We start from the raw sequence: 72089 nt of genomic DNA on the forward strand, positions 1-72089 counted from the left end.
TGTACAGTCAGGAGTTTGTCACCAAGGAGTCTCTCTTCGTACTGTTGGCGTTATCCAAGTCAAACCCCCTGTTCGCTGTCTTCTTCCTCGCTCGGCGCTCATCCTCCATCGGATTCGTCCTGCTCACCGTCGTCTTGTCGCCGTCGCCCTCTCGAAGGTTAGTAGCTTTGGTGTGCCTTTGTTCTTCATTTTCGTTTTATTATGTGACTCTCTGTTCTGGAATCAACAAATCATTCAATGATGATAGGGTTTTGTGTTTTTGTTGAAATCATTGATTTTCTTTGGCTTTTGCTTTCTGCTGTGGCTTCTGGCTTCTGGTGTGCTGTTGTGTGTTTTGTGGCTCCACTGTGCTACTGCTGCTGCGTTGTGTTTTTGCTGAAATCATAAACAATTAATAGCAAAATTTCCAATATACAATAGAAACCATAAACGATTTTCTATTCTGTTTTTGTTGCTGTAACTTGAATTTATTGCTGAATTTGTTGCTTCCCAGTCACATAATCAGAACAGAATGCTCATTCAGTTGTTGGTTGATTGGCTTTGCTTTCTGATTGTATTTGATGATAAATTTTAAATTGATAGCTTTTAAATTTTAAATTTGCACTGCCTGTGTTACTGATTCACTGTTCTTTCAATGCTTTTTATTGTTGTTAATGATTGTGATGAGCTTTGCTAAAATTGGGTTGAAAACTGTTGAATCTTTCTCCATTTTTCATTGTTATTAACTTCTGTTCTTATTAAAAAATTTGCAATTGGTGATCTTTAGATTTATTATATGCTTCATGTATTTAATTTCACTCTGCTTCTAGGCTTTGAACTCAGTTTATGATAACTGTGATGCAATTATTTAGTTGGATAACTAAAGTAATTATTGAGTTCAAGAGATTGAGTTTTTCTGTTCTCATTATTAGTAAGACATGGATAATTTTTTCACTACTTTTGCACATTTATTTGTGGGTTTGCTGTGGAATTTGGTGCTGTGTGGCAATTAGCACTGGTCACTCTTGTTGTAGTTCCTTTGATAGCTGTCATTGGAGCCATTCACACAACCATTTTGGCCAAGCTCTCTGCTAAAAGCCAAGCAGCTCTTTCTCTGCTAGAAAATTATTTTTGTTTAGTATGTAGTTTACTTGCTTGTTAAAAAATCTGGAACTGAAGTTATGCATATTAATTAAAGAGCATATGATATGGCATGGTATGTTATGTGACACTAATTAATTGAAGAAATTTTATGTAGGACAAGTTTTGCTAGATAGAAATGATAAGAGTTTGAGGCTAAAATGGTTGAGGCAGCAAATAGGACTAGTGAGCCAAAAACTGGCTTTGTTTGCGACAACAATTAGAGAAAACATACTTTTAGAAAGATCTAATGCTGACCAAGTTGAGATTGAATAAGCTGCAAGAGTAGCCAATGCTCATTCTTTTATTATGAAACTTCTAGAGGGTTATGAGACATAATTTAGCCAATATAGAGTTTCAATTTCTATTTCGATTCATTGGAATCAGAATTGTTTAATATTTTGTATTATTGAAAATCTAGATGATAACTTGTAATCCTATGCTTAATTTTAGTTTTATTAGTATATTTTGATAAAGATCATATGGCTTTGGTTGATGACATTTTTAGATTTATGTTAAACTGTAATTATATTTTAAAATGTTTATTTATAATTTATTTATTATTTTATTTTAAAATGATTTTTCTAGTTAAACCACGATTAAACCAATAAACCAATAACTAAAACGGTTCAATGACCAGTCCGGTTCTCAGAACCTTGATAACAATAGCTCAATTGTACAGAAAGAAGAAGACTCACCCCTTTCTCTCGCTGAGAAACCTAACCCTAAGCCCAGCCACCATCACCATCCCTCATTGCCGAACTCTTCTCCTCCGGTAGAGGATTCTATCACCGCCGGCGGAAACAGACAGTGGGTGCCGTCGTATTTTTCTCATTGCCGACGTCTTCTCAGTTCTCATCACTCCTCTTCTCATCGCCGTCGCATGACGGAAGCATTGACCCCGTGGCGTCGCCGTCGCGAAGGTTGCTCGCTCGATTGTCGTGTCTTTGAGCGCGCTCTCTCTCTCTCCGAGATCAACATGCCTCTTCGAGCTCTCTATCGTGCGCTCTCTCTCTCTCTCATCAAGAAATTTGTTTTATTAGCTCTGTATCGCTCTTTGAAGAGGTCAACATGCCTCTTCGATCCTCCATATTTTCTTTGGTCAATAGCAGGTTCACGCTTTCCTTACATGAATTTGTAGAATGATATTTTCATATATCAGACATAAGAGAATCGATTGAGTTTCAATAAATTACTCAAGTTTCTTTATTAGCACAATCTGAACATGCTTCTAATTGTTTAGTTAGGGTTTGGCCTCAATGAGATTTAAGGGATTTTATGTTTAGATGAGGTTGATTTTAAGAGAGCAAGCAAGAAAATCTTAACCCTAAAATAACCGATTGAATTAATTATTATGCAGTTTTTCAGATCTTGAAAAGCCACAAGGTGAATTCGATGGAAAAGCATGTGCAGCCATTGAGCAGAGTAGTCTTATTTCTCTCTATGATACCATGTTCCTCCAGGTGCTTAAGCATTTGAACCTATAATATAGATTCCTAATATCTTTATATCTATAACTATCTCTCTTTGGTATATCCTTATGCATATTCAAGAATGTATTAACTAGTGTTTCTTTGATTAATCTCATATAATATAATTTCCTCCTTAGTTATTGATTATTGATGCTGATATATTATGATTTGGTTGGTGCAGCTTGATGTGACTTCATCCCAACTTCTTGTGAATGATGGCTTCTTTAGGGATGCAGGTTTCAGAAAACAACTTTCAGACACTGTGCACTCACTATTGGATTTAAGAGTTATCCCCATTTTCAATGAAAATGATGCTGTTAGTACTAGGAAGGCACCATATGAGGTATCTTGATTTTCCTTATCACCTTTTATCTATTGTTTTCTTTACTTCTATTAATTTTAAAAGTTCTATTAGTACTTCATATGTTATATTTCCAATTTTTTGGTAGACACTCACAGATCCAATTAGGAAAACATATACTACTTGTAGCGAATGCTCTATAGAATTTGAGGTGGATGGACAATACAAGTTAAACTAGAACTTGTAGTATATGATTTGAATATTTTCCCGTGCTTCACTATTTGTGAATGACTTATATATGGTTTGCTTTGACGTAGGCAATGGTTCTTGCTGCTTCCAGATTAGTTGCTCTATAGAATTTGAATATTTCAGCTTATTCCTAGATGTTCGTACAGTAGCAAAAGTTCAAGTATGGATCTTTATTATATTCCATTTTCAGATATCTTAAACTAACAAGATTCTTATTTCAGGTGTTAGATTCTAATTATCTTAGTGTGTTACTTGAGGCTATTGATATAAGGTAACAAAATTTCTTTTCCAAGATGGTGAGCCTAATAATGTTGTTGATGATAGTGATTTACATACTATTCTCAACTATTAATTATACTTCTTGTGTTGAAGCTTTTAAGCTGAATGAGTAATAAACTGCTGAGCACAAAATGCTTTGGGATATATTTTAATGTAAAATTGTAAATTAGCTTGCCGTTTGATTCATCTCATCTTTTTAATACATGTTTGTTACTTCTAATTGGGTTGATCTTTCTTTTCAGGGCACCAAAATTAACAATATAATTGAATTATGTGTTTCTTAATTTTTCATATATTCCTGACATTAGGATATAATATTATAATCTTTAATTACCTAATTTATTTATTTTGAAATGAATTCAATTTAATTCACTTCAAACTTGTTGTTTCAAATGGGCTTGCAGCAGGTTGCTGAATTTGTTCTCCTTCATGGTCCTTCATGGCTAACAAAGCTAAAGAAGAGCCTAACACTGCACCTTCTTTTGATCGGTGGCTACAGTTTGTTTCTATTATAATTATAATTTGTTCTTGTTGGTCTTGTTGTAAGTTTGAATTAAATTTGTTCTTTCTTAGGTTATGGCTACAGTTTGTTTCTATTATAATTATAATTTGATCCTTGTTTTTGGTACATTTTTATTATTATTTATCTTGAACATAACATTAGGTATTTGATTTTGATGTCTTTTGCAGACTAGTGGATCATTATATGGTGCCTTAATTGGTTCTGTTTTGGCCTTCAATGTTGCTGACTTCCTAGGTAATTATCCCTCTAACTGGTTATCATTTTATATATCGCCTTTCCTGGGGAAGTTTATGACAAACTTCAATTTTAGGTAGAAGAAGGGAGCTGGTTTCAGCGGCATTGTTATACTTGTCGGAGCACTCGTAATAGCACTTGCTCCAAATCTTCCTATATTGGTGATAGGAAGATTTGTTTATGGTATAGGAATTGGATTGGTATGTTCTTTTTTACCAAACTGATACATCTAAGTTTATATCTATTAATTTCTGCTTTATCAGGGTAGAAAAACCATCTAGGCAATTTGAGGTGTAGGATTTACTATTGTCATATACTAAAGTAAATGATCTTTGGGCCTGCACCAGCACCTAATGCCTTAGAAGGGTGTATGACCAAATGGGTAGAGAATATAATTTACTGAATTCGTTGGAAGAATATAATCTCAGATAAACTATATCTATGAGACACATTGCTTAGAACTTAGCTTCAATACTTGCTTTAGGATAGAAGCCTTTTAGCATTGAGCACTATATATACTGCAATAGGAATAAGTACACTTCTACAGTTTCAAGCGAAATCGTGATAGTACACCAAACATATTCAGTCATAGATCTTATTCTATCATAATTCAAGTCTAATATTCTATAGGAATGTATTAAACCTTTTTTTTTTTTTTGAAAAAAAAAGATTTGGTTTGAATCATTAAATTTCGCTGGTGGAATTTATTATTAGGGCATTCATATACTTACCTCCACTTACATTGGTCCTTAGACTTCATATATGAGTCTACTTGCAAGGAAGAGATAAAAGTGGGAAAATGGTTATTTTGCATGTTAATGGCACTCTTAAAGAGTTTGTTATCTAAATAATAGACGGTTATCTTTTCTAGGCAATGCATGCTGCTCCAATGTACATTGCTGAGACGGCCCCGTCATCAATACGTGGACTACTGATTTCTCTGAAAGAGTTCTTTATAGTACTTGGGATGGTGGTAAGTTGTAGAACTTTCAATACTCCTACTATTATGGCTTCCTGAGTAATAATAATCTATCAAAAACCTTTCTATACTTAGTTGGTAATATAGAAAATGGTCAAATATCATTTGTGCAGGCAGGTTATGGAATCGTTAGCCTTCTGGTAGACACGGTAGCTGGGTGGCGCTATATGTATGGAGTTAGTAGTCCTTTGGCAGTAATAATGGGAATTGGAATGTGTTGGCTCCCAGCTTCTCCTAGATGGCTACTTTTATGTGCTATACAGGGAAAAGGGGATGGAGAGAATTTGAAAAGCACCGCAATTCATTGTCTGTGCCGTCTTCGAGGTCAAGCTGTTGATGACTCAGCTCATCGGCAAGTGGATGAAATTCTGGCTGAGCTTGCTTATGTGGGTGAAGAAAAAGAGGTTAATTTTGGAGAAATGTTCAGAGGAAAATGCTGAAAGCCCTTACCATTGGTGCAGGGTTGGTCTTGTTTCAACAGGTATAGCAACTGCTCAAATAAAATAGTAAAAGTCATCATACTTCCCAGATTTTCATTGTATTCACAATGTAGACTGAAATTTATGACAGATCACAGGGCAACCAAGTGTGCTTTACTATGCTGGATCAATCCTTCAGGTATTATATAACACATTCATATGATCTATTTATTACCTGTCACTAGTGGAAGTTTGATGAAATTGTAACCCATTTTCAATAGGTAGAGTGCAGGATTCTCCGCTGCATCTGATGCAACCCGAGTCTCTATTCTCCTTGGTTTTTTCAAGGTAGATTTTTTCCCCTTATGTTTGCAATACCTGAACAACTTAGTTAGCAAGGAAACTTTTTGTCAGTTTTATTAGTAAGATGTGGGTGAATGTTTTCTAAAAAATGCAAAATTGCTGGATTGGGTATGAAGTTATTGTTCAAGCTTTGTCAATTGTCATTTTTCTGTAACTCTTCTCTTGCTCTGTTACTGTACAATGAGCTAACTGTATCTTCATGCTGTATCCATAAGTTTGTGTCTTAATGTTGCTTCTTTTGTTAAAATGGGAGAGAATTTTTTTTATAGATTTGAAGTTTTAAAATATTAGATTGGCACTCCCTTCAGTATTTTCTTTTTCAATTGATTGCATTTTGTCAAATGAAAGAGCCATGTTTGTCTATTCAAAAGCAGTTCATACTCTTTTGGAATCAATTGTTGTTAAGAAACAAACTCTTCTCATTTTCCCATCTATACAATGCAATGCGACACATTTACAACAAGAGAAAAGGGAAAACAAAGAAAAATCATGGTACAACTTTGTTCCCATTGTCCTTGTCCTTGTTTTCACTGCTCTTGCTTGCCCTTTTCTGTTTTCTTGCCAAATTTATGAGCATCTTCTCCTATCCAGTCAGTTTATATGTTCTGTTGCAACTTATTTGTTATGTTTGTGTTCTAGTTGATTATGACCGGAACTGCTGTCGCCGTTGTCGATAAAGTTGGAAGAAGACCTTTACTACTGGGAGGAGTTTCAGGGATGGTCAGTTCCTTCTTATCTCAGACTTTAGTTTCGGTATCAATATACCAATAAAAAGACTCTTATTTGTATGTTGTATTGAGAGAGGGATGAGATAAGCGGCATAAAGTATTAACTGTATTAACTTCTTTCTAACGTTGGTAGTTTTTCTGCATCCTGATTTATACTTGCTTTCAATATCTCATTCAAATTTTTTTTTCAGGTACAAGCACAACTAGTTTGAGGCTAACGATCCTTATTAAAAATGTGTTCATGGAATGAAACTGCACCTGCAATGCAAGACCTTGTTAATCTGACATGGGTGCAAAGGCACAAGACTTGTATCATATCCAGTCACCAATGGAGGTGATTAAATGAGCAGCTCCTGCCACCTGTGAGTTTTAATTGTTGCCTTTTGGTGCTTTTGTGTTATCATGGTGACTGGTTGAATACTAGTTATTTAGATGTTCCTAGTTGAATACCTTACTGATTTTTTACTTAGACAGAATTGAAGTAGAAACTAAGTAAAAAGAAAGTCAGTGATTTTTATTATCCTTTTTATAATCTTTCTGTTAAAGCTGGTTTTCAATTGATTAGGCAAAAAGAGCTGGCTCAAAACTGAAGAGCCGAATTGTAGCAGAGCAATCCATATATAAATGGTCTCATATAATTGAGCAATTGGGAACTTTGCTTCATTCTCTCTGCTGTATTATTGTATTGCATCTGTGCTAGGCTCTATTTGTTTTCTTTTGATCATTAACTATGTGCTAATCATTGATGTAACAGATTTGTAGTATTTGTGTTGTTTAAATTTGTATTATGCTTTATTACTTTTCAAGAGAATTTTGTGTATAAATATTTAATTAAATGTAATGAAATATTTTATTTTGTAATAATTAATTTTAGTATATTTATATTATATATAATAATAATAATTAATGATAAAAATAATTTGAAATTTTAGAAAAATGATAGGTGGTTATTTCTAAAAGAGCGAGTATAATTAAAAATTTTAAGATTTTAGCGGCAATAGTAACGGCAACTAAAAGTGAATAATATTACAATTTTAGAATTATTTTTAGTGGTAATATATATTGCCAGTAAAATGGGTTTTGGCGGCAATAATAATAGTCACTAAAAAGTGAATAATATTGCAATATTAGAATTGTTTTTGGTGGCCATATAAATTGTCAAAAAAATGGTCGCTAAAAATTATATACTTTTTGCGGCCATTAAAAAGGTCTTTACGGAAAGGGGCCATCTAGTGTACAGATGTGTCCGTACAGATTTTTGTCCTTTTGTGGCTGAAAAAGCGTGTCATTAAAAGTGTTGCTTAAAGAGAAAGTGTTATCCTTAATCGTTAACTTGGCTCTGATACCAATTTTTAGATGTAATGTCTTTTTCAAAATTTCTATTAACTCTTCATATTTTGGTTCGAATAAGTTTATAATTTGTATAGATTTGGTTGGTGGTACTTTATAGTTTACAATTTCATAAAAAGTATTGACAATTTTTACTATTACTAATTCTGATTTCATTTTTATAGTTTTTCAATCTTGTTTTAGTTTATAATATTCTTTTTTGCATGGATTATTGTATATAAAATCTTTTATCTGTTTGTCTTTTTCTTTAATATAATTTTTCAAATCTTCAAAAATCTCTTTTATTTCTACACTTTTTGTTGTTTCTAAATATCTTTTTAATTTTTCAACTTCATTCTCCATTTTTTTTTCAACAGCTTTAATTCTTTTAAGTCATAATATGGTTTTTCAGGCATTTATAAATTTTTTAAGTTTAGCTCCAACTTGTTTATATTTATTCTTATTTCTATCCTTTTTATTATAAGGTCATTAATTTCGAACTGAAGATTATTTAATTCCCTTTTATACTCCTTTATTTTACTTTTTAATTTTTTCGCCCTTTTCCTATTTATTTTATTTTCTGATCTTTCAATCTTTGTATGCTTCATTATTTATCTTAAAATTTCTGCAAATTCTATCATTGATTCATCACTATTTTCTAGAGATTCTATTAATTTTTCTAGTTCTTCGACTTCTCTTTTTAACTTGTCATAAATTATTTTTAGAGCTTCAAATGCTCTTTGATTTATTTCAGAAAACTGTAAATAATTCAACCGATTTTCTCTTTCAAAGAGCTCTTGTTTCTTGTCTTGATAAGTTACATATATTTTTTCTTTATTTATTGTCATAATTTAATGTTTAGGGTTTCATTTAATTTTTCGACTTTTTTTGTTAATTCTTTTATTTCAGAATTTTCTTCTTTAATCTTTAACTTGGATAAACTTAAAGGGCTATTAATTTTAGATTCTCTTATTTGAAAATTTGATGAAACTAATTTTTCTGATGGTTCTTTTAATAATAGAACTGGGTTTTCAATAGCTTTATATTTTGGTATTTTTGTTTTTACAATTTTCTGAAATAATTTATCAACATAAATTCTTTCTCTGTTTTTAAATATTATACTATGATGGCTATTTGTTAAAGCATAATTTATTGCATATGTAATTGAAAAAGGTTCATCGTCTTGTTCCATTAGATTCTTTCTATGAAATTTATAAGCCAAACTTATAGATCTTCCAAGGTTTTCAGTTGATAAAGGTATAGCATATCCAAGATGGGCATTGAATTTAACATTTACGTTTGCCAAGTTTCCATGAACAATTCCAATTATTTGATCTATTGGGTCATCAGTAATTCTTTTATCACAGATTGCTAAGCTTATTGGTGAATTAATTCCTTTCATATATGTAGATTTGATTAAGACTTGTATAGTACTAATATGAATCCATCCAATTTTAGATCTTTTTTGTTGATCCTTAATTTTCTCAATCTGTTTACTCAATTCTTCATCATTTATCAAAGCTATTTCAAGTTCTCCATTGGCGGATTTTATCTTTATAGGGGCTTCAAGTTGAATTTTTTCATAGTATATTATATTTTTTCTATTAAAAACTTCTTTTAAAAGATTTTGTTTATTGAAATTTTCATTTGATTTGAGATTTAATTCTGTTTTTAGAACAGCCTGTCTTTCATTATCTAATAAAGCAGTTAATCTATAATAATCAGATTCTTCTGTTAATTCTAAGCTTTCTAAGTAATTCATAACTAAGAAATTAGGATAAAGGCGTACCTTTCTGGAGAAAAACTTCCTTTATTTAATATATTTTACATAAGATGTTTTTATCTCCAGAGGGGAGATTGTAGATACTAACTCCAGAGGGGAGTTTAGAATTAGTTTTTCCTAAGGAAATTCTTCTTCAAACTATAGAATCGCCTCGGCAGCTTCCTCCTTACTCTCCTAGCATATGAGTACTCTTGGCCTCCTGCTTTCTATGGTTTGATGATTTCTACAATTGCCTAAGCAACCTATTTATAATGGTTGGGTCTGATGGACAATTCCCATCCTTACACTTCTTATGACGTCATTGCTTACGTCATTGTTTATTATCTTGCACCAGCTACATTGTTGGTGCTCTATGACCTAAGCGCTTACGTCATTATGCAATAATGTTGAGAGATGCTTCAGATGTGCTGTCCTCCTCTTTCATTATGTGGCCTTCAGATGCGTTGTCTACTTCCTTTATCGTGTGGGTTGATTCCGTTTCATTATTGCTTTCTTCAGATAACTCTGAGACACATAGCTGGCACTTGTGGTCTTCTCTGTCTTTTATCAAATAGCAGAGATTCCTCTTTATCCCTTCGGGGAGCTTTTCTAAGAGTCCAGATAAGTTGTAGAATGCTGATTCAAATTCCACTAAGAGTCTCATCTCTCTTTCTTCAATTTCATTCCTTTTACTGGACACAAGCAAAGTATTTCTGCTTTTATAATTGATTCTTGTGTGAGATTCTCTTGTTATCTTTTGAGTTCTTTCGAAGACCCTTGCTAGTGTGCTGGCTAGTCTTCCTTCATGACTGTAGATTGTTAAATCTTGAACTTGATCAATTGGTTGAAAATTTTATGGGAAGACGGACATGAAGATTACTTGATGTGCTGGAACCAAGCATTCATCTTCTTCATTAAAAATAGGTTGACTATTCGTAAATTTTAGGGATATATCCCTTGGATTTACGTTGTCAATCATATTTTTAAATCTCTTTACTGCATCAATGAATCCTGCAGGAAACTCACTAATAATTTTCAAGTCATTAAAAATTAAAATTGTATCAATTAATCCATACTGGAAAAACTGATAGGTGTTAGATGGAGAAGCATCTGGAAATATAACTAGCTTTGTTAGTTGTTCTTTGGCAATAGGATAATATCCCAAGATTGCCCTTTTTTCTTCAGTCCAATTTAGGACTATGTTAAGGGTTTCTCTGAGATTTGATCTACAGACCCTTTTCTTTTCCTTAATTTCAGCCCTTGTAGGAATGTTTCTTATTATTCCTGTTCTCTGGGTTTGAATTGGAGCTTTATCTGCTCTTTTTAGGGTTTGCTCTGGATGAAGAGCTTCATATTCCCTGAAAGATTCCTTTGCTTCTTCCAGTGTTAAAAACCCTCCTTTATGAATTATCCTTGATTGATGTGTAAATGGTGCTGCTTTTTCCCAGGCATCATATACTCCTTTCATGGGGCCATTATAAATTACATAATATTTTTTTATCTTGGGTGGATTTTTTGATAATTTCAGCAATTGTTTTATTTTCTGGAATTTTTTCTTCACCTGATTTGTCCACCACGCTTAGCTGGCTGAACTCTGATGGTTTTGGTTGTTGTGTTGATTTCATTGCTTCGATGGCCTTCTTTAGGGATTGGATCTGTGTCCTTATTTGCTGATAATGCTTGCATTTTTCAAGTTCTTGTTCGTATTTCTGAATTTCTTGATCTAATGCGTTGTAGATGAACTCCATTCTCTTGTTAATGTATCTGCAATAACATTTTTGTCACCCTTAATATATTCAATTTTTATTGGATATTGTAACAAAAATAATTGCCATCTTACCAATCGTCCATGATTATAATCAACTTTTAAATTATATCGTATGAAACCTGTTAGATAACTTGAATCTGTTCTTAATGTAAATTCTCTGGGTAGTAAATCAATTTTCCATTTCTTAAGAGATTTAATTGCTGCTAGAGTTTCCTTTTCATGAGTGGTATATCTCCGTTCTGTTGGAGTAAAAGTCCCTAAAATATACCTGCAAAGTAATTCCTTTGGGGAATATTTAGAATCTAGTGATTCTTTTTCTTGTTCCAAACTTTTTATAGCTTTCTTAGCTTTTAGACATCCTGACCAGGTTATGTCTGAAGCATCTGTTTCTACTATTAAGTAGTCATTTTCTTCTGGAATATAAAGTTCTGGAAGTTTTTCACATAATTCTTTAATCCTTTGAATTTGCATACTGTCTTTTTTATCCCATTTCCATTCTTTTTTAGTACTTATTTTTGGAAATAAGTTTTTAGTGTATTCTGTTATATTCTTTAAAAATCCTTGATCAGAAATATAATTTATACATCCTAAAAATCTTTGTAATTGTTTTCTATCTTCTATTTTATTAGGAAATAAATTTACCTTTTCTAGGACATTTGGCTGAAGTTTTAGCTTTCCTTGAGTGGATAGAATTAATCCAAGAAACTCTATTTCTTGTTTTGCTATTCTTGCTTTCTTTTTGCTAAGAACTAGTCCTTTTTCTTTACATCTTTCTAAAACTATTAATAATTTTTGAAGATGATCTTCTTTATCCTGTTTTGTAAAAATTAGTATATCATCAATGTACACTAAAACAAATTCATTTAACTCTTTTAGATTTTCTTCCATAAATCTTTGATAAATACCTGGAGCTTGTTTTAATCCGAATGGTAATACATTCCATTCATAGAGTAACACACTTGTTGATTCTTTTGTTGGGCAAGTAAAAGCAGTTAATTTCTTTGTTTCTTCGTCTAAACGAAGTTGCCAATATCCTGATTTTGCATCAAGAGATGAAAACCAAGTTGCTCTTTTTATCTTTTCTAAAATAGAATCTTTTCTTGGAAGTTTATGAGCATCACCAATAGTTGCTTCATTCATCTTCTTATAGTTAATAACCATTCTTCGTTTTCCCCTTTTAATTTCATTATTGTTTTCGACATAAAAGGCTGGAGCCGCATGAGGACTTTTACTTAATCTTATAATTCCTTTTTCCAAAAGATCTCTACATTCTAAAGAGAACTCTTCTTTATCTCTTGCGGAATAAGGAATTTTATTTGGAACATTTATCTCTTTTGTAGGATCTTTTAATTTAATGCTTACTAATTCGTTATTTGTATTTTTAATATCTAAAGGATTTTCAGCACAAATTTCATCCAAAAGTTCCTCTATCTTTATTTCAAGATGATTTTTTGGAATGTTTATCTGAAAGTATAAATTTAAATAACATGTTTCTAATATAGAAAATATTTTAAATTTTAAGATCTTATCTATAGTAGTAGTTTGTATTTTTATACGTTTTGATTTTTGATTTATTGAAGAATCGTGTGGAGCTTTTAAAACTATATATGTTAATTCTTGAATGAATGGATGATATAGTTTTAAAAAGTTATTTCCTATGATAAAATCCATTCCAGAATCTAACATATATATAGATGGAACAATGAACCTATAATTTTGAATAAAAATTTCAGTCATCTCTGTTATTTGGGCAATTTTATGTATTGATTTGTCAGCTATTCTAACTCTTAATGGTTTCTTTTAATTTTTTCCAATCAAGTTTTATATTTGAACTAGCAAAGCATTGTGTTGCTCCAGAATCTATAAAAGCATTTATAAATTTTTCTGTTATTTTTATAGTAATAAATGTGGCATTATTACTCAGTCTCTGAGTCTGTTTCTGAGACATATTTAAAAATATAGTCTAGGTTATCATCAGATTCCTCTAAAGGTTCCATAAAACAAGACTTAGCAATTTCTATTTGTTTAGTAAGATCTTTTTTATCCTTCTTTTTCGGACATTCATTTGCATAGTATCCTTCTTCTTGGCAATACCAACACTTACAGTTTTCTTTTTTATTTGGGCAATAGTCACTTTTTTGCCTTTTGTTTTTATTGTTATTTCTTGTTCTAAAATACCTCTGTTTTCTCCAGTTTGGATAGTATTTTCTTTTTCTAAATTGATATTTTCTTTTTCTCTGAAAATTTTTATTAAGCCCATATTTTTGGGGTATCTCTTCATTATCCTGACAGCAAATTCTAATTATATTTGCAAATCTTTTTTGAGTGGCTTCTTGCATACAACGTTCTTTTATTTCCTCTCTTATTGCAGCGGTTGCTCCACCAAAATTATTTTCAATTGTCCCTCTATTTATTTCTCTTATAAATCTTCCCATTATAAATTCATTAGCAGGATATGGAAGTTTTGTTATATACATACTAAGATAATGATTTTTATCTTCTTCTTTTAATTTGTAATAATGTATTCTATATTCACATATATAAGATTCCACATTACATAGATCATATATCTGGATATTAGCTAAATGGTTTTTTGCTTCTTGATATTCCTTATCATAGACTTCTTGTCTATGATCTATAATATTTTTTCCAAAAAATTCTTTATATAGAATCATCATTATATATAATATCTTATCATAAGCTGTTGTTTTTGTTGCTAATTCTTCTATTATTTGGTTTTCTATTGATGTCATATAATCTCTTATAGTTCCTTTAGTATGAAATCCTATGTAATTCCAAATATCTCTTCCAGACAATTCACTAAGCTTTGGATTAGTAAAAGCTTCTAATAAAAAGGAATTTAACCAATTTTCGAAAATTTCTTTTTCATTCTTTTTACAGTCTAAATCAAGCATTCTTTCTCCTTCCATTTCTTGGATTTTAGGAACATATTTTGATGGTATTTTTGTATATTTTGAATCTTTATTTATAAACCCTTTTTTAAAAGCATAATTATCAAAACCTGTTTCCCATTTATATTGAGATTGGTTATCTTTAGATGTTCCAGCTTCATTTTTTACTTGTATTGGAATTGCTGGTTCTTCATCACTTGAATAATCTAGGATGTGTTCTTCATTTTCTATATTTTCAGAATTTACTAATTCTTCTTCTATTTGAAATCCTTGTTCCATAATATTATTTTCTTGAGCCATTTTTAATTGTTTAAAAAGCATTGTAACTTCTTCTAATTTTTCTTCAATATTCATAATTTTAGTGGTGGTTTTACTTTTAGATCTGTTATGTTGATTATATTTTGAAATTTTTCTTCTTTGGGATTCTCTTTTTCTTTATTTCTTTGAAATTTTATGGATACTAATATTTCCTCAAGCATATCTACTATAGAATTTAATTGTGGGTTAAAAGTATGATAAAGATGTGGGGAATCATTTCCATGGTAACATTTTTTAGAAATTCCGTGTGAAAAATAAGTTTTTTCAGGTTTTTGAAGTCCTTCAATAAAACTTATAGTAAAATAAAGATTTTGAGAAAAATCATTTTGTATTGATTTTAAGAATTCGGTGTCATTACAGTTAACATTAGTTAAAATCATTAATTTTTGATCTATTAATTTTGATAACTTGATTATTTCTTCTCTTAAATCTTCTAATTTACTTTTTTCCATTAGGTGACGCTTTTCTTTGTGAAGAGTTACGGTTTAAAGTGTGGCTTTAGAAAGTGTGGTTTAAACAAATCTTTAAATTTGTACCAATTTTGCTCTGTATACTAAAATTCACCTTACGGAAAATGTTATAATTGCCACTAAAACCTTTTAGCGGCAAAGCATAAGACGGCTAATGTCTAATTGCCGGTAAATTTATTAGCGGTTATTTTTATTGCCGCTAAAAGTAAAATAAATGGCCGCTAAAAATAAAACATATTAAATTATTTAATAATTTATTATTATTATTTTATATAAAGATATTTTTAGGTAAATAATAAAAAAATAGTAAAATTTGTAAGTATCGATATAAGCCCTTGTTGCACTGGCTAAATTAGTATGTATTATTACTTATTAGTGAAAAATTACATTGTACATATGTTTATTAAGTTGTACAGCATTTCCAACGCAACAACGTTGATGTGTATGGATCCATCCCTATATTGTTAGGGATAGGTGATATTAATCTCTGTTTTGTCGGAGAAATTGATGTTCTAACTAATCCTTGAAAATAATTGGAAGCATGTCTACATAGTCTTCTTTCTTAACTGTGAAAGGTCAAGAACCTATCATTTTTCAAACACTTGTTAGCAAAGCCATCACCACCCAGCTAATAGAATAATATAGATTATGTAGAGAATCAGTAAAATACAATTGCGTGACTAGTGGTTATTTAATGTGCCAAAAGTCTAATGTCAATTGTCTTCTAATTAATCGTGGTAGAAAATAAGTACTATTCTGAAAGAGACAAATTCAAAATTTTTTTTATAAGATGGAAGAGAATTCATGCACAAACAATGATGGAAATAGTATATATTACCCCGAATTAAAAAAATAAAAAAGAAAAATAGTTATGCAAATATCTTTTTCTCTCATCGCTTTCTTACTAATAGGGAAAACAAGAGAATGATAATGTAATAAAATAGTAGTTTATGTTGAATCCGTGTCACACTTATAATTCTATTGGTTCAACACTCGTTCACCGACTTTGTAATAAGTCCGCTCTCTTATAATTGCATATTATGTGCACTTTTCTTAATTAATAGAATAAATAACTATTTTTAACTATAAAAAATTGAAGTGTTAACAATATTTATTATGATTAATTTTCAAAAATTTTATAATTACGAAAGATTATGTCTCAATATCGTGTGTCTCAATTTTTTATAATCAGAAATTGTTATTTATTTCTTTTTAAAAATTAAATAAGAAAATAAATAATTGTATTGTTACTAATATTTGTGAATTTTGCATCGATTTACTGGAAGATAAGCAGTTGATATAGCAATAATTTTATATACGCAAAGGCTATAATTGATTATTCATTAATGATTTGATGATATAGAAAATCGATAACATCTGCCGGCTTTAACATTTAAATGCTAAGATATTTTCCAGTTCATGCTCGACATCTGAACACCATGCACTAAATAATTATGCATATCCTAAATATATAGCAAACTGCAGGAAAAGATATAATTCTCTAAGGGCACAACAAAATTGCCGTTGATGCATGGCTGAATGCTAATATAATCTCTATATGTGACTATATAGTATCTTTGTATCCAGAGTTTATTTTAAGTTACTTGTTGGGCTTTATAGCTACGGAGAAAATAATTCTGTTAGGTAATTAATTAAGAATAGTCAATTGTAATCAACTAATTTTTTTTTTAGAAAAAACATAAATTTAAATTATTATGAATTTTTTTTATATAAAATAGATCATAATTAACAATAACTGGATGATTTGATATTTTTAATTGAACTTATTGAAGTTAAGTAATTAAGAGGTTTTTATTTTTTTTATATTTCAATTAAAATAAATTAATTTTTAATTTTTATATTAAAAAGTTAATTTCTTAACATTTTTTCTCATACTACATATTTATATTTTAACCATCATCATATTTTTATATGAATCACTACATATGATTAGACAAAATGCATACCAAGTGGCTCAAAGAAGGTATTAATGGCTATGCTCCATACGGCGGTTACCTACTGCTGCCATTTTGTGCATTAATATAATTTTTGTTTCTTTTGCTGCTTGGATTTTTTTTAAATGAATAAAATAAATATTTTATTTATCAAAATACATCATTTGAAACATTTTTATCAAAATATATAGTATCTCTTATCTTATTTATAGTATAAACAAAATAATATTGTACGTATATTGTTTACACTGTAAACGAGATAAGACACGTAACGACGTGGCTGTATCACGTTTGTATATGTGATGTGTAACGCTCTTATCTCGTTTACAGTGCAAATGAGATATGTGTAGTATTATTTTATTTACACTGTAAATAAGATAAGACTGAAAAATGTCTATATATATGCATTTTGTCCGATCCATTGTGGCTGTTTACAGCTTATTACACCCATTTCTTTAATTTTTCTCCCACTTTTACAATTTTCTAATCAAATTTTGGAATTACTTTAAGATTATGGTGCGTACCAATAATTACAATGCAGACATCAACTGACAGAACGTGAAGTGACACATTGTTAGAGCAGCCGACTTTGAGGTTGGTGTTATTTTTCATTTTATGTTTATGTGAAAGCATAGATGTGTTGCCATACTCACGGTACTTTTATAGAAATAGTATGCAGTATATGTTAGACGAATGAATATATTGTTAGAAATTGTTTAAATGATAAAATATAATGTTAAACATAATTTGAAATGGATTTGTTAGTTAAATGTTTAGTTAGCTTTGTTTTTTTTAATCTAAGTTATTAAGCATATGTTTATTACTTTAGTTATTAATTAAGGTTGTTAAAAATTTTTAGTAAACTTAATTAACTAACAAAATATTTATGTTTCTATTTACTAAAGTAAATGGTTCTGTTTTTAATTTTTTATTACTTAAATTAAGTTATTAAGTTGAAGTTGTACTTGTTAATTATTTAAGTAAATATTTTTACTTAATCTAACTTACGAAGGAGATGGAAAATAAATGTTGTTATTAATTATTTAACTAAATAATTTTATTTAAATTAAATTATATAAACGTTTATTAATTTAATGGTTTAATTACTCTGTAGGTCCTTATAATTTCACCAAATTTTCAATTAGGTCACTATATTTTTTTTCAATTAATTTTCTGTCGTGAAAATAACGTTTAAGATAACAGAATATTCTATTTAAAAAATTAATATTCTTATAATTGGGTTAGAGTAGCTAGTTGAACATACATATATTTTTCCAAAATACCAAAAGAATCCTTGGTTGGCATTTTATCCTAAAGAAAAAAAAAACCTAGCCAGGCCTAAGTTGCTCTCTGGATATCGTGTCCACTGCCTTCTCCTAAGTCGGTCCATCGTCTTCATCCATCTCCGTCGTCATTTGCGGTGGACGCTTGGTAGTCGTCCATCCGTCGCCTCCTTCTCTCTGCGCTGGTCTATTCTGTGTTGCTTTGTTCTGCGGTCTTCTACGCTGTTTGCCTGTCCAAGCCCTCGCCATCCCTCACCATGCTTCGCCTCGCCTGACCTCGCTGCGCTGCGCCTCTCCTCGATCTGTCTCAAAATAGGTGACATTAAAATTGTTTTTTTTCAGCTTTTAAATTTTGATGTAACATGTTTATGCATATGTCAATTTTTTTAAAATATGGCATTGGTTGAATACCTATTTCTTAAATTGATTTCTGAATTTTTTTTATATAATAGTTTATGGTTTACAATATGGATATTTATGTATAGAGATTTTATTAATTGGTGAATTAACATACGAATTAGTTTTGCTGTGAACATCGTTAACTGTGTGCATCCAGATCATTTTGTATATATAAGTTGAAACTAGGTTATTACAGATTGAATTTCCTTTTTTAGTATAATGAGTTTGTTATAAAATATGAATTCATGAATGATTTTGCAATGTTTGATATTGAGAACGAGCTGCATTTTGTTGCGTTAGTTTATTGCTTTATTCGTATGATGCGGTCGCTCTGTGATTAGCTGAACTATACTTTCAATTTTCATATATTCCCTGCTCACTTTTGGTGCTCGACGGCCTGTGCGTCACTTGGCATCAGTTGCAATGGCAAATATCATATCCAAGGGAGATGGAATATCTGTTTATGCTAGAGCAAGCAGCCTTTAGGAATTTCTTTCTGATGATTCTTGTTACCATAAGAAAAATTCATTTCTTCAATATACTTGCTTTGGAGTTTTTGTTAGCCAAATTGGTTCTCATGTTTGAGGAACTATATAGAACTCAGTTTTTGTAAATAATTTTAGTTATTATTCTATCAGTGGTTCTTGTTACCATATGCCATATGCAAGTTCTTTCATTATGTTGATCATAATAAATACTTGAGTGATGGAAATTGAATTTTATATTATACTTATTACTACTATTTCTGTTTCATTTTATCCATTACTTTTTTTATATTCTTAAGATAAGGTATTTTGAAAGTCAAAAAAATAAAGAGCAGGTATTTTTGGTACAATTTGTATATAAATAAGAAAAAGAATGATAGTGATAAAATAAAAGGGATTATAGGAATATTTTTCATATCGTAGAATCATTAAATAAGGATTATAGGAATATCTTTCATCGAATATTTATAATTTCTCCGAATTTTCAATTAGGTCCCTATACTTTTTTTTCCAATTAGGTCCCTAAGGGTATACAAGTAATTTCATAATTCACTAATATTTTTTTAACGTTTAATATTAACAAGGACTAAATTGCAAAAAATAATATATAGGGACCCAATTGAAAAGAAAAAAAGTATAGGGACTTAATTAAAAATTCGGTAAAATTATAGGAACCTGCAGAGTAATTAAACCTAATTTAATTATTAATTATTTAAGTAATTTTTTATTTAAATTAGATTATATAGACATTTATTAATTTAGTTATTAATTACTTAAGTAAGTATTTTTATTTAAACGAATTTATAATGTAAATGTTTGTAGTTATTTGTTAAAATAGTTTACTTATAATTCAAATTAATTTGTTATATAGATGTCTATTGGTAGAAATTTTTTCTTTGAAATTTTTATAGCGTTATAAGTTTACAGATTCCTAATTTGGGTTTTTTATTATTTAGCAGAGGCCTTGCCTACTTCTTTTCAAGTGAGTGAGTCACACACTCTCACCAACGAACACCATTATCCCCTACCCGAGGGAGGCTGGCTTCGGTAATGTTTTGCCACTTAGGGATTTTGTATTTGATAACTCCTTAATCACGGCATTTGTGGAGTGTTGGCGTCCAAAGACCCACACCTTCTACCTTCCGTAGGGTGAGTGCACTATCACCCTGCAGGATGTTGCGTACTACCTCGGGCTACGTGCTAATGGAGAGCCTGTGGGTGGGTGCTTTAGTGACTTCCATACATGGTACGAGACCTAGGCTTAGGAGTTGGTTGAGTAGCTACTCGGTGCTAAACCTCCTGCAGTCCAGCAGCAGGGAGCGCAGAGGAAGGAGTCTTTCTCCCTGAAGCTGACATGGCTTCGGGAGCGTGTGCGACAGATGCCCGATACTGACGATCCCGCTATCCTCCGACAGTACGTAAGGTGCTTCATGTTATTGATGATCGGGGGTACCTGATGACTGATAAGTCCAATACTCAGGTCCATCTCCAGTGGCTCCCACTACTAGATGACTTTCAGAGGTGTCGTTCTGCGGTGTTAGCATGGACGTACAATTTCATATGCTCTGCAGCACACTGCTCCACCACAGACATTGTAGGATGCACTCCTCTGCTAGTATCTTGGATACACCAGAGATTCCCTAAGTGGTATCCACCTGAGCGACAGGTTTAAATGTACCCTATGGCTACGAGGTAACTATTCAGTTTGGTTTTACTATTCTTCGTTTTTGTAATTCAATATGATGTGCAATTAACTGAATCGTGGTATTTCTTGTAAATGTCTACAAGTTGATCGACATGAAATAACAGAGTAGGGACCAGCACAAGCAAAAAGTATTGGGATAGCGTCAGGAGTTGGATCAATTATTGTGGGATGAGGTAAGCTTGTTACCCTTTTCTTTGGTTTAACTTGCATAGATAACTCAAACTTTTTTTAGCACTTGTTACTCATCATTATTTCACTACGTCCATTGTAGTTCCTGTGGATGCCGTACGATGACCCTGCACTACAGGATATGTGCCCGCCATGCCTAAAGGAAAAGGCGGAGTGGGGTTATGGATGTCTATTGTCCTTCTCGTCAGCTTCAACATAATTGAATTCTACCATGCCGACTGGCTGAAGCGCCACTTCAACAACCAGTGCCAAGGGACCCGGTCAACGTTGACAACTTCCTGACTACCACAGGATGGGGCGAGGACATCTGGTGGCTTACTAAACTTTGTGAGTGGTACGATCAATGGAGGGCTCGATTTCAAGAGGGATACTGGATATCCATTCAGCTGTGATTATACTATCGGCCGACGCAGGAGTACTACGATGGGTATCAGCTGGCTTGCTGTGTTAGATGTAACACCCTTATTGTCAGAATGTCACACTTTTGGCTGCGCCATTCTGATAGTGAGAATATTATGATGACTTCTATATGCTTAGTAATAGAATAGGAGCCTTTGACTCGAAACCGCGTCGCCGTTTTCTTTGAAAAACTAGAAGATACTTTTTCTTAATCAAACATACATATATAATCAAATTTAATCACAATCCTCATATACATATACTTACATATAAACATACCAGACTTCATATACAAGTAACTTATAAATAGTATAAGCATACATATCATTACAACTCCTATCCCTCTTACAAAATTATAATAATAAAGACGAGAAAAAACTATAATATATATATATATATATATATGCACCACAATCAGATGCGTAAAAAGGAACTCCTGAAACTCTTCGTCCATCCTGAAAAGAAAAATTTGTAGTAGGTGAGAACATCGTCCTTGCTAGTTCTCAGTAGAGGTTTTTTACGAATTATCATAAGAAGATACGTATAAAATAAAGAATTAATTTCAACTACAGTGATTATCGCTCGTCTTATGAATCTATTCAAATCATTAACAATTAATTATCCAAAATTTAAAGTTTACTTCTTTAGTTATAAGAATTTCAAAACTCAAATAATATCTTATAACATAATCCAATACGGCATAAAAACTCAGTCTCAAAACAGAATCAATTACTAGCATCAAACGGTACAAGGAAAATACAACCAGAGAACAATTACAACCAGTACCACATCAGAAACAACTCTCAGCATTACCACCGGCAGCATGAGGGATCTCTCAGTTGTTCAAGCACAGACAAAGCAATACAAGAAATACACAAATAAAGAGGATAGTTAATGCAATTAGTTCAATTAGCATATAGGTACGAGTATTCAAAAGACAAGCCAAATACAATATCCATACCAAAATAATACACACAAATACAATGATGCATACCTATCTTCCTAGTCATGAGCTCACGTGTCAGTTACATTGTCAGAATCCGACACATCTGGTAGCTAACCCAGACATAGAACATCACCACACGGAGCAAGTGGGACTATGTCACAGCTTTTGAATACTACCCTTTTAACCCGAAGCAAGTGGGACTGAGTCACGACCTTGCATACTACCCAGGCAGGTGTTTACAAACTCAACCCGAAGCAAGTGGGACAAACCACAACCCTTGCGTACTACCCAGACGTTTCAAATACTAACCCAGAAAAAATGGGACAAACCACAATCCTTGCGTACTACCCAGGTGTCTCAATCATTAACCAGGAGCAAATGGGATAAATCACAATACTTGCGTACTACCCAAGTGTCTCAATCATTAACCCGGAGCTTGTGTACTGCCTAGGTGTCTCAATCATTAATCCGGAGCAAGTGGGACAAACCACATTTCTTGCGTACTGTCCAGGTGTCTCAGATACTAACGCAGAGCAAGTGGGACAAATCACAACCCTTGCGTACTGCCCAGATGTCTCAAATACTAATTCGGAACAAGTGGGACGAACTACAATCCTTACATACTATCCAGATGTCTTAAATATCAAAATCTCTTTTTAAAAAATAATTCAAATCAATTTCTCTTTCGTAAAACTCCTTTTCACTAAATCAAAAGTCTCAAATCAACTTCAACAATCCATTCTTTAATTTCATTTGAGATTCCCAAAAGCATAACTCGTAGATTCAAAATTAGTTGCATAAAACTCACTTCCGACTTCATTCTCAAGTGTAAAAATTTTCCAAAAGACTCAAAAATCATTTTTCTTTGGCAATCCAATTCAATTAATTTAAATTCACTAAAAATTTCCTCAAAATATAATTCTGTAATCAAACTAAAAGCATAAGTCTTTCCATATTAAATCGAACTCAAAATATAATTCTTAACAATTCAAACTCAAAACATCATTCATTTCTTTTCTTAATAAATTGAAATCAAATAATATAATTCTTGAATCTAAACTTTTCTAAATAACATTTCAAACCAAATCATCAATTTTAATAAAAATTTTGGCAGCATCTCCTCTGAAATTTGGACTTTACCATCCTTCAAGGGTCCTAACCAAACCAAATCAAATATCTCTCAAACATTTAAATCACTCCCAATAAACCATTATCACAACAACAGAGACTCAACTCAAGAAAATGAACGAAATCCAGAATTCAAATAACCAATCCAGTAAATCACCATTTAAACCAACTTCCACGTAATCAATTAAGACTCACAAATTTCCAGCCACCTCAACCAATTAATAACTCAATCGAGCAAACAATTTTATTCATCCAAAATAATTTGATTCGATCCATAAGACTTACATAAGCATAAAAATACATTTTTTGCATTAATATCGAGTTGTAACAATTCTTGAAAGTAAAATAAGTTTAAGAAAAGCGCCCCTACCTCGATCGCGACTTAACTATGCACAAACTTTGTTTTCTCTCAACCGTTAACAGCGGCAGCCACAACCACATCTCCAAACCACTTCAGCAACCACAACCACAACTCTAAACGTGATATGGAATAACCAGAACGCAACCTACACAAAAAAGGAACCATGAACAAACCAGCAGCAACTCCGATGGTATCTCCCAATGGAGAAACTTACAGCGAGGAGCTCCGGCAGCGGTGGAAACCCCTTCTCCTTCATCACTCTCACTTGCTCTCCCCTTTTCTGGCGACGGTGACGACCTCTAACAAGAGCAGCAGTGGCAAATCAACGGCGATGGAGGCACGGTAGTGACGGGCTCAATCCTTCTCTGTGACTCTCTTTCTCTCTCCTCATGCATTCTTGCTCAATGTGCTGGGTGGCACGAGTCTAACGATGGCGACGTGGACCTCCACGATGCTGACGACAGAACGGGATGCGACGGCAGCTTCTTCTCCTCTCTCGCACAACACTCTCCTTTGTCTCTCTCTCCCTCTGGTTTGCGCGAAGACTACGGCAGCAGCAAGATGCGGTGACGAGCTAGGCACGACAGAGTGCGATGGTGGCGCGGCTCCCTCCCTTCCTCTCTGTTCTGGTTCGTAGCTCTCCTTCTCTGCTGTTGTGTGTCACGTTTTTACGTGAGAGGGAAAGGGAAAAAGGGGCCGTGGTGTGTGTGTAGGGGGGTAGGTTTAGTTAAGGTTAGGGTTTCAATTAGGTATAAGGGTAATCTTAATAAAATTAGGGGATAGGGCATTAATTAGAAACCTAATTTAATCCTTAAAATTACTTTAGGAATACTATTATTTATCAATTTACTAATTGGCTTTCAATCAAGTAATCTAATTTAAAATATAAGATAATATAATTAATTTTCTTTGTTCATATAAATAAAAGTATTAAACTCCATATCTCAATTATTTAAATTAAATCATATAAAATTCTTATTATTTTACAATTATTAAACTTTATAATTTAAATATAGAAATTATCCAATAATTGTAAAAATAGATGAAAATTCTAATTTAATTATCAAAATTTGACTTAATTAGCTTTAATAAAATAATTTTTGAAATTAAAGTCATTAATGAATAAATAAATTGAAATTGACTCATAATAAAATTTTTCAAAAATTCTGAGTCTTACATTAGACACTTGTAGGGACAGGATGTGCTTGATGACCCTATACTGTTCGAGTTATCGGGAGACGTGCAGCCTTCTGCCAGCCAGCCGAGGGACGTCTTAGACCTTCCTAGGGATGTCCCTGACCGTGGTCAGCAGGCCAGGGAGATTCGGCCGGGTACCCGCAGGCCTACCAGGAGAAAAAAGGGTGTCAGAGAGCGCAGAAGAACTACAGGATGCCAGAGGGACAAGGTTAGGCCTCGCAGGGAGTGCCTGGACGTGGAATCCGAGGAGGAGGCAAAGTATCATCGACAAGAGGAGTACGGTGATATCCCAGATGACCAGGGTGACTCAACGCCTCCTCCACCACCACTAACACCCCCTTCTCCACCTCCACCACCACATCCGCCTTCAGGGTCAAGCTAAGCGACAGTTCGGGATGATTGGAATGTTGCCCCCCAGGTTGGCATGACCTTGGTGCATTCAGCAATCGTCAATAGGCATCAATGGTGGATGAGATAGATTTAGAGGAGGCTTTCCATATTTATACCTGATGAGTGGATAATTTGTATGCTTTTTGGCATTGTTTTTAGTATATTTAGTTGAGTTTTTAGTATATTTTTATTAGTTTTTAGTTAAAATTCACTTTTCTGGACTTTACTATGAGTTTGTGTGTTTTTCTGTGATTTCAGGTATTTTCTGGCTGAAATTGAGGGACCCGAGCAAAAATCTGATTCAGAGACTGAAAAGGACTGCAGATGCTGTTGGATTCTGACCTTCCTGCACTCGAAGTAGATTTTCTGGAGCTACAGAAGCCCAATTGGCGCGCTCTCAACGGCGTTGGAAAGTAGACATCCTGGGCTTTCTAGAAATATATGATAGTTCATACTTTACCCAAGATTTGATGGCCCAGACCGGCGTTCAAAATCACCCTCAGAATTTCCAGCGTTAAACGCCGGAACTGGCACCAAAATGGGAGTTAAACGCCCAAACTGGCACAAAAGCTGGCGTTTAACTCCAAGAAGAGTCTCTACACGAAAATGCTTCATTGCTCAGCCCAAGCACACACCAAGTGGGCCCGGAAGTGGATTTTTATGTCATTTACTCATCTTTGTACACCTTAGGCTACTAGTTCTCTATATATAGGACCTTTTACTATTGTATTTTAAAATATTTTGATCACTTTAGATCTCTAGATCATCTTTGGACATCTAGTTCTTAGATCATTTGGGGGCTGGCCTCACGGCCATGCCTAGACCTTGTTCTTATGTATTTTCAACGGTGGAGTTTCTACACACCATAGATTAAGGTGTGGAGCTCTGCTGTACCTCGAGTATTAATGCAATTACTATTGTTCTTCTATTCAATTCCGCTTGTTCTTTGTCCAAGATATCACTTGTTCTTCAACTTGATGAATGTGATGATCCGTGACACTCATCATCATTCTCACTTATGAACAAAGTGACTGACAACCACTTCTGTTCTACAAGCAAACAAGGCCCTAGTGTTTATCTCTTGGATTCCTGATACACGATGCATGGTTGATCGCCTGACAACCGAGTGCTCGCCTGACAAACGAGCCAGCCATTCCGTGAGATCAGAGTCTTCGTGGTATAGGCAAGAACTAATGGCGGCATTCAAGAGAATCCGGAAGGTCTAACCTTGTCTGTGGTATTCTGAGTAGGATTCAATGATTGAATGACTGTGACGTGCTTCAAACTCCTGAAGGCGGGGCGTTAGTGACAGATGCAAAAAAATCAATGGATTCTATTCCGGCCTGATTGAGAACCGACAGATGGATAGCCGTGCCGTGACAGGGTGCGTTGAACATTTCCAATGAGAGGATGGGAGGTAGCCACTGACAACGGTGAAACCCTTGCATAAGCTTGCCATGGAAAGGAGTAAGAAGGATTGGATGAAGACAGTAGGAAAGCAGAGAGACGGAAGGGAAGGCATCATCATACGCTTATCTGAAGCTCTCACCAATGATATACATAAGTATCTCTATCTTTATCTTTATGTTTTATTCATATATCATCTCTACCCATTTGAGTCTGCCTGACTAAGATTTACAAGGTGACCATAGCTTGCTTCGTACCAACAATCTCCGTGGGATCGACCTTTACTCGCGTAAGGTTTATTACTTGGACGACCCAGTGCACTTGCTGGTTAGTTGTGCAAAGTTGTGTTTATGCCATGGTAGTGAGCACCAAGTTCTTGGGGCCATTACTAGGAATTAATTGAGTTGTGAAAAGTAGTGATCACAATTTCGCACACCAAGTTTTTGGCGCCGTTGCCGGGGATTGTTTTGTGTATGGACAACTGACGGTTCATCTTGTTGCTTAGATTAGGTATTTTTCTTCAGAGTTCTCAAGAATGAATTCTAGAGTTTCATGATGATCTGTCGAAATCTGGCTGGCTGAGAAGCCATGTCTAATCTTATTGGACCGAGGTTTCAACTGATCATCACAATAGCTTGTTGATTTCTATCAAACTTGCTATTGGAGCAATGATCTGCTGAGGCTTGGCTGGCCATTGGCCATGTCTAGTGTTTTGGACCGAAGCTTTCTTTGAAAGCTTGGCTGGCTGTGAAGCCATGTCTAATTCCTGGACCGGAGTCTTAGACTAGCATTGCAATGATTCCTGGAATTCTAATTAAGAATTCTAAAACCTTTGTTTTTTTTTTCATATAATTTTCGAAAAAGCACAAAAAAATTTCAAAATCATAAAAACCAAAAATATTTTATGTTTCTTGCTTGAGTCTAGTGTCTAAATTTAAGTTTGGTGTCTTGCATGCATTGTTTATTTGATCTTAGTTCTATTTTCAAGTCAATAGTACAGGGAACTGAAGATTCAGAACATGCAGCAGAGGAATTACACAGAAAAAGTTGGGCGTTCAAAACGCCCAGTGAAGAAGGACAAACTGGCGTTTAAACGCCAGCCAGGGTACCTGGTTGGGCGTTTAACGCCCAAAAAGGTAGTGCATTGGGCGTTAAACGCCAGAATGTGCACCATTCTGGGCGTTTAACGCCAGGATGGCACAAGAGGGAAGATTTTGTTTTCAAATCAATTTTTTTTCAAGTTTTCAAAGTTTTCAAAATCAAATCTTTTTCAAATCAAATCTTTTCAATCAAATCTTTTTCAAAATCAATTTCTTTCCTTTTTCAAAGATACTTACTAACAATTAATGATTTGATTGAACATCTCAAGTTTGTTGCCTTTTCTGTTGAGAAAGGTTTAATGTTTGAATCATATCTTTTCTTGTTAGGCAAGTCATTAATTTTTAAAATCAAATCTTTTTAAAATTGTTTTTCAAATCATATCTTCTCAATCACATCTTTTTAAAACCATAACTTTTCAATCATATCTTTTTAATCACATCTTTTTCAAAATAAGTTTTCAATCAAATCTTTTTAATTCCTAATTTCAAATTCTTTTTCAAAAATCACTTGATTTCTTTCCCACCCTTGGTTTTCGAAAATCAATTAAAGTTTTTCAAAATGTTTTTAAAATCTTTTTAATTGAATTTTCGAAATTTCTTCCCCTCTTCTCACATCCTTCTATTTATGGAGTACCACTCTTCCTCAATGCACAATTCGAACTCTGTCTGATTAAGTTCGAATTCTCTACTTCTGCCTTCTATTTTTCTGTTCTTCTGACACCTCAAGGAATCTCTATACTGTGACATAGAGGATTCCATATTTTCTTGTTCTCTTCTCCTTCATATGAGCAGGAACAAAGACAAAGGCATTCTTGTTGAAGCTGACCCTGAACCTGAAAGGACCTTGAAGCGAAAGCTAAGAGAAGCTAAGGCACAACTCTCTGTAGAGAACATAACCGAATTCTTCAAAGAAGAAGAAGACATGGCAGCCGAAAACAACAACAATGCAAATAATGCAAGGAAGGTGCTGGGTGACTTTACTGCACCTACTCCTGACTTCTATGGGAGAAGCATCTCTATCCCTGCCATTGGAGCAAACAACTTTGAGCTTAAGCCTCAATTAGTTTCTCTAATGCAACAGAATTGCAAGTTCCATGGACTTCCATTGGAAGATCCTCATCAGTTCTTAGCTGAATTCTTGCAAATCTGTGACACTGTCAAGACTAATGGGGTTGACCCTGAGGTCTACAGACTAATGCTATTCCCTTTTGCTATAAGAGACAGAGCTAGGACATGGCTGGACTCACAACCTAAAGAAAGCCTGGACTCTTGGGAAAAGCTAGTCAATGCCTTCTTGGCAAAGTTCTTTCCACCTCAAAAATTGAGTAAGCTTAGAGTGGAAGTCCAAACCTTCAGACAGAAGGATGGAGAATCCCTCTATGAAGCTTGGGAAAGATACAAACAATTGATCAGAAAATGTCCTTCTGACATGCTTTCTGAATGGAGCATCATAGGTATTTTCTATGATGGTCTCTCTGAACTATCCAAGATGTCTTTGGATAGCTCTGCTGGAGGATCTCTTCATCTGAAGAAGACGCCTACAGAGGCTCAAGAGCTAATTGAAATGGTTGCAAATAACCAATTCATGTACACTTCTGAAAGGAATCCTGTGAACAATGGGACAAGTCAGAAGAAAGGAGTTCTTGAGATTGACACTTTGAATGCCATATTGGCTCAGAATAAGATATTGACTCAACAAGTCAATTTGATTTTTCAAAGTCTGTCTAGAATGCAAAATGCACCAAGCAGTACTAAGGATGCTTCATCTGAAGAAGAAGCTTATGATCCTGAGAACCCTTCAATGGAAGTGGTGAATTACCTAGGAGAACCCTATGGAAACACCTATAATTCTTCATGGAGAAATCATCCAAATTTCTCATGGAAGAATCAAGAGAGACCTCAACAAGGTTTCAACAACAATAATGGTGGAAGAAACAGGTTTAGCAATGGCAAGCCTTTTCCATCATCTTCTCAGCAACAGACAGAGAATTCTAAGCAGAACCCCTCTGACTTAGCAACCATGGTCTCTGATCTAATCAAAACCACTCAAAGTTTCATGACTGAAACAAGGTCCTCCATTAGGAATTTGGAGGCACAAGTGGGACAGCTGAGCAAGAAAGTTACTGAACTCCCTCCAAGTACTCTTCCAAGCAACACAGAAGAAAATCCAAAAGGGGAGTGCAAGGCCATAAACATGGCCGAATTTGGAGAGGAAGGAGAGGAAGTGAACGCCACTGAGGAAGACCTCAATGGGCGTGCACTGACCTCCACTGAGTTCCCCAATGAGGAACCATGGGAATCTGAGGCTCAAAATGAGACCATAGAGATTCCATTGGACATACTTCTGCCTTTCATGAGCTCTGATGAGTATTCTTCCTCTGAATAGGATGAGTATGTCACTGAAGAGCAAGTTGCTAAATACCTTGGAGCAATCATAAAGCTAAATGACAAGTTATTTGGAAATGAGACTTGAGAGGATGAACCCCCTTTGCTCACCAAAGAACTGGATGACTTGTCTAGGCAGAAATTACCTCAAAAGAGACAAGATCCTGGGAAGTTTTCCATACCTTGTACCATAGGCACCATGACCTTCAAGAAGGCTCTGTGTGACTTAGGGTCAAGTGTAAACCTCATGCCTCTCTCTGTAATGGAGAAGCTAGGGATCTTTGAGGTACAAGCTGCAAGAATCTCACTAGAGATGGCAGACAATTCAAGAAAACAAGCTCATGGACTTGTAGAGGATGTTTTGGTGAAGATTGAAGACCATTACATCCCTGCTGATTTCATAGTCCTAGAGACTGGGAAGTGCATAGATGAAACCATCATCCTTGGCAGACCCTTCCTAGCCACAGCAAAGGCTGTGATTGATGTTGATGGAGGTGAACTGATCATTCAAGTGAATGAAGAATCCTTTGTGTTTAAGGCTCAAGGGTATCCCTCTGTCACCATGGAGAAGAAGCATGAAGAGCTTCTCTTAAATCAGAGTCAAACAGAGCCCCCACAGTCAAACTCTAAGTTTGGTGTTGGGAGGCCACAACCAAACTCTAAGTTTGGTGTTGAACCCCCACATTCAAACTCTAAGTTTGGTGTTGGGAGGTTCCAACATTGCTCTGAGTATCTGTGAGGCTCCATGAGAGCCCTCTGTCAAGCTACTGACATTAAAGAAGCGCTTGTTGGGAGGCAACCCAATGATTATATTTTATCTATTTTCCTTTGTTATTTTATGTTTTTTGTAGGTTGATGATCATAAGAAGCCACAAAATCAATTGAAAAAGCAAAAACAAAATGAAAAACAGGAAGAAAAATAGCACACCCTGGAGGAAAACTTGCTGGCGTTTAAACGCCAGTGAGGCTAGCAGTTGGGCGTTTAACGCCCAGTCTGGCACCATTCTGGGCGTTTAACGCCAGAAAGGGGCACCAGACTGGCGTTAAACGCCAGGAAAGAGCAAGAACCTGGCGTTAAATGCCAGAAATGGGCACCAGCCCGGCGTTTAACACCTGAATTGGCTCAAAACGAGATTTTGCATGCCATTTGGTGCAGGGATGACTTTTCCTTGACACCTCAGGATCTGTGGACCCCACAGGATCCCCACCAACCCCACCACTCTCTCTCTTCTTCACCCATTCACCAATCACCTCAATACCTCTTCCCCAAAAACCCTTCACCTATCAAATCTCATCTTTCTCTTCACCACTCACATCCATCCTTCATAAAACCCCACCTACCTCACCATTCAAATTCAAACCACTTTCCCTCCCAAACCCACCCATACATGACCGAACCATGAGCCCCCCTCTCCTATATAAACCCTTCTTCACCCCTTCATTTTCACACAACCTAAACACCACTTCTCCCCCTCTTTGGCCGAACACAAAGCCATTCCCTTCTTCCTCATTTCTTCTTCTTCTACTCTCTTCTTTCTTCTTTTGCTCGAGGACGAGCAAACCTTTTAAGTTTGGTGTGGTAAAAGCATTGCTTTTTGTTTTTCCATAACCATTTATGGCATCCAAGGCCGGAAAAACCTCTAGAAAGAGGAAAGGAAAGGCAAAAGTTTTCACCTCCGAGTCATGGGAGATGGAGAGATTCATCTCAAGGGTGCATCAAGACCACTTCTATGAAGTTGTGGACATGAAGAAGGGTCAACTTTGATCAAAGGTTGGACCAAGTCCTCATAAACATTTGTGAAGAGGGCGCTCAATGGAAGAGAAACTCAAGAGGGAAGCCGGTTCAACTGAGAAGGCATGACCTCAAGCTCATCACTAAGAAAAGGATGGAGCAAACAAGAGACCCCACTCATCATGAAATCCTTGAGATACCTCAAGGGATGCACTTTCCTCCACAAAACTACTGGGAGCAAATCAACACCCCCTAGGAGAATTGAGTTCCAACATGGGACAACTAAGGGTGGAGCACCAAGAACATTCCATCCTTCTCCATGAAATTAGAAAGGATCAAAGAATCATGAGAGAGGAGCAACAAAGACAAGGAAGAGACATTGAGGAGCTCAAGCACTCCATAAGACCTTCAAGAGGAAGAACAAGCCGCCATCACTAAGGTGGACCCGTTCTTTAATCTCCTTGTTCTTTATTTTCCTGTTTTTCGAAATTTTCATGCTTATGTTTATCTATGTTTGTGTCTTATGATCATTAGTGTCTTAGTGTCTATGCCTTAAAGTTATGAATGTCCTATGAATCCATCACCTTTCTTAAATGAAAACTGTTTTTATCACAAAAGAACAAGAAGTACAGGATTTCAAATTCATCTTTAAAACTAGCTTAATTAGTTTGATGTGGTGACAATACTTTTTGTTTTCTGAATGTATGCTTAAACAGTGCATATGTCTTTTGAATTTGTTGTTCATGAATGTTAAAATTGTTGGCTCTTGAAAGAATGATGAAAAAGGAGACATGTTACTGAGGATCTGAAAAATCATTAAAATGATTCTTGAAGCAGGAAAAAGCAGTGAATACAAAAAAAAAAGAGAAGGAGAAAAACGAAAAAAAAAAGAGAAAAAGAAAAAGAAAGAAAAAAAATAATAAAGTTGTAAACCAAGGCAAAAAGAGTGTACTTAAGAACCCTGGACACCTCTAATTGGGGACTCTAGCAAAGCTGAGTCACAATCTGAAAAGGTTCACCCAATTATGTGTCTGTGGCATGTATGTATCCAGTGGTAATACTGGAAGACAGAGTGCTTTGGGCCACGGCCAAGACTCAATAAGTAGCTGTGTTCAAGAATCATCATACTTAACTAGGAGAATCAATAAGACTATCTGGATTCTGAGTTCCTAAAGAAGCCAATCATTCTGAATTTCAAAGGATAAAGTGAGATGCCAAAACTGTTCGGAGGCAAAAAGCTACTAGTCCCGCTCATCTAATTTGGAGCTAAGTTTCATTGATAATTTGGAATCTATAGTATATTCTCTTCTTTTTATCTTATTTGATTTTCAGTTGCTTGGGGACAAGCAACAATTTAAGTTTGGTGTTGTGATGAGCGGATAATTTGTACGCTTTTTGGCATTGTTTTTAGTATGTTTTTAGTATATTTAGTTGAGTTTTTAGTATATTTTTATTAGTTTTTAGTTGAAATTCACTTTTCTGGACTTTACTATGAGTTTGTGTGTTTTTCTGTGATTTCAGGTATTTTCTGGTTGAAATTGAGGGACCCGAGCAAAAATCTGATTCAGAGACTAAAAAGGACTGCAGATGCTGTTGGATTCTGACCTCCCTGCACTCGAAGTGGATTTTCTAGAGCTACAGAAGCCCAATTGGCGCGCTCTCAACGGCGTTGGAAAGTAGACATCCTGGGCTTTCCAGCAATATATGATAGTCCATACTTTGCCCAAGATTTGATGGCCCAGATCGGCGTTCAAAGTCACCCTCAGAATTTCCAGCGTTAAACGCCGGAACTGGCACCAAAATGGGAGTTAAACGCCCAAACTGGCACAAAAGCTGGCGTTTAACTCCAAGAAGAGTCTCTACACGAAAATGCTTCATTGCTCAGCCCAAGCACACACCAAGTGGGCCCGGAAGTGGATTTTTATGTCATTTACTCATCTTTGTACACCTTAGGCTACTAGTTCTCTATATATAGGACCTTTTACTATTGTATTTTAAAATCTTTTGATCACTTTAGATCTCTAGATCATCTTTGGACATCTAGTTCTTAGATCATTTGGGGGCTGGCCTCACGGCCATGCCTAGACCTTGTTCTTATGTATTTTCAACGGTGGAGTTTCTACACACCATAGATTAAGGTGTGGAGCTCTGCTGTACCTCGAGTATTAATGCAATTACTATTGTTCTTCTATTCAATTCCGCTTGTTCTTTGTCCAAGATATCACTTGTTCTTCAACTTGATGAATGTGATGATCCGTGACACTCATCATCATTCTCACTTATGAACAAAGTGACTGACAACCACTTCTGTTCTACAAGCAAACAAGGCCCTAGTGTTTATCTCTTGGATTCCTGATACACGATGCATGGTTGATCGCCTGACAACCGAGTGCTCGCCTGACAAACGAGCCAGCCATTCCGTGAGATCAGAGTCTTCGTGGTATAGGCAAGAACTGATGGCGGCATTCAAGAGAATCCGGAAGGTCTAACCTTGTCTGTGGTATTCTGAGTAGGATTCAATGATTGAATGACTGTGACGTGCTTCAAACTCCTGAAGGCGGGGCGTTAGTGACAGACGCAAAAGAATCAATGGATTCTATTCCGGCCTGATTGAGAACCGACAGATGGATAGCCATGCCGTGACAGGGTGCGTTGAACATTTCTAATGAGAGGATGGGAGGTAGCCACTGACAACGGTGAAACCCTTGCATAAGCTTGCCATGGAAAGGAGTAAGAAGGATTGGATGAAGACAGTAGGAAAGCAGAGAGACGGAAGGGAAGGCATCTTCATACGCTTATCTGAAGCTCTCACCAATGATATACATAAGTATCTCTATCTTTATCTTTATGTTTTATTCATATATCATCTCTACCCATTTGAGTCTGCCTGACTAAGATTTACAAGGTGACCATAGCTTGCTTCGTACCAACAATCTCCGTGGGATCGACCCTTACTCGCGTAAGGTTTATTACTTGGACGACCCAGTGCACTTGCTGGTTAGTTGTGCAAAGTTGTGTTTATGCCATGGTAGTGAGCACCAAGTTCTTGGGGCCATTACTAGGGATTAATTGAGTTGTGAAAAGTAGTGATCACAATTTCGCACACCAATACCACCGACCATCCCACCATGCAGCACATTACGGAGCGATTCCGCACAATTAGGGAGCAGAGAATGGGTCAGCCACAGCAGAATCTGTTTGCCCCTTTGTCCACCACTGTTTGGGTCCCATACTATTCTCTGGGCCCTGGCACTTCATACGGCACACACATCTGACTCAGTGCTCAGTATGCGACACCGCCTTCGGTGGATTATGGCCTATTCTCCAATGCCTGTACCACCTGTTGCTCTAACTTACCAGCCTCAGTATCAGCCACATCCTCCTATAGACCCACGTCTTAGCAGACCTTAGCGACAGGCACAGCCTCTGCCATGTGGCACCGAACATCGGCTGTATTTCCCGGGTGATCACCACCGATGACATCGTTACTATTTTTGTATTTTCTTATTCTATATGTTTTTCCTATTCTATATGTTACCATTGATGTATCTTGATACATTATCCATGTTGTATTTTGGATCACTATTTATGTTACATTTTGGTATTGTATTGTATTTTAAGCTTTAGAATTCAAGTCCAACATAAATGCCGTCATCATGGATAACTTAAATCACATAAAATTCAAGTACAAAATATGCTTACTGAAAATATGATAAAGTGAATCATGACATGAATCACACAAGAACATAAAAGACGCAAACAACAACCACAACAAACACCTACAAAGTAGAGACTATAAACTAAGCCTCCTCCGTCGGCAGGTTTGGACAACCTTGTCGAGTATATCTGATTTAGCTGTAGAGACCACACCATTTCTCTTGGCGCTCACTGATAGCCATAAACTTGATAGCCACGATTTTAGGAAATTGCACGATCGGCAAAATTCCTTCCGGCAAGTGTACCGGTTATCGTCAAGTAAAAACTCACAATAGAGTGAGGTCGAATCCCACAAGGATTGGTTGAGTGAGCAATTCGGATTAGAAGTGTGTTCTAGTTGAGCGGAATCAAGATTTAGATGAGAATTGCGGAATGTAAAATTGGCGGGAAACGTAAATGGCAAGAAATTGAAATTGCGGAATCTTAAATTGCATGAATTAAAGAGCGAGAAGCTAAATTGCTGAAATTAAAAGGGGATCGGGGTGATTGCATGAATTTAATTGCAGAATGTAAAGAGAAAGTGGTAGATCAGAAATGGGGAATTCATTGGGTTTCAGGAGATATTGAGATCTCCGAATCAAAACATTTTTATCCCTTCCTCAACCAATGCATTCATTGAATTTTGCTTGGCAATCTTATATGATTGGATCCCAATCCCTTGGCTCACCAATTCTCTCTAAAAACAAACAAATTCCCAATCCCTTGGTTTAAATGTTCATAAGAAGAGATGATGCTCGATCACTGATTATACCACACAGTTTCATGAACCACAATTTGGTAGGATTACATGTCACAATATCCATCCAAACCCCAATTCAATTCACTGTGAGAAAGCTTCTCTAGCATGAATCCTCCATTCCTTTCCCAAGGTTCCGAAGGATTCCAATTATGGATAGTTTCTTTCCCAAGACAACTAACCAATGGAATTAGATCGAGAAGCTTTCTAACAAAATTCAAGAGAAAAGATTGAAGAAGAAGATAAAAACTCTTATTGATTCATTGAATTACAATAGAGCTCCCTAACCCAATGAAAGGGGGTTTAGTGAGTCATAGCTCTGAATTCAATTACAAAAAGTATGAAAACTAGAAAAATGATCCCCAAGTTCCCCAATTGTTCTCAAACTTAAATTCTATCCTATTTATACACTTTCGAAATTGAGCTTCTGTTGTGTTTCTTGGGCTTTGAGGCTTTTCCCTGATTTCCTTTTGCTTTGGGTTTATGATCCATAATCCTGATAAGGCTGCTGATCCAATTCTGTAACATTCATTGAGCTAACTTAGTGATAATCAAGTAATGACACATGACTCAACAAATTGAAATTCCAGACTCATCAATTCTTCAGGCCCAATCCCATAAACCATGATATTCAATTGGGTTTCATACCAGAGTACGTTTAAGTTAATGCTTGTGCTCAAATGCTAACTTAAACTGCAATATCTTTGGCCCAGAAACCTTTTCAATTAGTGGCGTTTAAGTTGCAGTTTAAGCTTAAACTGCAACTTAAACGTTGGACACTCCTGGAGGTGATATAAGTCGAACACGTTTAAGCTTCAGTTTAAGGTTAAACTGAAGCTTAAACGTGGAATGGAAGAAGGCAACCCTGGAGTGTGGAATTGTCGAACACGTTTAAGCTTCAGTTTAAGGTTAAACTGAAGCTTAAACGTGGAAATGGAGGAAAGCCATCCTGGAGGGTAAAGGTCGAACACGTTTAAGCTCCAGTTTAAGCTTAAACTGGAGCTTAAACGTGGAAATGCAAAACGCAACCCTGGAGGAGAATGGTCGAACACGTTTAAGCTCCAGTTTAAGGTTAAACTGGAGCTTAAACGTGGAAATGGCTCCCTGGTGCTTTCAATTCTGGCGTTTAACTTCCAGTTTAAGGTTAAACTGGAGGTTAAACGCCACTTTCAGCCCTTTCCTCAGCTTTCATGATTTTGGCGTTTAAGCTCCAGTTTAAGCTTAAACTGGAGCTTAAACTCCACATGTGATATTCAAGCTTCCTTTATTGATTTTGTTGCTTCCTTGCCTAGCCTCTTCTTCCCTGAAATCATCCAAACAACTGCATCAAAGTCTTGCAAAATTTCATGAGAAATCTTTCATTCATATCATTCAAGTAATATAACTAAAAACTCATGAAATTTGCATCAAAATCATACTGTTTGGATGGTTCATTGCTTTGTTATTCATTTAACCATTCTTGGTTACTTTAAGCTCAAGAAAATGCATAAAACAACTAAAACTAACAGAAAAATGCTAGTGAAACTAGCCTAAGATGCCTTGGCATCACAACACCAAACTTAATACTTGCTTGTCCCTAAGCAAGTCCTGAGTTACTTGAGAAGAAAGTATGAAACAGAAAGCAATTACATTGGCTATATTAGCAAGCATTTGAAGTTCATCAGAAGGGTTTTATGCAGAAAGTTGCAGCATCACTTTTTCATTCTGATCAGGTAAGATTATCACTTTTTCATTGCATCCATCAAACACTGCTATGGCCTCTTGTTATTCTTATGTCCTTGGCACTTTTCCCTTCTTTGTTTTCTTTTTCTTAGAGCTCCTTTGCTCCTTGTTTGCTCAGTGTCATGTGTTGCACAAGCCTTTGGCATTTTCTTTTTCTTATCAGTGCACTACACATATCCACTACAGGCATTTTAGTTCACATTTCTTCTTGAGACATTGATGCCCAGCACCTCTTTGTGTGACTAAATGTTTTGTATTTAGGTTGCTCTTGATAATGGACTTTTGGTTGATAATCCCGGGTTAGTTAACCCAAGTTACCAAGTGTTGAAACACTCCTCAGAACCTATTCATCCAAGCATATCCTTAATACATAAACACCACAGGCATTTGTCTCAGAAGTTCAAACCATTGGTGCCTAGCTTATTTTCTCAATTTTTTTGCTTTTTTTTGGTTGCCCTTTTTCAGTGGCTTTTTCTTCTTCTTCTTCTTCTTTCTTTTTCATGGCCAAAGACATTTATTCATCAAGATCCATAGACAGTATTCAAACTTCTACACAAAAATGATAATTCTACACTCAATTTCCAGTGATCTGACTAAACAATCAAGCATGCATACCACCACTTAATTCTACTTGATTTGTCACTAATTGAGCCAAGTTACTTTTGTTCAAACTTTTCTTTTATTTTTTTGGAAACAGAACAAGCATGGCAAGCATTTGTTTAAGAAGGTGAAGTTATATCCAAACATCTAGGCATTCACTTTATTCAAAGCAGTAAACAGACAAACATACTAGAAATTTCACATAAAACTTAAATGACTTAAAATGAAAGAAAGCTCATAAAGACAATTCACAAACTATTATTTGATTATTAAGGAACAAGACCACCTCTCATTTGTTGCTTGGTTCTTCTTGATTCTTGGGGTCCTGTTTCTTCTTGCTTCTTGTCTCTCTTTGACCACTTGTACTTCCTTTGTCTTTTCTTATGAGCTTTGTCTAGAATCCAGCTTTTTTCATTGTTTCTTCCACTCTTCCTGGCAATTTCTTTACAATTCTTCCCTCTCTCTTGAGGATTTCTTCATTGACCTTTATGCCAGGAGGATCCTTCTGATCTGTTTCTATTGATTCTTGTGGCTTTAACTCTTGCAATTCTTGTTTGCCTTCCAAGGACTGTTTCAGAGTTTCAGCTGCTGGGTTGCTTTCCTCCAAACACAGATGGCTACTATCATCCTTAGGCTTTTCAGGTTCTGGTTCAGGCTCAGATGCAGGTTTGAAAATATGGAAAATGAGCTGTTCATCATGTATTCTCAAAATTAGCTCTCCTTGTTCTACATCTATGAGCGCTCTAGCAGTGGCTAGAAATGGCCTTCCCAGAATGATAGGGTGTAAGTAGCTTTCCTCCATGTCCAAAATGACAAAGTCTGTGGGGAAGAAATAATTTCCCACTTTCACCAGCACATTCTCAACTACCCCTTCAGCTTGCTTCTGAGTTTTGTCAGCCAGTTGTATGATTACATCAGTGGATCTCACCTCATTCAGTTGTAGCCTCTTCATAAGTGTCAGAGGCATCACATTTATGCTAGCTCCTAGATCACAGAATCCTCTATCAATTTTTGTTTCCCCTATGATGCAGGGGATATGAAAACTTCCTGGGTCTGTTTTCTTAGAGACTATGTCCTTCTTGATGAGGGCACTGCATTCTTTGTTCATTATTACAGTTTGTCCTCCCTTCAAAACTCTTTTCTTGCTCAGCAATTCCTTCAAATACTTGATATGTGTAGGCATCTGCTGGAGAATCTCAAGGAACGGAATATTGATATGGAGAGACTTAAATGTCTCTAAAAACCTTGAATATGTTTTCCCTTTTTCACCTCCTCCTAACCTCTGAGGAAATGGTGCTTTTAGTTGGTATGTTTCCAGCATGCCTTTATTTTGCAGTTCCTTGGCTTGCTCAGTTTCACTTTCCTGCTTAGCTTCTTCCACACCTTCCTTCAAGATTTTTGGCTCCTGTTCTGACGGTCTGATTCCTTCTTCTTCTGAGACCTCCTTCAATATGGTGATGGCCTTGCATTCTTCCCATCTCACTGCCTTTTGTTCCCCTTTAGGATTCTTTTCTGTGTCACTAGGGAATACTGCAGTTGACTTGGGGGCCTGTTGAGATAGCTCTCCTACTCGAGACTCCATCCTCTTGAGTTTTTCACCATGGTTCCTTAAGGTAGATCTCACGTCATCCCTAAAGCTTTTCAACTCACTTATGTCCTGACCCATGGTTGCAAGCATTCCTTCTATCCTATTTAATTGATCTTGAAATTGTTGGTTCGGATTAGGTTGGGCAGGTTGATTATTTTGGCCATGATATGGTGGTTGGGAGTAAGTGTTTTGTGTGGCTTGGTATGATCTTTGGTTGGAGTTTTGGTATGTGGAATTGTTATGTTGGTTGGGGTTGTAAGGTTTGTGGTTTTGTGGTTGGGTTTGCTGGTTTTCCCACCCAAAGTTTGGGTGGTTTTTCCAGCCTGGGTTGTAAGTGTTGGAATGTGGATCATATGGTTGCCTTTGTTGATTTCCTACATAATTGGCTTCTTCCCAATCACCTCCTTCATTGCTTACCTCCTCTTGATCTTGTGTGTGTATTGCAACCACTTGATTTGTTTCTAATTTCCTGGTGAGCTCTGCTAGTTGCTTGGCAAACACCTTGTTTTGGGCTAGAATTGTATCAACATGGTTCAGCTCCATGACTCCCTTAGTTTTGTGTCTCTCTGAAGCATAGTAGTACTCATTCTCAGCCACTGTCTCAATCACTTCAATGGCTTCTTCCACAGTCTTTTTCCTGTTCAATGAACCTCCTGATGAATGGTCTACAGCCTTCCTTGATTCATAAGAAAGTCCATCATAGAAAATATGCAATTGCACCCAGTCATGGAACATGTCTGGTGAGCATTTCCTTGTCAAATCCTTGAACCTCTCCCATGCCTCGTAGAGAGTTTCACCATCTTGTTGTCTAAAAGTCTGAACCTCAGATCGAAGCCTATTGACCTTTTGTGGGGGGTAGAAACGTGCCAGAAACTTGCTTTCCACCTCATCCCAGGTTGTTAGGCTCCCCCTTGGGAATGATTCCAGCCACTTAGCTGCCTTGTCCCTAAGTGAAAATGGGAACAAGAGCAATTTATAGGCATCTTCCTGGACTCCATTGGACTTCACAGTGTCGCAAATTCTCAGGAATTTTGTGAGATGTTGGTTTGGATCTTCATTAGCACTCCCACCAAATGAACAATGATTCTCCACCAGTGATATTAGCTGTGATTTGAGTTCAAAATTGTTGGCCTGAATGGGTGGTTTCTGAATGCTGCTACCACAATTCCCAGAGGTTGGGTTTATGTATGAACCAAGAACCCTCCTCTCGGGAATGGCATTGTTTCCATCAGCTCTCTCATGGTTGTGAACTTCTCTATCCATGTTGAGATCTAGAGCTTCCTCAAAATTGTCCTCAGATTCTCCTTCAGATTCTTCTTCTTCCAGTACTCTCTTCTCTCTTGCTTCCCTTCTAAGTTTATGAAGGGTCCTCTCTGGTTCAGTATATGGATGAGTTGATGTCTCTCCTCTCCTACCTGTCATACAAGAACACAGCACAGGCAACAAACAAGTGAAATACTCTTGGTTAATGGAAGAGTATGGTTAGAGCAGTTGAGGAATTAATTCAAATAGTTAGTGAGTCAGTGAGTTAGTTGCTTGAATTTAAAGGCATAAAGAAAGAAAGCAAGTAACAGAGTGCAAAAATTAAAATTCAACAAGTAACTTGAACTGAATTAACAAAACAAGAAAAATGCTCAATCTAGTTAACTTCCAATTTGAGAATTGTCAATCGAAAACCAATCCCCGGCAACGGCGCCATAAACTTGATAGCCATAAACTTGATAGCCACGATTTTAGGAAATTGCACGATCGGCAAAATTCCTTCCGGCAAGTGTACTGGTTATCGTCAAGTAAAAACTCACAATAGAGTGAGGTCGAATCCCACAAAGATTGGTTGAGTGAGCAATTCGGATTAGAAGTGTGTTCTAGTTGAGCGGAATCAAGATTTAGATGAGAATTGCGGAATGTAAAATTGGCGGGAAACGTAAATGGCAAGAAATTGAAATTGCGGAATCTTAAATTGCATGAATTAAAGAGCGAGAAGCTAAATTGCTGAAATTAAAAGGGGATCGGGGTGATTGCATGAATTTAATTGCAGAATGTAAAGAGAAAGTGGTAGATCAGAAATGGGGAATTCATTGGGTTTCAGGAGATATTGAGATCTCCGAATCAAAACATTTTTATCCCTTCCTCAACCAATGCATTCATTGAATTTTGCTTGGCAATCTTATATGATTGGATCCCAATCCCTTGGCTCACTAATTCTCTCTAAAAACAAACAAATTCCCAATCCCTTGGTTTAAATGTTCATAAGAAGAGATGATGCTCGATCACTGATTATACCACACAGTTTCATGAACCACAATTTGGTAGGATTACATGTCACAATATCCATCCAAACCCCAATCCAATTCACTGTGAGAAAGCTTCTCTAGCATGAATCCTCCATTCCTTTCCCAAGGTTCCGAAGGATTCCAATTATGGATAGTTTCTTTCCCAAGACAACTAACCAATGGAATTAGATCGAGAAGCTTTCTAACAAAATTCAAGAGAAAAGATTGAAGAAGAAGATAAAAACTTTTATTGATTCATTGAATTACAATAGAGCTCCCTAACCCAATGAAAGGGGGTTTAGTGAGTCATAGCTCTGAATTCAATTACAAAAAGTATGAAAACTAGAAAAATGATCCCCAAGTTCCCCGATTGTTCTCAAACTTAAATTCTATCCTATTTATACACTTTCTAAATTGAGCTTCTGTTGTGTTTCTTGGGCTTTGAGGCTTTTCCCTGATTTCCTTTTGATTTGGGTTTATGATCCATAATCCTGATAAGGCTGCTGATCCAATTCTGTAACATTCATTGAGCCAACTTAGTGATAATCAAGTAATGACACATGACTCAACAAATTGAAATTCCAGACTCATCAATTCTTCAGGCCCAATCCCATAAACCATGATATTCAATTGGGTTTCATACCAGAGTACGTTTAAGTTAATGCTTGTGCTCAAATGCTAACTTAAACTGCAATATCTTTGGCCCAGAAACCTTTTCAATTAGTGGCGTTTAAGTTGCAGTTTAAGCTTAAACTGCAACTTAAACGTTGGACACTCCTGGAGGTGATATAAGTCGAACACGTTTAAGCTTCAGTTTAAGGTTAAACTGAAGCTTAAACGTGGAAATGGAAGAAGGCAACCCTGGAGTGTGGAATTGTCGAACACGTTTAAGCTTCAGTTTAAGGTTAAACTGAAGCTTAAACGTGGAAATGGAGGAAAGCCATCCTGGAGGGTAAAGGTCGAACACGTTTAAGCTCCAGTTTAAGGTTAAACTGGAGCTTAAACGTGGAAATGGCTCCCTGGTGCTTTCAATTCTGGCGTTTAACTTCCAGTTTAAGGTTAAACTGGAGGTTAAACGCCACTTTCAGCCCTTTCCTCAGCTTTCATGATTTTGGCGTTTAAGCTCCAGTTTAAGCTTAAACTGGAGCTTAAACTCCACATGTGATATTCAAGCTTCCTTTATTGATTTTGTTGCTTCCTTGCCTAGCCTCTTCTTCCCTGAAATCATCCAAACAACTGCATCAAAGTCTTGCAAAATTTCATGAGAAATCTTTCATTCATATCATTCAAGTAATATAACTAAAAACTCATGAAATTTGCATCAAAATCATACTGTTTGGATGGTTCATTGCTTTGTTATTCATTTAACCATTCTTGGTTACTTTAAGCTCAAGAAAATGCATAAAACAACTAAAACTAACAGAAAAATGCTAGTGAAACTAGCCTAAGATGCCTTGGCATCACTCACCCTCGTCCATCTCATTATGAGACCTGGTGGAAATAGGTCTTCCAGTAGACTTTCTGTGCATGGCAGGGTTAGGACGAAGCCATGTCCCTCACCACTCCAGCCAAATCTTCTAATCTGATATTGGGAAAAATTTTGACTCACACACTTTGAATATAGCATGCTGTAGTTACACCGGATGGATGTATGGACCCTATTCAACATTCGCGGCAGCACTGGCAGCAAGCATATGACGACATGGAAAATGAGGTGACTGGAAAAGGCCACAGTCACACGTCCCAGCCGTCAAGCGAACACAGAACGACCCTTGCAACCAACCCTCAAAGGCTCTAACTCCTCAACCAGGAACATTGAAGCCCGTTTGTCATAGTAAGTGACACACATCTTCGATATTCCCTATCTGTTCTTCTCAATAGTAGCTATCAGCCATTGCGAAAATTGATTATCCGCCGCTAGTTGTGCATGTGCCTCTTGTCCCTTCCTAACGAACAACTATTGCAGCCTTGTGTCACTGCAATAAGCAAAACACGAGCATATTTGCCATATAGATGTGTGCCATCAACGGAGACGAATGGCTTGCGATGCTTGAAAGCCTTGGAAAGGTCCAAAATACCTTATCAAACATGATGCAATCACGAATCATAAGGTGCCCTCATAGTATGGTACAACACTGGTGTCAAATATCGTTTCGGGATAACAACTCTGCAATGCTTGCAGCAACCTCAGTACCTTGTTATATTACTCCTCCTAATCATCGTATATTTGTACAATTGCCTTTTGCTTCACTATCTAGACCTTTTTGTACGAGAGTTTGAAGTGATAGCTTTGCTTAACTGCACCTTGTAGGATAGAGATGCTGATGAATAGGCTGGATTATATCAATGAGAAGATGACATGGAAGATGAGACTGTTGTCCAACTGTCCGTGGTCCTGAGACATGGTGGGTGCTAAACACATGTGCGCTCCTTCCACCCTATGCACCTCCCTAACGAAATAGAGCAACCGTGGTTGATATGTACAACAGGCATAACAATGATAGTTGAGAATATAGAAGACAACTAAACTGGAACTTACCAACATCCGAGATTCTATCGGAGAGTAATACGGAGACACAAAGGGCAGCCTACTTCATATTATCGGCAATGCATGTGGTACTTTAATCAATCTGACTCCATAACTCCTCAGCATTTCTGTGAATGCTGTAATTCTTCACACCCTACATTATTGCATCTCTACTTTTGAATCTATGGCCAACTTGAAACTCTACGCCACCGTCCAAGTTGTAATCGTCTTCACCTATGTTAAAAAATAGATTTTTCTCTTGCATTGCGTCCAAATTCAATGTATGATAGTGACATGGTACAGATGATAGGGCCAGAATTGGGTTTGGGGCAGGCAAAAGATACCGACATGATGGCTCGACCAGGGTCTCCGTACAAACTCCTCCTTGTCATCATCTTCAAAAGAACCGCTCTCGTTGCTACCCATAGCATACTCCTCGTCTGAGTCCTCACTGTCAATGTCTATGTCTTCCACTAGACTAGCAACATGTATCGGTTTGGGTGCGAGAGGTGGGTCATCCTGCACAAAGTCTGAGTGGCCAGATCCATCGCTATTGACATCACCAACCTCTGGAGAAAGCTCCATCACTTGTTCTGCCATAATTCTCCCATGGATATCAGGTGCACATGTTCGCCGCCATGGAGCCAAAACAGACGAAACCGAAAAACTACGTTTTCTATCGGTGCAAGCAACCTATACCCCACCTTTCGATCTTTTTTCTCCCACTACCACCGATGCCACTCAATATCAATCTCTTCAGCTCGAATAAAGAACTTACTCGACGGGTACGCAACAGAATGAGATTCTCATATTCAAATCACCCCATTATCATTATTTTTCATATGACAATTGGGGTACACACTTACAACCAAATATCCACTACTATTAGATATTTTGGCTTAATTTCAGAAGAAAACGGTAAAAAAGAAATAGTAAAATATTTGTAGAGAATTCAAAGGGTTGCACATCCTTTTATAACTACTAAAATTTTGTCGTAACATATCTCATTTACAGTGTAAACGAAATAATATTACATGTATCTCGTTTACACTGTAAACGAAATATACACATTTACCGTTGCGTACTTTATCTCATTTACAATGCAAACAAGATATGTGTAATATTATTTCATTTATACTATAAACGAAATAAAATATACGATACATTCTGATAAAAATATTATAGATTGTATATTTTAGTAAATAAAATATTTATTTTATTTATTTAAAAAAATCCTTTGCTGCTTAATGGCTTCTGGCCAAGATGAAGATATAAAATCCCCAGAATCTTATGGATGTGCATTTAGAGAATGAGATTGCAGTTGTTTGTGAAAGTTTGTCGGTCTGTATCTAAAACTCAGTTTGGTAAATAATTTAATTAAGTTGCTTTTGAAAAAATAGTTTAAATAATAAATGACTATATTAAAAATAGTTTATAAATACGTTATTTTGTATTTGAATTTTTAGTTCTAAAAGTGCTTATTTTATAGAAATGTGATAAAATGTAATAGTATTATGAGATAAGTCATTATTTTTAACTTCTCTATAAGCTCCTAAATAACTTTTTAAAAAGTTACAATTTGATTTTGAAAATTATATCAAATATTAATACTACTACTTTTCATAAGTCAAAAGTTTAAAAAAATTACTGTTAAAATTTTTCAAATGGTCTAAGTAACCTTGGGCATACGTTTACCCAGATATCGATTTTTTTTAATTTTTGTAACATTTTTTAATAATATTTTTTAAAAATTATTATTAAATAATAAAAAATATTATTTTAATTTTAATAATATTTTTTAAAAATTTATAATTACTATAGTGGATCATAGCATAAACATATTAAAAAGACGGGCATTGTTACGATAAGAATGGATGACCATGGAAGGCTTAGTTTTCCTATGCTAAAAGGAACAATTCACATGACAAAGCAATTAATAAAGTTTGAAAAATAATCTTTTGTTTGCCTATAAAAGCTCGAACAAGGCAAAAGAATTTTACACAACTGAATATTATTCTCTCTCCCTTTATACACATAGCAATAATAAAAGCAAATGCTATTCTCTCTCTCTTTACTTTTTATACTCCTTTCTATCTTTGAATATATATACACATTACAATATATAATATTATTATATATATATATATAAATTATTATTGAGCTAATTATTTTAATACTAGAGTCTTCTATTTATACATCTTTATTTTATATATCTTTTATTTATTTTACAACACGTTATCAGCACGAGACTCTAATCAAATCTTTAGGAAGACTCGGGTAATATTTTCATTATGTCGAAACTCTCTCATCTTGAATTCAATGCTCTTGATATATCTGGAAACAATTATTTATCATGGATGCTAGATGCTGAAATTCATCTTGATTCAATGGATCTTGGAGATACCATTAAGGCTGAAAATAATGCATCCCAGAAGGATAAAGCCAAAGCCATGATTTTTCTTCGTCGTCATCTTGACGAAGGGTTGAAAAATGAATATCTCACATTAAAAGATCCTGCAGATCTTTGGAAAGACCTTGAAGAAAGGTATAATCATCAGAAAACGGTGATACTTCCTCAAGCCCGATATGAATGGACGCATTTGCGTTTACAAGATTTTAAATCTATAAATGAATATAATTCTGCAATGTTTCGAATCACCTCACGAATGAAATTGTGTGGGAAAAAATAACTGATCATGATATGTTGGAGAAAACTTTCTCAACCTTCCATGCCTCGAATGTGCTCCTGCAGCAGCAGTATCGAGAGAAAGGGTTTAAAAAATATTCTGAGTTAATTTCTTGCCTTCTTGTTGCTGAACGCAACAATGAGTTGTTATTGAAAAATCATGAAGCGCGCCCAGCTGGCGCTGCCCATTTCCTGAAGTAAATGCGGCAAATTACCCCAGAAGAGGTAAATGGCAAGGTTTTAATAACAAGAAAAATTATGGAAGGAAAAGAAATTATATTCAAAAGAGAGGATCTCACCAGAAGTGGGATAAAGAAAGGAATATCGGGGAGAATAAATCAAAAGAGGATAAGTGTTTCCGTTGTGGTGGAAAGGGCCATTGGTCTCGTACATGTCGTACCCCAAGGCAACTAGTCGATCTTTACCAGCATCTTTGAAAAAGGATGACAAAGGAAAGGAGACAAATTTTGTTTCAAATGATGCTGAGAACTCCACCACTCATTATGATGTATCTGATTTCTTTGAGGATCCTGAAGAAAATATTGGTCATTTAATCAATGATGGAATAGTTTAATATGTGATATTGTTAAGTATCTATCTAAATAAATAATGTAATGAGTTTATTGTTAAGTTTTCTATGTACATGATGTATATAAATAATGAAATATTAATGTTTATGAATTTTGAAATCATTAAATGGGACAAGCTTTAAAATAAAATTTCAGTATATGACATTATTTTTATGTGCAGTATTTCTTAGAAAAATAATTCTGATCAAGTATTCAATTTAACTGTGCATACTACTCATTTTATTATTATTTGTTTTTGAAGAGAATGTCAAGGATATGTAATGAAGATGTATGCCTTGCGGATAGTGCAAGTTCGCACACTATTCTCAAAAGTGATATATATTTTACCCATCTTGTGCCAAAAGAGGAATATGTTAATACTATTATTGGCTCAGGCAATGTGATAGAAGGCTCCGGAAGAGCTATAGTTTTGTTTCCTGGAGGAACAAAATTTATAATAAATAATGCACTGTTGTCTACCAAGTCTCGAAGAAACTTGTTGAGCTTTAAAGATATTCGCCGAAATGGATATCATATTGAGACTATGAATGAGAGAAATCATGAGTATTTATGTATCACAACTCATGATTCAAATAAGAATGTTATATTAGAAAAATTACCCTCACTTTCATCTGGGTTGTATTATACCAAGATTAGTGCAATTGAATCACATGCCACTGTAAACCAGAAGTTTACTAACCCAAATGAATTCATAACTTGGCATGATAGATTGGGTCACCCGGGAACAACCATGATGAGAAGAATTATTGAAAACTCTCATGGACATTCACTAAAGAACCAGAAGATTCTTAAAACTAGTGAATTTTGTTGTGCTGCATATTCTCAAGGAAAGTTAATTTTAAAGCCATCACCAGTAAAGATTGGATTTGAGTCTCCTGAATTCCTAGAAAGGATTCAAGGTGATATATGTGGACTTATTCATCCACCATGTGGATCTTTTAGATATTTTATGGTCCTAATAGACGCATCTTCGAGATGGTCACATGTGTGCTTATTATCTTCTCGCAACCTGGCGTTTGCGAGATTACTGGCTCAAATTATTCGATTAAAAACACAATTTCCAGAAAATCCAATCAAAGCAATTCGTCTTGATAATGTTGGTAAATTTACTTCCCAAGCTTTTGATGCTTATTGTATGGCTAATGGAATAAGTGTTGAACATCCAGTAGCTTATGTTCACACACAAAATGGGTTAGCAGAATCACTTATTAAACGCCTCCAATTAATTGCTAGACCCTTACTTATGAGAACAAATCTCTCAACGTCGGTTTGGGGGCATGCTATTTTACATGCCGCAGCACTTATTCATTTGAGGCCAACGAGTTACCACCAATTCTCTCCTATGCAATTAGCTTTTGGCCAGCAGCCAAATATTTCTCATTTAAGGATATTTGGGTGTGCGATATATGTTCCCATTGCACCATCTAATCGCACCAAAATGGGACCCCAAATAAAATTGGGAATATATGTTGGATATGATTCTCTCTCTATAGTGAGGTATCTTGAGATACAAACTGGAGATGTATTTAAAGCCCGGTTTGCAGATTGTCATTTTGATGAATCAAAATTTCCAACATTAGGGGGAGAGAATAAGCTTCCTGAAAAGGAACTTAATTGGAATGCATTATCTTTGATGCATTTAGATCCTCGATCAGGGCAATGTGAACTAGAAGTTCAAAAGATTATACATTTGCAAAGAATAGCAAATGAATTGCCTGATGCATTTTCCGATACAAAGAGGATAACCAAATCTTATATACCAGCGGAAAATGCCCCAATTCGAATTGATGTCCTAGTAGGACAAATAGCCACTGAAGCAAATACACGCCAGAAGCGTGGCAGGCCTGTCGGTTCCAAAGACCAAAATCCTCGAAAGAGAAAAGAGGTAAATACTATTCCTGTTGAAAAAGACATAGTAAAGACACCTGCAGTTGTCCAAAATTCTGATATAACGCCAGAAGACGTTCAGGTACCTGAAAATTGTGAAAATGACGAGATCTCGATAAATTATGTCTTTACAGGAGAGAAATGGGACCGAAATAAGACAATTGTCAATGAAATATTTGCATATAATGTGGCATTGAATATCATGCATGAAAATAAGGATCTTGAGCCAAGATCAGTCGAAGAATGTCGACAAAGAAATGATTGGCTAAAATGGGAAGCAGCCATGAAGGCTGAATTAAACTCACTTGCAAAACGTGAAGTCTTCGGACCTGTAGTCCGTACACCTTAAGATGTAAAACCTATTGGATATAAGTGGGTATTTGTGAGAAAATGAAATGAGAAAAATGAAGTTGTGCGCTACAAAGCTCGACTTGTGGCACAAGGTTTTTCACAAAGTCCCGGTATAGATTATGAAGAAACGTATTCCCTTGTAGTGGATGCAATAACATTGCGTTATTTGGTCAGTTTATCTGCATATCATAAACTGCATATGCATTTAATGGATGTGGTAACAGCCTATTTATACGGCTCATTAGATCGGGATATCTATATGAAAGTCCCTGAAGGATTAAAGATATCTAAACCATCCAAGGAATATTCGCAAGGGTTATACTCAGTCAAATTGCAAATATCTTTATATGGTTTAAAGCAATCTGGACGAATGTGGTATAATCGTCTTACTGAGTATCTGGCCAAAAACGGTTTCAAGAATGATGACATCTGCCCATGTGTTTTCATAAAGAAAACTACATCTGGGTTCATTATAATTGCTGTGTACGTTGATGATTTAAATATCATTGGGACTCCTTAAGAGATTCCAACAATTATAAAAACTCTAAAAGAAGAGTTTGAGATGGAAAAACTAAATTTTGTCTCAGCCTGCAGATCGAGCATATAAAAGACGGGATCTTTATTCATCAAACAACATACACAGAAAAGATCTTGAAGAGATTTTATATGGATAAGTCACATCCATTAAGTACCCCAATGATCGTAAGATATTTGGATGTGAAAAAGGATCAATTCCGTCCTAAAAAAGAAAATGAAGATATCCTTGGTCCTGAAGTACCATATCTTAGTGCCATTGGAGCACTAATGTATCTTGCTAATAATACGCAACCTGACATATCATTCGCGGTGAATTTACTAGCAAGGTATAGTTCATCTCCAACCAGAAGACATTGGAGTGGAATCAAGCAAATCTTTCGATATCTTCATGGAACGGTTGATATGGGATTATTTTATCCCTACGGATCCAAGTCACAACTAGTTGGCTATACAGATGCCGGATACTTGTCTGATCCACATAAAGGGAGATCTCAAACAGGATACCTGTTCACATATGGTGGTACAGCTATATCTTGGAGGTCCACGAAACAGACAATTGCTGCAATATCCTCTAATCATGCTGAAATACTGGCGATTCATGAAGCTAGTCGCGAGTGTTTTTGGCTGAGGAGTCTGATTCAATATATTATGTCATCATGTGGACTGATTGATCATAAGATAGCTCCAACTGTCCTGTTTGAAGATAATACAGCATGCATTGCTCAACTTAAAGGCGGATACATTAAAGGCGATAAAACAAAGCACATTTCTCCCAAATTCTTCTTCACTCATGATCTTCAAAATCAAGAGACAATTGATGTCCAACAGATCCGCTCAAGTGACAATCTGGCAGATTTATTTACAAAGTCACTCCCAAAATTCTCCTTTGAAAGATTAGTACATGAGATTGGGATGCGTCGATTTCGAGACATTAAATAATGTCGGCAAGAGGGGGAGACTGTACTCTTTTTTTTCTTGGTCAGGTTTTTTTTCTCATTTGGTTTTTCTTGACAAGGTTTTTAATGAGGCAGTCCCCATCACAAAGGATATTGTACTCTTTTTCCTTCACTAATGTTTTTCCCACAGGGTTTTCCTTTAGTAAGGTTTTAATGAGGCAATAATCCTAAATGGTCATCTAAGGGGAGTGTTACGATAAGAATGGATAACCATGGAAGGCTTAGTTTTCCTATGCTAAAAGGAACAATTCACATGACAAAGCAATTAATAAAGTTTGAAAAATAATCTTTTGTTTGCCTATAAAAGCTCGAACAAGGCAAAAGAATTTTACACAACTGAATATTATTCTCTCTCCCTTTATACACATAGCAATAATAAAAGCAAATACTATTCTCTCTCTCTTTACTTTTTATACTCCTTTCTATCTTTATATATATTTATGCAATTCTCTCTCTCTTTACTTTATATACTCCTTTCTATCTTTGTATATATATACACATTACAACATATAATATTATTATATATATATATAAATTATTATTGAACTAATTATTTTAATATTAGAGTCTTCTATTTATACATCTTTATTTTATATATCTTTTATTTATTTTACAACACGCATCACGTCTGCATTATTGTATCTAATTTTATTCACATATTCATTACTAAATATTCTTGCACAAAAACCTCAAAATACTTGTATGAGTTCTGGTCGATAATATATCCATGCCAGGGATAACATCCAAGAGTGGATAAAACTATACTAATTAAATACGTTGATGGAAAGCGAAAAAAAAAAAAAACGGTTGACAAATGTGAAATTGATTATTATTATTATTATTGATGTGATATTATAAGTTTCGTATTTTTAAAAATATAATTTTTAAATAGTTTATAAATATAAAATAACATTTATTTCTTGAGTTAAGTTTTGAGGTTGAATTAAGTCTAATAACAGTGTTTGAAAATTTTTAATGATATAAAATTAAATTAAATTCTATTAATTAAATTAAATTTCAGTATTTAAAATAAATTAATAAAATTATATAAAATTAAATTAAATTTCAGTATTTAAAATGTTTATCAAATGAATTAAAGTTTTATAATAAAAAATTTTATTCTTTATTAATATAATATTATATTTAAATAATAAATATATTTTTTTATTCAATTATGTGAAATAATTTAAAAATTATATTTTTCAATTAAATTTTTCTTCAACTAAAATTTGGTCACCTCTTTAAAAAAATAAAAAATTAGATTAATCTAAAAATATTAAATTTAAAAAGTATTGTTATTAATTAAAAAATTAAATGATTCTCCATATTTGATTCTAACAACAAACCAATAACAAAAAAATAAACATAAACTATCAAGAAGTAACTTGTTGAGTGATCTAATGATATAGCAAGTGAAACAAAAGTCAGTTAATAATAGCAAAATATAACAACTAATTAATGTCATTAAAATGTGACAAAATTATGTCACTTTTTACTAATCTCATTATTAACATAACTTCACTTAAAATATCCAAACACAGTAGATTGACAAATATTTAATGTCATTAATCTAAGTTAAACACAAAATTTATACGTGTGGATCTTTTTTTAGATTTACATAGTAGGCCTTTCGAAAAAATAGATATATATTATATTAAGTGAGTTAAAAGAATAAGAAGGAAAGAGAATGAAGATAGTGAAAAAAGAGAGAGTATGTATTGAAAGGTGGAAGGGGTTAAACAAAAACGAATGAAAAAAAGTAAGAAGAAGTAATTAGATTAAAAAAATATTTTAGATATTTAAGTTTAAAGTAAAATCCTAATAAAATGAAATTTCAAATTGAATTTATTTTAGTTAGAATTGATTTAAAAATAATAATAAAATTAAATCGAATTCTATCTAAACTAATTTAATTATTTTTATTTTAAACACTTTTAATTAAATTCTATGAGAATTGAATTTTAAGGAGTTTCCAAATACTTCGTAAATTTTATTTTGATAGTAGAGGATGTATATTAGAAGGTCATCTAAAAAATAATCTCATAGAGGGCATTACTGTACAAGTTCTTAAGTAGAAAAATGTGTACATGCATTTAGTGTCTAAGACTGAGGTTAATTGATGTACTTGATTTCAATTTGTTAATATGATATCTGTTGAGTCTACAGCGGAATTTGAACTTCTAATAGATACAAAATAATATGAAATTGAATACTACCCACAATAATGCACTAATTATAACAAAGTCAATACGAGAAAATAGGATGTGAATTAATTTTCTTTCTTATTTTTGATGATATTTCTACTACATTGTTATAGAAATATATATAGTATCATCTATGCTATAATTTTAATGAATGAGAATAAAATCTTCTTATTTTAATGAATGAGAATAAAATCCTCCTATGAAAACTTTCTATAAGTTCTTTTCTATTAAAACTCCTTACAAACCATATCTTTAGACAAAGCTACCATAGATCGTTCATCAAAGGTAACATCTCTGCTAATTACAAACTTAGAATCATTTACACTCCAAAGGCGATAGCCTTGAACCCCTCTTGGATACCCCAAAATTGCCTTCTTAGCTCTATCATCAAGCTTATTATCTTTGACATGATAATAGGCTGTGCATCCAATGACTCTGAGTTTCTCGTAATCTGCATGTTCTCCCTAACCACACTTTATAAGGTGTGTCTCCATCTAGAGAAGAATGTGGGGATCGATTCACTATGTAGCAAGTTGTAGCAACCGATTCTGCCCACTATTCTTTGCCTAACCCGGAATTAGAGCGCATACACCTTGCCTTCTCAAGTAGCGTATGATTCAGTCGTTCGGTGACTCCATTCTGTTGTGGTGTTTCTCTAACTGTCCAGTGTCTTGTAATGCCTTCTCGGTCACAGAACTCCTTGAAAGCCCTATCCGTGTACTCTGTGCCATTATCAAATCGTAGAGTTTTCAGCTTTCTACCTGTTCAGTTTTCAACCATTGCTCTCCACCGCTTAAAAGTATCGAATACCTCATTCTTATGTTTGAGGAAGTAAATCCAAACATACCTGAAATAATCATCAACAAAAGTAACAAAATACCTGGAACCACCCTTGGAAGTAACTTTAGCCGGGCCCCAAACATCAGTATGCACGTAGTCTAACAACCCTCTGCTTTTATGCTTGCTTGTAGAAAATTTCACCCTATGTGCCTTTCCATACATACAATGCTCCCAAAATTTCATTTGTGGTTTCTTCATATTCTTCAACAAACTTTATCTACAAAGCAATGATAGACCTTTCTCTGACATATGTCCAAGCTGCATGTGCTATATTCTTGTGCAATTTGTTTGATCCCTACTTCCACTGATTCTAACTGCTAACTCACCTGTGACTGTTGTCCCCAAAAGAGAATAAAGATTACCATGACGAACTCCCTTCATCACTACCAAAGAACCACGAACAACTTTTAGTACCCCATTTTTTGCAACTATTTTGCAACCATTTTTCTCCAACAAACCTATAGAGATAAGATTTTTCTGCAAGTCTGGAATAGGCCTCATATCCTTTAAGGTTCTTACTCCTCCATCATGCATTTTATTTCTTATAGTACCCAACCCCACAGTTTTACAAGCATGATCATTGCCCATTAAAACTGTACCACTATTTATGCTTTCATAGGTAGTAAACCACTTCCTATTTGGACACATATGGTGAGAGGCTCCTGAATCAAGAATCCACTTATCAGAGATTTCATAAGATTGTTCTGTTATAGAGTAACAATCCTTCTCATCATTTGAGACGTAGCTTGCTTCTTGCTTTTCTTTTGGGTTGTCGTTGCTCTGTTTCTTGAAAGTTATCTTCTTATTTGGACAATTTGCTTTGAAATGTCCAGCCTCACCATATTTAAAGCATGTTCTCTCCGTGTGAGGTCTAGATTTTGGCCTAGACTTTTCACGCTTATTACCTTTTCCTCTTTCATTAGTCCTTCCTCTAGTCGTGAACAATCCTTGTGCTTGATCATTATACTCTCTTCCATTTGAAGATAACATTACACTTGTAGCAACCTTACATAGATCATCCGCTAAAAGTGATGCCCACGTCTCATCCATGGTCAGATTTGCACCAGTTTTTCATAGGACTTCGGTAATGAAAGTAACAATATGAGTGCCTGGTCTTCATCATCAACCTTCACAGCTATATCCTTTAAGTTTGATATGATCCTATCAAATTTATTGATATATTCTCGGATTGAGGTGCCTTCCTCCATCTTACATGTATACAATTTGGATTTTAAGTAGATCCTGTTAGTTAGAGTCTTTGTCATGAAGTTACTCTCTAACTTTAACCAGACGCCTGCTACAGTTGCTTCTTCGTTCACCAAGAAAGCAACATCCCTCTCAAAGCATAAGATTATTGCAGTCCGTGCCTCAAGATCTAATTCTTTCCAATCCTCATCTTTCATTCCTTCTGGCTTTTTCTCTTTTTCCGCTATTGCCTTGTGTAACTTTTGTGAAATAAGCATATTTTTCATCTGCATCTTCCAATAGAAAAAATTATTTTTTCCATTAAACTTCTCGATTTCATATTTGCCTACTTTGACATTACTACTAGTAGAAGCCATTATATTCAAAATTGAATTTTACCACTCAAATAATGAATAATATAATGTTGGCTCTTGATACCAATTGTTGAGTCTACAGCGGAATTTGGACTTCTAATAGATACAAAGTAATATGAAATTGAACACTACCCACAATAATGCACTAACTATAACAAAGCCAATACGAGAAAATAGGATGTGAATTAATTTTCTTTCTTATTTTTTATGATATTTCAACTACATTGTTACAGAAATATATATAGTATCATCTATGTTATAATTTTAATGAATGAGAATAAAATCCTCTTATGAAAACTCCCTATAAGTTCTTTTCTATTAAAACTCCTTGCAAACCTTATTTTACTCCCTAAGTTTGCTCTTAGCCTTTCTTTTATTCTCATAATATTACTTCATTAGGTAACCAACAAAAGGTGGAGTTAATTTTAGCCAACTTCAATTTGTAAAAGAAATATCTGCATCTTTATCTACAATACCTAAAAAAAATTCACAATATAAAAAAATCCATAATATATAGAAAAAATCTAAATTATATAAAAAAAATATCTATACATGAAAAAAATCCAAATCAAATCGAAAAATTCAAAATCACATCGAAAGAAGGAGAAGAAAAAAGACGCGATGAAAGACGGCGACACGATGAAGATTTGATGGCAGTGGAGGGCACATCTACGATGGAGGAGTGCAATGCGGGAGAGGGGCGCGATCGCATCACTCACGCAAAACTCCCTGCAGTGATGACATGAAGGGTCACAGGCGCAACTTGCGTGAGAATTCCCTCCAGCAGCGACGAACACAGTGCACTGCGGAGGTAGAGATGTGACGGTGGCAAAATATTTGCACGACGAGAGAGGGGCGCGATTGCATCACTCGTGCAAAATTCCCTACAGTGACAACATGAAGGGTCACAGACATAACTTGCGTGAGAATTCCCTCCTGCAGCAATGGGCATAACGCACTGTGGAGGTAGAGATGCGGTGATGACAAAAGATCTGCACAACAAAAAATTGATGTGGTGAAATGAAAGGTTGACACGATGAAAAAGTTCTTGTGTTTAGAGGAGATTATGTTACCTGATGCAAATTCGTAATTAGTCACTATTTCATTAATTCTATTTATTCAAAATTTAATTTTTTAAAAAAATTTTAAATTGATTTCAAAAAAAGTTGTTTATGTTAACCAATGAATATGTTACAATCTCCTCTACTTTCTCATATGATATTCATGAAGATACTTAAAATAGTCATTAATGCAAGACAAAAATTAAAATATGTAATAGTAAAAATATAAATAATATACCCTATATTAAATTATATATAATTTACCCAAATGTTTTGTAATAATTATATATTAAGAAAAATAAATTCATTAATCTAAATGATTCTATAAAATACACTTCCTCATGGTACACCCAAAAAAAAAATCCTATCATTTATAGTAGTAGTAGTAGTTATTATTATTATTATTATTATTATTATTATTATTATTTGAAAGATGAAAAGTAAGATGGAAAGCATATGTTGAGAAAGGGGTACTTAATCCGCAACATGAAGATTCGGAAATCACAACTACCTCCTTTGACTTCACTCACTATAGATCTTGACATGCAATAAAATAAGACAAATTGATGAGCCACATCTCCAATGCAAATTAGAAGTTCCCTTAGCTTATCTATCTCCCTCAGCTCCTAAGAAAACTCTATAAATAGCATGCATGATGTTCTCACTTTCCTCACTTCAATCGCAACCTGAAAAGCTAAGAAATGTCTTCTATGCACTCATCACTAATACTTCTTCTAATGGTTGGAGTGGTGGCTATAACCACCACCGCTCCAACACTTGTGTTGGGTAATTACTACGAGCCACCACCACTTGAGAACCCACCCACCTATGAACCACCACCAATCTATAAGCCTCCAATCTGGCCTCCACCGTTCCACAATAAGCCTCCCTTTTATCCACCTCCTCATCATGAGAAGCCGCCACCAGAACACGAGCCACCCTATGAGAAGCCACCACCGGAGCATGAGCCACCTCCTTATGAGAAACCGCCACCAGAACACGAGCCACCACCTTATGAGGAACCACCTCACGAGAAGCCACCACCGGAACACGAGCCACCTTATGAGAAGCCACCACCAGAACACGAGCCACCTTATGAGAAGCCACCACCAGAACACGAGCCACCTTATTATGAGCCACCTTATGAAAAACCACCGCATGAGAAGCCACCACATCATGAGAAGCCACCACATCATGAAAAACCACCTCACCATGAGAAGCCACCCCACCATGAGAAACCACCATACGAGAAGCCACCCCACGAAAAGCCTCCACCGGAATACCAGCCATCACCACCTTATGTGAAACCACCACCTGTGTACGAACCTCCCAATGTGAAGCCTCCGCCAGTGTATGAACCTCCCTATGTGAAACCCCCGCCAGTGTATGAACCTCCCTATGTGAAGCCCCCGCCAGTGTATGAACCTCCCTATGTGAAGCCCCCGCCAGTGAATGAACCTCCCTATGTTAAACCACCGCCGGTGTATGAACCACCCTACGTGAAGCCACCACCATGGTACAAACCTCCGTTTGAGAAGCCACCGCCATTATACAAACCTCCGTTTGAGAAGCCTCCACCATTGTACAAACCCCCGTTTGAGAAGCCACCATCATGGGAGAAGCCACCCAGCTACAACAGTCCCCCATCCCCACCACCTTATGGCCACTATCCAACATCCAAAAATTGATGGCTTAGCCTATCATTTTTGGTCCAGTGAATGTATAGGAGCAATCCTTTCTTCGAGTTTCGTGATTACCAAGCTGCTCCTTTTGAATGAAGATCGATGTGAAGTACAAAGTGGAATGTTAGTTGTTGTTGACAAATAAAGAAATAATCTATCTTGTATTGATTACATTACGTACTGTACTTGCTTTAATTTCATGTATTTTCCAGTTCAGCAAATGTTGTAACTTGTAAACTTGTAATGTCAATTACTGGGTTGCCTCCGCCTCCAATAAACATGTCTTAGTGCTTATTATATCTCTTCTCTCATTACATTTCCAATTTCAGATAGACCAAATAAATAAAAGTGGAATGATGCGTTGCTATAAGAGCTCAATTAGAGATCATTTTCTTTTTCTACCAATATTAGTCTATTTTTTAATTTTTTATTTTAAATTCTTCAAAAATAAAAATTAAAAAAATAATTTTACAAAAAAAAAGTTAATATTAACTATTTAAAATTAATTCCTTATTATAAGTTTTTTATTTTTCTATCCTGTATATTTCAAGTAGTATAATTTTGATATGATGTTAGGAATTAAAACATCGATCATGCTATATATTCATCTATGTTGACCGACTAAATGAACGAACCCTACAAGTTGACATTCCCATTCTTAACTTGTATTTTTGTTCATTTAAATTTTTTTAGTATAACTGTAAAAAATATAATTATTGTTATTTATGTATTTTTTAATCAATTTAAACTTTTTGAAAACGTTATTTTCTTTCATAATAATATCAACACTGATAGATGACTAAAAATTTTAGACATTGATCTTTATTATTTCAAAAGAAACATAGTATAAGACAATCTAAAAAAAATCTATGCATAATTGTGCTCCAAATTAAATATAAAGAATTAATTTTTAATTAGTTAACACTCATTAATTTTTTATTTAAAATTATTTTTTAATTCTTTTTTTTGAAATTTACAATTTTAGAATTAGGTTTTAAAATTTAAAATAATTAAAAAATTAGTTAATACTCACTGAAAAAATTAACTTCCAAATTAATTCTTTAAATTTTTTAAATTCAGATTATAAAAAAATTAGAATATATATATATATATATATATATATATATATATATATATATATATATATATATAATTCCTATAGTGCCCTGCGTGCCAAGCAATTAAAATAATTTCTTATTTGTTTGTGCCAATAATTCTCACATCATTCGATCAATTAAAATCTAACAAAATTTTGGAAGGCTAAACTTTTTTTGTTGAAGTAGTTTATATATATGGTGCGCATTATCATGACCAACTACAGAAAGTTTTTTAATGCTAAACACAAGTTTATCATGCATCGTTGACTTAAAGTTCATCTAATTAACAACATAATAGGCTAGTAGATTGACACGTACAATACAAGTGCACAGGTTTAACATGGGTTATAGATGTAAAGTTTCTTTATGTAATTAATATTCACAAACTTCATAACACATATGCTACATCTTTAATATGTTTGTAGACGTTTGACCATAGAGAAGAAAAAAAGAAAGAAAAAAGAGAAAAGTGATATGAATGGAGGATGACATATTTGAAAATCATACATGGCTTGAAATCAAAGTAAAACTAACTATTTGTTAGCTAGTCACATGTTAATCAACATGTTAGTAAAATAATAAGCTAAGCCTATCTATTATGGCAACTCTTTATGCAAGCATTTCATTCTGAATATACTCAAAAGTCACAACTTATTAAAAAGAAAATGAAGAAGAAAAAGAAATAAGAGTAGTACTTAATAAAGTAGAGAGCTTAGTATTAATATTTATAATTTTGGACCCAATAGAGTATAACCTTATATGTAGATTTTCATCACTCACATTATTTTCGGAAGCTCTTGAGGATAAGATGGAATTCTTGTTATTATTAGAGTAGGTCAATATAACAATCCACCAAAAGGAGGTCAATATAACAGTGATTTGTCAAACAATCACTTATGAACGTTCCAATCAAGAAAATTGTTATGTTTCCAGTGTTGTAATAATCTCATAAAAAAATAAAAATTTTAGAAAATTAATTTTTCGATTAGCCAACATAAGCTTACTTTTTTTTCTCTATTATTGTTGAATCACTTCTTTAACCCTTACACTTCAAAAGTTTTAAAATTTAGGTTTAAAATTTAGAATTGAAAAATTAGAGTTTAATGTTTAAAACTTAAAAGGTCTAGTACGACCATGGCTGACAAGTGGCTAGAAACAATGACTGACAGAAATAAATTAAAGTTGTGGTAGTATCAAGAACAAAAATATTATTTGTATATCAAAATTAGCTACTAAAATTAGTTACTAATATCTTTGTGTATAAATATATGTGTGATTTAATTTTCAATATATATTTATATTCTAATATGTATTTTACATAGATAACTAATTTTGGTTTATATGCAGCATTCCTCTATTAAGAATAATAGGGATAAAAAAAGTTGAAAAGAAAAACTATAAATATAAAGATTAAAAAACTTCAAAATAGTTTGCTAATTAGCTATAATTCTCTGGTTAGAAAAATTCATTATTTCATGCACGTAATCTTATTGTGAATGCTATCATGTGCGGGACTCAAGTATTTCACCTCTCCAATTTATAGGGTTTGTCTTTTATGAAAGTCTAATCAAGCAACGCAAAGAATGGACCTTTTTTTCTTATTTTGTACAGAATGAGATGCATCTAACTTAATTTTATTGCTTTATAATAAGATTCGTATACTGAATTTCACTTTTTATTTTTTAAATGTATATAAAAATGATAAATGTGAAGTTAATGAAATGATAACTTTTTTATATTAAAATAATTAAAAAGATTTTGAATACAAATATAAAAGATTTTAAATAATTACTTTATTATAAATATTTAATAAAGAATAATTTTAAAATAAAAATTTGTGCACCATAACATTTTCAATGCTATTATATATAGTCAACTAATACCATCTAAATAGTGATAAATTATATCAATTTTATATATATTATCTAAATTTTTACATATATCGAATTTTGTGACTCTAAAATAACTTTATACACTACATTTGAGACCTGCTCAATTTGCCAAACGAACCAAATGTTGAGTACATCCGAAATCAATGCATTCAATTTTTTATGTTCGAAATATATGCTTAATTCTTTTGTATTTATGGTTTTAAAGAGATCAATATTTCAAAAATTATGCATATGATAAATAAAATATTTATTTTATTTATATATAAAAAAGCGTATATATTATTACCAACCTCACTAATAAATTTTTCCACTAAATACTTGATATTGTAGTTTTCTCCACATCTTTATTGATGTTGAAGAGACTTATCATTGACAACAAAACATTAAATTAAATTAGTGTTTTATAACTGACTAAACTAAATTAAACCACGTTTGACGATTTCATTATATTCTTAAAGAAAGGTAATATAAAATAATTTTTCAGAAAAAAATTGAGTGATTCTTGGAGGTATAAACTGAACTATGTGCCATATTTTCAACAACCTTTTAACAGATGTTACGGAGTGGAAAAATCACACCTACTACCAACATATATAGACTTCTTTCAGAAGCGGAAGAATTCTCTTCTCTTTTTATCGATCTTCCAGACCGACACGTTAACTTAAAACCTCATTAGACTCCATTACTAATAGTATAAAATATTGTTTATATTTAATTAATTATGCCAGTCGTTTGACTTTTTTCTGTTAGGATTTTATCATTTTTATTTTTTTTAATCGTTAGTAGAAATTCAATCTAAAATGGAGGAAAACAACAAAGGATTAGAGGTGGCAATAATGAGATTAGGATAGAGACGGATTTTTGCTCTATTCGACTCCGTTTCGTTCTATAATAATTCGTATCGCAACCGTCCTACTTCTACACTTGAATAGTTAAAAGTTGAATCCTAACCCATCTTTGTGGGTATCCATCTCGTCCCAATTCATTCATATAATTATTAAAATTTAACAAATAAAATTAAAATTTAAAATTTATATAACATCATTACATACATAACATAAATTAACGTAAAATTTAAATAAAATACAATATATATATATATATATATATATATATATATATATATATATATATATATTATCAGAGTGTATTTAACTTAAATTCAACTTCGTTTCACTTTGTTCAAAAATTTGTCCTATTAAAAATTCATTCCGATATAAGGGTGGATAATTACCCACCTCAAACGAATAGAGATCGGATGGATACCCACAAATTGAGATAGTATTACCATCCTACAAAGAATTCGTGATCTATTTCCTTCGATATTTCCATTAAAATCGGACCAATCAGTATTAATTGAATAGAGCTAAGTTAGTTTCATGAGAAAAAAAGTTTGATAATGAGAGTTTTGCTGACCAAATAACCATATTATTTGAATCAAATAAAATTGCTGGAGAGAGCGCCCTCCCTTTGTTTTTGCCTAGAGGACCTTTTTTTTTTATGAAATTGATTTGACAACCTCTCTTGAGAAGCGATCCGTCGCAATTTTTGTTATGTTCTAAGCAATTGATGGGCTAATAGTTAAGCTGGTTTCTCCAGCAATTGATGGACTTCATGATATGGTATTATTTGGGCTATGATTGTAGAAATAGTAGTCCAGTTACATATTTACTTTTCAGAATGAGAACACTACTTCTCTGAATTCCAAAAAACAAACATTGTATCTATCCAAAAAAAAAAAGGAATAGGAAACCAAATAGGCAAATACACCCTGTCTTTTTAAAAAATAGAAATGGTTTAATTTTGTTTCTCTTTAGACTTGTAAGGGTCCCGTCCAAAAAAAAAAAAAAAAAGACTTGTACCGGTTACAAATTATTTTTCCCTATGAAACATCTTTTTTATTAAATAAAAATGATTAGAAATCTTATTTGAACTTTTGATCTCTCGCTGTGTAATTTGCAGCTATATATGCCTTCCTTGTCATTATGCTAAAATTATACCCTAATTTTATTTTATTTTTTGTCCACAAGTGTTTTTTCAATTTTTTTTCAAGCATTATGGATTTCATAAGGGGCATTGCTCTTCAAGCATTGAATTTTCCATATCCAAGACTCAAATTCTAAACTATTAATTAATAGAAGAAACATTTTCCATATCTGTTGGTACTAATTCTATTAATCAATAACTAATTACATAATTGGCATGGTCAATATATGCCTTTCCCTTATGTTAGTAAAATAATTGCTATGCCTACCTAGGCCTATTATGGCAAGTCTTTATGCAGGCATTTCATTCTGAATATACTTACAACTCCAAAAGAAAAAGAAAAAAAAAGTAATACTTAGTAAAGTAGAGAGCTTAATATTAATGGTGTTTATTTCGGTATAATTGATAAATTCATACGTATTGATACAATAAAGATATGAACAAATAAAAATACAATACTTGAATTATATTATCTACGTTATTCTTTTTTTAATATATATAATATCATTATTTTTACTAAAACATTCTTATAATTTAATAAAAATAAAAATATCTTTTTATTTAATTTTACAAAAAGACTTCAGCATCCTTTTATTTCTCTTTGAAACAACTATTCTTTTAAATTTATCAAATATTAAAATTCAACTAATTTTATTTTCAAATTTTAAATAATTTAAAAAACAAAACAAAAAATATGTAAAAAAAAATCGAAGGCGTTATTCTTCATTAGCACGAATAATAAATCAGACCGAATAAAATAGATAGGAGCAAACAAAAAATGATCACCACAAACAAAGAAGACCCTTACTTCTAGCTTAATCAGCTTCAAAAGACAGTTCTAGACAGAGATGCGACAAAAGAGAGGAGAGGGGAGAGTAGCGGCGAGGGGCCAGGAGTGGCGCGCAATGAGCGAGCGGCGAGGGGCCAGGAGCGGCAATGAACGAGCGGCGAGGGAGAGGAGCGGGCGACGACGAACAAGAAAAAAAGTGGTTGTCCTCTTTGGTTTACCACCGCTCCGCCTCTCCCTCTCGCTGTCGTAGCTGTCATGGTTGCGTCTCAAGGTTGGAAAAGGGAAGAAGATGAAGATGAAGATTGAAGAGCAGTTTTCTTTTTTTTTTCCTGATTTTGTTTCTAGATTATTTTGTTTTAAATTATTTGAATTTTGAAATTCAAAAATTAAAATTTATTGAATTTTTATATTTGTTAGGTTTATAAAGGTAGTGTTTGTCTAAAATAAAAATAAGGATGTTTAAATCTTTTTATAGAAATAAGTAAAAGGTTTTTGTCCTTTTCAAATAAATTATAAAGATATTTTAGTAAAAGTAATAATATAATATATACTTAAAGAAAATTAAATGCTGACCTAGATAATATAATCTAAGTGTTCTATTTTTATTTGTCCACATTTTTATCGTATTGGTACGTATAAATTTACCATAGTACCGAAGAAACACCAATATTAATAGTTATAATTTTGGACCGAATAGAGTACAACCTTGTATATAGATTTTCATCATCTGTGGTGTGTCATCTGTAACAACCCAATTCTCAGTACGTCATGATTATATTGGAAATCAAGTGTCACCAACTTATTCACCTAATAGCTAACTAAATATTTATTATTAAGCCTGTAATCGTATTAGCGCGCGAATCAAATTTTTGAAAAAACTAAGATAATTTAGTAAGTACAATAAAATAACACAAACATCAGTGACAGAGATAATATACATCATACATAGTATATATATATATATATATATATATATATATATATATATATATATATATATATATATATATATATATATATATATACATGTATTGTCATGCGGGTTTTAAGTTAGCATACAACTTTTCATATCTGGTTACTATATACATGATCAACACTCCGCCCCTGGTCCATATAGGAAGCCCCTAAGCTGGCGCCCGAAAACTAGCCTAGTCAACTATATACATCCTACTCTCTCAGTGAGTCTAACCAAAAGTGAGAGACTAAACACAAAAACTAGGCTATTGCAAAACTCCTAAAAAGTCTCATACTCAGTTCTCCAGCAATAAATGTCGTAAGAGGAGGAAATCTCGAACACATCTAATGGGGAAAGAAGGGGTAAGAACTGGGGGTTCTTAGTAGGGTCAGGGATAGTTAGTTTAGTTAGAATTGTTACAGTTCAACCAATTCACAGCCAGACATAGATAAGAGTCACAACAATTCAACACTACTAAGGAATGCACAAACACAAGAAGACAATCACAAATGATTTCATAGTATCACATAAAATGCAAATCCACAACAAGGATGATGCATGTCTATTCCTAACGCAGGCCATGAGCTCGTGTCGGTTGCCTACCCGCTCCTGACATTACTCGGGCACGAGTCCCAGATACGGCTTTCCAGATGCATACAGTGTGCTTATAAGTCACACGGCTAGGCCGCATACAGTGTGACTTTCCAAATCAATAAGCGTATATCTGGAAAATAGTTCTCAATGTGTAGACGTTTCCACTTTACATTTGGCACTAGGCCCAACATTGCCACATCTTCTCTCCTGTGGCAGACAGTCTTTTAAAGTTTTTTCTTTATCTTTATCCTCTGCTCTCCTGCGGCAGAGATCCCTTTAATTATCTTTCTTTCCTTTACTTTTCGTTCTTCTTTTTTTCCTTTGCATCATTCCGCAGTATAAATTATCTTTAATAAAAAAATTTATTTTAATATAAATAGTAATTTTGAATAAAAACTCAAAATAACATTTACATTTTTCTTTTAAAACTTAGTTTATAAAACCTTATTTCTATGACTTTTACTAATTTCTTTCTAGATCACCAACTTTTTAATATTCTATTTCTAACCCCAATATTTTACAAAATTATATCTGAACCCTCACGTATTTTTTTATATTTATAAAAATAATCCTACTTTTAAATAAAATATCCACTTTATCCCTGTTCTTTATTTAGTGTCCAAACTACCCGAAAAACTTGATATAATTATAAACATAACCTCAGTCTTTTTATAAAAATAAAACTACACCCTTTAAAATAAAATTTTCAAACTAATTTCTTGTCCTCCAACGAGACCGAAATCCTATTTTATTTGTTATCAAAATATTAACTTGAAATTTTATCCATTTTCAAGCTGACTGAAACACAACGTCATCAAAGTATCAATTTATCAACAAAATTTAACATGAAATGCAATCAATTTTCAATAACACTCAATCCAAACATCAGTTCACTTATTAAATATCATTTAGTTGGTAAAAATTTACCAAAATTCTTCCTTCGTACGAAATCGAAATACTCGAAGCTCCGAAGAAGTTTTCTGACTGAGTTGCCAAAGAAAAAAATATCCAGAATCGTTTGTGCCTTCTAAAATTCCAGTTGGTCAATTTCAAGAGGTAGGAGAATTACATCACCGTCGATTTTCACCGTACAAAAGCAATGCAATACTTAGAAGAGGAGGATACAAACACTTTTACTGGATTAATTTTTTTATTGGAATTCCGAATTAGGAGAAAGCGAGAAAGGAAAATGGTTGAGGGTTACAGTTCTTCGATAAAAGCTTTTGGTCTCTCTCTTTTCTTTCTTGCATGCAATTCGGTTATGAGTTAAAGAAAGGAGATTGGAGGGTGTTAAAAATATTGGACAAGGATATGTGTCAAGGAGGGTGTTATGTGTCATGTTTTCTTTCTTTTCCCTTTTTTCTTTCTTAATACATTCGGTCATAATAAAAGGGCATTAATCAAAGGATAAAGGCATTGGATAATAAGATAACTCATTATTAAGTTCCTTTGGTCAATAAAGGAAAGAGACGTGTTATGTTTTATTTTTTTAAAGGAAGAGCTTAACACAGCAAGTGGAGTATAGAAATAAGAAGCAGAAAAGCCACAATTCTAAAGGAGTACGTTATAAAAAGACTAATTGATGCCTGATGATTGGATTTTTGTGTGGTAAAGAATTTCGCTAATAAATTCTCGTTGCAAGTATAGTTTCTAAACCAACAAAGAATTCTTTCATACAAAAATTTGGTTGTCACAAGTAACTAATCCCTAAAAATAACAACCGAAGTATTCAAAACTCGGGTCGTCTCTCAAAGGAATTGTAGGAAAGTGTTCTTATTATTGGTTATGAGTTGTATATTTTGGGGTTTTGGATTAAGAAACAAGAAAAGTAAATTGCAAAGGAAACAAACTAACAACTATAAAAGCTCTTGGCAAGGAATGAGAATTGGAAGTCCTATTCTTATTATTGTCCTCAATAGTAATGAGAATTGTTTATTTCTCCCACTTAGTTAACCCTCTAATTATGAAGGAAAGTCAAGTGGATGAATCAATTTGATTCCTCAAGTCCTAGTTAACTCCTAAGGAAAGACTAGCTTTAGTGGAATCCAAATCAATTAGCAACTTTCAATTATCAATCAACAAGGGAGTTTGATAACTCAAGTGTTACTAATTACTCAACCAAAGCCAAAAGGAGAAAAATCTATACTAAAACCCAACCAAGCATTTTGTCAAACACTTGGAAGGCATAACATAAAAACGTAGAAAACTAGCAAGGAATATTAAATCCAAACAACTAATTGCAAATATCAATGACTAACAAATAATAGAAGAAGCAATAGATATGAATTACCTTAAATTGCATTAAATAGAAAATCAAATCTAACATGAGAATTCATAAACTAAATTGGCAACATAGAGTAATCAACAAGGGAAATAAATAAACTAAAGTGCTAAAATAAATAAGAGTAGAAGAGAAACTAATTAAACTAAGATAGAATCTGAAATTGAAAAGAACTAAAAGAAACGCTAAAACCTAGAGAGAGGAGAGAGCCTCTCTCTCTAGAAAACTACATCTCCCTAAAATTATGAAAAATGAATAATGAGAAGTTGTTGATTGATTCTGCTCCACTCCCAGCCTATAATATGTGTTTTCATGCTTGAAACTGGGCCAAAAACAGTCCAGAAATCGCTTCTAGCAATTTCTGATATATACAGCACGTGGTTCCGTCACGCGTACGTGTCGCCCACGCGTACGCGTCACTTGTCTGCCGCACTATCCACGCGTACGCGTTCTCCATGCGTACGTATCGCCTAACAGCAAGGAAACTATGACAAATTACATATCATTTCAAAGCCCCGGATGTTAGCTTTCCAATGCAACTGGAACCGCCTCATTCGGACCTCTGTAGATCAAGTTATGATCGATTTAATACGAAGAGGTCATGCTTGACAGCTTTGCAATTCCTTCAATTTATTGTATTCCTTCCACTTTTGCACGCTTCTTCTCCATCATCTCATGCATTCCTGCCCTTTAAACCCTAAAAACACTCAGCAAACATATCATGGCATTGAATGGTAATAAGAGAGGATTAAAATCAGCAAATTTAAGGCCAAAGAAGCATGTTTTCAATCATAGCACAAAATTAGGAAGGAAAGTGTGAAACATGTGAATTCTATGAATAAATGTGAGAATAGTGGATAAAATCCACTCAATTAAGCACAAGATGTACCGCGAAATAGTGGTACATCAAATATCCCCATACTTAAACATTAGCATGTCCTCATGCTAAGCTCAAGAGAAACTATAAGAGTGAAGAGGAATGGTAGAAAGTATGAAATGCAACCTATCTATATGAATGCAAATACATGCAAAATGTTTCTACCTACTTGGTTAAAAATAGATAAACCTTTCAAGAACAAATGTGAACTGGATTTCACTAATTCAAATCATAAAAAAAATGAATTACAAATAGACTTGCAAGAAGAAGATACCTCATGAAAGCCGAGAACAAAGAATCGAGCATCGAACCCTCACCGGAAGTGTATACACTCTAATCGCTCGGGTGTTTAAGGTTCGATTCTCTCAATTCTCTACTAATCTTGCTTTCTAAGGCTTGCTCTTCATCTAACAATCAACAAATATTTAATGCACAAATATACATATCAAGAGGTCTTTTAAGGGTTGTAATGGGGTTAGGGTCAAGGTAGGATTGTATTTGGTTAAGTGGACTAAGATCTGAATCCTGATTAACCTAAACTTCCCATCTAACCTAAGACAATCCATGTAATCACAATACAGAATCCAACTGCCCATTAACTATGTTTACCACATATTCATGCATCTGATTTTGAGTACAGTACATATGCATTGCTATCATCATTTACTTTGTGACATTTTGTCCCCTTTTATTATTTGCTTTTTTTTCTTTCTTTTTTTTCATCTTTCTTTTCTTTTTCTTTTTCTTATTTTTCTCAATGCATATGATTAAGGTATTGAATGCATGAACGTGTCCTTAACATTCTTTTCACATTTTCATATTTTAATAAAAATACACAGCACCCAATTCTCAAACCAAATATCTTAAGATCCAATTTCCCCACACTTAATTCATGAGCACTCTCACTAGTCTAAGCTAACCAAGGATTCCAATTAAGGACATTATTGTTTTCTGCTTAGAGTTAGTGATGAGCTAAAGTAAAGAATAAATGGGGTTAAAAATGCTCAACATTGGTTTGCAAAGGATAATGAAAGGTTAAGGCTATATGGGTATGTAAGCTTAGTGAAAGAAGGCCTCAATAATATAAGTGCATGCATACATCAAACAATGGAAATATAGAATCAAGCAAGACAAAGATCACAATTTTAGAGAGAACAACACACACCAAAAACAGAATATTGGTTGATACAATGCAACTAATCAATTAGGCTCAAAATCTCACTGGATTTTTGTGTTCGAGCTCAAAAACCATGTTCCAAATTAAATTTCTTCAAACAAGTTTAACAAAAGTTTTAATTCAAATTAGTGAAATACTCTAAAAAGTTTCTTGAAAAAGAAGATATCACTTTAACCAAGTAGTACATAAATACAAGCAACTAACTAACTATGCAATCTATCATGCAATGCAACAACTCAGTAACAAAGAAAACTAAACATTGGTGTTGAAAAGAGAGTAACTAACCCACGAAAGTCGGTATCGACCTCCCCACACTTAAAGATTGCACCGTCCTCGGTGCATGTAAAGAAGTGCAAGTGGACGGATTGCTACAGATGATGAGTTTTCCCAAAAGAGTGTGCGGCGGGACTTGTTTGTCTCCCCATTTAGAAGTGTTCTGTTTCCCTTCTTGGTGGCCATCCTGAAAGAAGAGGAAAAGAAAGAAGAATAACCCACAAATAAAAATATGCAAACAAATAAATCTAGGTGGGCTAATGCCAAATAATAATAAAGTTTTCAACTACATGGTAGCTACAACATGCAAGTGAGAAAACAAAAGAAGCAAAGGGCATGTTAACTAAATAGCAAACAAGTCAAGA

At 34.3% G+C, this 72089-nt stretch overlaps 1 protein-coding gene, 2 non-coding genes and 1 pseudogene across 3 annotated transcripts; 3 read left to right on the forward strand and 1 right to left on the reverse strand.

Annotated features, from left to right (window-relative positions):
* The first annotated feature begins 3941 nt into the window (after window positions 1–3941).
* LOC130950514 (D-xylose-proton symporter-like 2) lies at window positions 3942–7498 on the forward strand (annotated as a pseudogene).
* Window positions 7499–29496: 21998 nt separating this feature from the next.
* On the reverse strand, window positions 29497–29604 carry LOC130953903 (small nucleolar RNA R71). The gene has a single exon (XR_009076064.1). It is a non-coding gene; the product is annotated as a small nucleolar RNA R71 (small nucleolar RNA).
* Window positions 29605–41382: 11778 nt separating this feature from the next.
* Window positions 41383–41486, forward strand: LOC130952177 (small nucleolar RNA R71). The gene has a single exon (XR_009074358.1). It is a non-coding gene; the product is annotated as a small nucleolar RNA R71 (small nucleolar RNA).
* Window positions 41487–58777: 17291 nt separating this feature from the next.
* LOC130947379 (early nodule-specific protein 2-like) lies at window positions 58778–60099 on the forward strand. The gene has a single exon (XM_057876070.1). The coding sequence runs from the start codon at window positions 58822–58824 to the stop codon at window positions 59806–59808; it is 987 nt and encodes a 328-aa protein (XP_057732053.1). The 5' UTR covers window positions 58778–58821; the 3' UTR covers window positions 59809–60099.
* The last annotated feature ends 11990 nt before the right edge of the window (window positions 60100–72089 follow it).

Source organism: Arachis stenosperma, chromosome 9 (assembly GCF_014773155.1).
Source record: "Arachis stenosperma cultivar V10309 chromosome 9, arast.V10309.gnm1.PFL2, whole genome shotgun sequence".
Lineage (NCBI taxonomy): Eukaryota > Viridiplantae > Streptophyta > Magnoliopsida > Fabales > Fabaceae > Arachis > Arachis stenosperma.

What these genes read in the sequence shown, in the direction of transcription:
- LOC130947379 (XM_057876070.1), top strand. Translation starts at nt 58,822, where the DNA reads ATGTCTTCTATGCACTCATCACTAATACTTCTTCTAATGGTTGGAGTG.